Genomic DNA, 56,718 nt, shown 5'->3' on the forward strand with positions numbered 1-56,718 from the left:
GATTTCCTCTCTTCTCTCCTAACCTAGAACTATGAATAAAAGAAAGTGTAGCCGTCAACAATGGCTTAGAAAATACATAAATAGGATTTTAGGTCGTCCAAGGGTATTCTGGTAATTTGTGGTTTCTTCTGGGCTTAAGTTGGTCTAAAAATATACTCGGTCCGTGTTCTGGAATCACCGTCGATCAACACCAAGGGTGCACCGTCGATAGACGTTCCTTCATCTCCTTGACAGCTTCCTCTCGCGAGGCAGACTAACCACACTTCAGGAAAATGGGCATAACTTCGGATCTAACCGTTGGATTGACCTCCGACTGGTGGAATTGGAAAGCTAACCCAAAGCTCTATATTGTATCAATTTATCAGCTCAATCGCACCATGGGAAGGTCCTCATCCGCATCAAAACATCTGACACATATTTGTAGTTCTGCACCTCAAAAAACTCCATAATCACCAAAGTTTTCCAAAACGAACCTGAACCTGAAAACACTCTAAAGAATACTACAAACAAATAGCATGGCTAAAAACAGGGAAAATGCATAGTATATCAACTCCCCCAGACTTACTCTTTTGCTTGTCCTCAAGCAAAACAAACGGCAGTGTCTCTGAAAGAGGTTTGAAAACAGCAGGGACTCACACAATTTTAAAACTCATATCATCACCTCTAGAATGTTGCAAGCCACATCAAATCAATTCTAACTTCAGAGTTATCCTATATACCATATCCTAGCTTAACAACCAAATCCATCTAACCAGCAACTTAGCTAATAGTGTTTGGGTCGCCCCTCTACTGATATCATTTAATACATATATAAAAGGTGTAGCCTTTACCTTGGGAGTATCAGTAAAAATACACATGGACTCTTACTCAAGCAAGTTTCTGAATACACATGTAGTCTTATCTGATCCATTTCTTCCGTCTTTCTCTCTTCTCTGAATCTCAATTACAATGAACAATGATGCTGATACAATCCATCTTTATTCTTCTTCTTTCTGATTTTCTTTTTTTTTTCTCTTCTCTTTTTTTTTTATATTTGACAAAGTGTAGACGAATAGTGGGGTCATCGGTAATGTACCTACTCCTCGCTTCCAACGATGTGTGATCATCCCATTAAAGTAGAATAATGGGGTCGCAGGAGACACTCATACCCCTCTAAATCGCATGAAATCATTTCAATCTTTTATACTATAGATGCCAAAGAGAGAGAGAGAGAAGGGAATCATAAACACACAGACTTTTACCTTCCAGACTTGCAGGAGGAATTCGATCTAATGTATACCAAGCCCCAAGACAAGCATATTAAGCTCATTTAGGTTGGAGATCAGCTTTGGCTCTTTCAAACATTCTCAGCAAGTGTGGATAATTGGTAGGTGATCCACTTTAGTATCTATAATACATTCTGCAGTCAATAAGCCTAATAGTGGTGCTAGAGAGTGGTTAGATAATAAGTGAAATTGTAAAGTTCATTATCCCCTTCTTAACTCAATAAAAACTTTTTGAAAACATTTTATAAAACTCATAAATAAACTAAATATCAGTAAACTTCCCCCCAGACTTAAATTATATTGTTCCCAGTGTATATCCAGTCGAAGTTTGGTGAGAACATAAAACATAATTACATAATGTAACAAGGATAAACGATAACTGCTCGCTGATGTCAATGTCGATCGACACAGTGAAGTGTCTATCGATCGGTGCTGGTCTGGTACTGTCGAACGATGTCGACCTGGTCTCATCAATCGATGGGCTGGGCAATCATCTCCTCGGATCTTTTTTTTATAACATGCATAAATTTTAAAAACAAAAATCAGTAAATATTTAAACTAAGTTTTAAAGAAATTACCTAATAGTGGGTTGCCTTCCACTGAGCGCTTATTTTTAGTCATTTAGCTTGACTTCTGGAGATCTGAATCAGTCCAGATGAGAATGAGAACTTGCTCCAAACCAAGTCTCAATGCCTTCTTTCTGAAGCTTCGTCATACTTTATTGTGAAACCCTCCATAGACTCTTCTCCTTTGTCTATCATCTCAACAATAAGGAGTGCTCGAAGTTTTGCGAATGGCTGTAAGAATAATCAGATGCGCACTTTGTACTTCCTGACACCATTTGATAATTGGGGAGTAAGTGATAACTGAGGATCGCCCTTGATCCTTTTTCTCTTCCTCCAATTCCGCCACTTCTTTCCCCCAGACCTGTCTGATGCTGTCTCCGTGTGCTGATATACCGAAGTGGTGTTTCTAGCATCATCTTCTAGACCTGATTTTTCATGAGAAACATCTCCATCCATAGAATCTTCTACTATCCCAATATAGTATCCTCGATGCTCACGTATGTCGGGTGGAATAGGTAGTTCTACTTAAGAAATAGTGCAGGGAACCACAAACTTCACAGGGTCATGTATCTTTTTCACTCTTCTGTGAAACCCAACAGCTTCTTCTGTACAAACATGTGGTCGAAGATGTTCATGGACAGCAAGGTGTGAGGCCTCATACTCGTGCATTCTCTTCTCAATCGGTTTCATCTCAACTATGCAACATGGCGGTTCATCTAACAATGGGAATCGATCGATATCAAGTCGGTGGTGTCGATCAGTAACCATTTGGCGCTGTCGATCGATGTCGGTTGGGCGGTGTCGATCGATGCTAGCCTTTGGTGAAGTTTCTATATCTATTCTCGAAGTGTGCTGATCGCCACCAGGCTTTTTGTTTCGATTTATGGCCCAAATCTTCAGGTTGTGCTCCATCCAATACCTTCAAGAAATCCTATAGCTCTGAGAAATCTTCCATAGTGATCTCTTTATTAATATCCCAATCTTCAAGCTTTTCTCCATCCCCTAGCTCCAAGAATTCTTCTAGATCCAAGAAATCTTCCATGGTGATCTCTTTGTCTACATTTGGGGGAAGAAAACTGCTTGATATATTGGTGCTCTCTTGTGTCCAGTCTGCAATGTTCTGAGGACAACTCGATCTGTCCGAGATTTCAAGGGGGTGTCAATCGACAACAAGAGATTGTGTCAATCGATGTTGAGGTGGTTATGTTGATAGATGTTGAAGTGGTGTTGTCGATCGTTTCTGAGGTCATACTGTCGATTGATGCTGAGGTCGGATCTCCAGTGCTCAGCTCTCCAGATCCATGATGTTCATCTCTCTTTGCCATTCTGAGGTCGTCAACCTGATATCTCAACATAGAATCCATCTCTATCTCTAGATTTGCTGCAGCGTCATAGAGATAGTTGTTGAGGAACGCGTTCAAAATGTCTTTCTAGGTTTTGAGGGACTCTGGTAGCAACGTCTTGAACCAACATGCTGCTCCTCCGACAAGAGTGTATGGGAACAATCTGCAGAAGTGGTAGTCTTCAGGGATTTCATTGAAGATAATCAATACCAATTCCTGAAACATGAAGATATGAGCCATTGGTTGCTCGCAAGGAAATCCATGAAAGGGCGCTTACCCATAAGAGTGATATATATTGGTTTCAGCTCAAAGTCATCCCTTTCAGCAACAGTAGAATCATCAGGGATTGCAGTCCCCTGCGTATAAATCAGTTGTCCTACACTGTTGCGAACGCGACCTTCTTTATCTCGTAGGACTCCATTCTTATCACGACTCAGTATGAGTATCTTGACCTTCTCTACTTTCTCGCAAGTAGTGTCGATCGATGGTGTTGTTTTTATGTCGATCGATTTGTGGTTCACGCTGTCGATCGCTGTTGCTTGGAGGGTGTCGATAGATACTTCCCTCGTAGACTTACGGATTTTGCTTGAACCAGCAGGCTCCTTCTTTAAAGAACCCAAAAATCCTCTCTTCATTGGTTCCTGGTACTGAGATATGTACCTGAAACAGAATAATTTTTTTTTACGTCAATAAACTAATAATAAAAAACCTAGACAAAATCCTACACCTAGTCTAATGGTGATCAGAGTCCCTGGCAACAGCGTCAAATTTGATATGCTCAAATTAGCCTTCAAGCTACTCTCTCAAATAAGAGGTTCACTGTAGTACTTGAGGATTGTATCCATAGAGACTTGATATTTCACACAAAAGACTTTAGCTTCAGACTATGCTAGGTCAAATAATATAGGAAAAATAATTGCTAGCTACATGAAGTATTGGCCATCACATGACTAACCATGCAAACTAAATTAATGTATACCTAGCCACACAAAGTATATGTTATGCATGATAACATCCCTCAACTTTATGATGTTATGTAGTTAACATCACGAGTTTAATTTCATTCATCCAAAAACTGATGCGGAAGTTAGAGATCATTTAAATATCTTGTTTCAACAATTAAAATATGACCGTCCCGACTATAATTTAACTAAAATTAGATTGTAACCCACATTTTAAAAGCGTAAGAATATTTTTAATAAAATCTAATTTACAAAATCAATATGTTTTAACATTTTTTGATAAGTAGTATTTTAACAATTTTATTTTAGTTTACTTTAAAACTATATAATTGCATTATTTTTATTTTTATTAATATGTTTAATGTTTGAACACTTTTATTTTAGCGTTTAATTTTTTTTATTTTAGTGTCTTTTAAAACTATATAATTCTATTATTTTTATTTTTATTAATCTGTTTTCTTTTTTTTAATTATTTTAATCTGTTTTGTTATGGACTTTTACTGAAAATTTTATAATTCGTTTGATTAATTGTGTGATATATAGATTAATTGTGTGATATATATTTCTTTAATATTTTTTTAATTATAAAACTTATTTGCTGTCAATTTAATAACTCTAACATTTTATTTGCTTTAAACTTATTCCCTGTCGACTTAAACCAAACATAATCTTGCGTATATAATTTTAAATTATATAATTTTAAGAATAAAAATAATCAAAGAATAAGAAACTAATATGAAAGGTTTACTAAGTTTAAATGAATGGAATTTTTGTTTATGAAAAAATATATAAAATAATTAATCAACTTAATCATTTTATATTAAACAAATAAAATGTTAGAGTCAATAAATTGAAATCAAAGATGATTTATAATATATTTTTATCAAATAAGATATATTTAATCAAATAATTTATTAAAAATTCATACCAAAACAGATTAAAAGAATTAAAATAAATAAATTAAATAATATCTTATATAAATTTAAAATTTAATATGAATAAAAATAATATAATTATATTTTTTTCAGATACACTAAAATAATAATGTTAAAACACTACTTATCAAAATTTATAAAACATATTGATTTTGTAAATTAGATTTTGTTAAAAATATTTTTAAGCTTTTAAAGCACGGATCAAAATCTAATTTAGGTAAATTACTGTCAGGTATGTCACATTTTAATTGATCAAAAGAGAGATTTAAACGGTCTCTGACATACATATCATTCTTTGGATGAATGAAATTGAACTCATGATGTTAACTACATAACATCATAAAGTTGAGAGATGTTGTCATGCATAATATATACTTCGTGTAGCTAAATATACATTTTTTAGTTTGCATGATTAGCCATATGATGGTCAATACTTCGTGTAGCCAGCAATCATTTTTTCAATAATATATAATGCAATAAATAACAGAACAGGGTGAACAAGATAGTTGTTCGACTGATTGATGAGTTATTTGATAGAAGGATGGTTGCTAGACTTAGGGTTTAAATCTGGTATTAGAACTCAATATATAGATGCTAAGGGTTTGATCCTAGAACTCGAATTCAATAAGCAAGTAATTCAGCTCTCGCATGCAATTACTAATCAGATGACTAAGTCTTTCTTCCAGCTCTCGCATGCGAACAAGGATCGAGTGTCGATCGATACTATTGACTAGTTATCGATCGATACAATTGTATGGGTGTCGATCGACACTTCCTTAGACAAGCATTACCGTCCTAATCGACACTTCCTTAGACAAGCATTAATGTCCTAATCAATATGTTCACTAGATGCCTAGACCAGCTCTCGCGTGTGTCTAACGACCTGGCTCAGCAGGATTCAATTCAGGTAGTAAACCAGCTCTCGCGTGTGCCTAACTATCCTATGATCAGGTTTCTAGTTAATTACTCTAGAAACAAGCAGTAAGAAAAATCTCATGAAGGATAGAATAAATCACCCCAGCAGTTCTATAAATCAGAAGAACATCAAAACCCTAGAAAACCTAGATCTAGCAGGTGGATCTACTCAGACATGATAGTTGTCGTAAAAAATCATAAACTGAATATATATAAAATAGATAAAACTGAATAAGAAACAAAGGAGTTTTCAAGAAGACTCTTAAGGAGTTCCTCTCTTCTCTCCTAACCTAGAACTATGAATAAAAGAAAGCGTAGCCGCCAACAATGGCTTAGAAAATACATAAATAGGGCTTTAGGTCGTTCAAGGGTATTCTGGTAATTTGTGGTTGCTTTTGGGCTTAATTTGGTCTTGAAATATACTTTTCCCGTGTTCTGGAATCACCGCCGATCGACACCAAGGGTGCACCGTCGATCGACGTTCCTTCACCTCCTCGACAGCTTCCTCTCGTGAGGCAGACAGACCACTCTTCAGTACAACGGGCATAACTTCTGATCTAACCGTTGGATTGACTTCATACCGGTGGCACTGGAAAGCTAACTCAACGCTTTATCTTGTGTAAAAATATCTGCTCAATCTCACCGTGGGAAGGTCTCCATACGTATCTATACATCTGACGCATCTGTGCAGTTCTGCACCTCAAAAAGCTCCATAATCACCAAAGTTCTCCAAAACAAACCTGAACCTGAAAACACTCTGAAGCATACTACAAACACATATAATAGTCTCTAAAATATCTATATACCATAGCTAAAACCAGGTAAAATCCTTGGTATGTCAAGCTCCAGGCGGACAGCGTCGCCAATAGGACCCAAATTAGGGCCATGGCGTCAACGATTGATCTCATTGCAGAGTCAAACCTGGTGTTTGGGCAGGTGTGGAGGGAGATAAGTCCGACCATAAACCGCGACCCCACTCCAGAAGAGCAGGCGGAGCTAGAGCGACAGGCCGAGTACTGCAGTTCCAAGCTCCGAGACGACCTTAACCTTTAGGTTTTCTTTTTCGGTTTGTAGTTTGGACATTAGAATATTTTTATATATTAGATTTTTACTATGAATTTTTATTTTATGAATGTTAAATTTAAAACTAAAATATTTTTTTCATAAATAATTAGAAATGATGTTAATTGGTTGTAAACATTACAACTAATTTACATCGATGGTAGATGTAAACTAGTTGTAAATATTATGACGAATTCACGCAAATAGTCAATGTAAATTCGTCGTAATATTTACGACCTTCTAACATGATTTTTACAAGTAATTTTACGACAACGTAACGACGAATGTTTACGACCCATTTATGACAACTATATGGACGTAACATAACGTCTACTTTACGACGAACTCAGTTACGGCAATTTAACGGGTAATATTCTTCCTCGTAAATATTACGACGATGACACATTACGACGAGCTACCAACGACGAAAGGATAATCGTCGTTAAATCGTCGTTAAATCGTCGTAATAGGGGATTAACGATGAAATGTGCAGTCGTTAACCCCATGTGTTCTTGTAGTGTATGTTAATGTTGACCTAGATTCAGTTCTTATTTGTGTTGATGTGATGAATAACATGTTGATTGTGATGATGTCATGAAAAACACCTGGAATGTGATAAGATGTTAAAGGTAAATTGGTTGTGATGTTGAATAATGGTATGTTGTTGAGTCGTGAGGTTGTGTAGTAGTTTGGTGATGTGCCCATTGGGCGAGTGCCAGTTGGATGATTCGGTTGGGAGAGCACCTATTTGGCGGATAGGACCACACAGTATATGGGTGATATACAACGATTTTACCACTTTTATACCATGGTATATGACCTATTTAGAGTATATTATATGGATTTGTAGTATATTTTAGAGTGTTTTCAGGTTCAGGTACGTTTCGGATAACTTTGGTGATTTTGGAGGCTTTTGAGATATAGAACTGCACAGATGCGTCAGATGTTTAACTATGGACGGAGACCTTTCCACGGTGAGATTGAGTCCATCTTTTGACACAAGATATACCTTTGGATTATCTTTGCAATGCCACCGGTTTGAGGTCAATCGGCATCCTACAGCAGAAGTTATGTATGTTTTATTGAAGAAAGGTATGTAAGACTCGCGAGAGAAAGCTATCGAGGATTAGAAGGAATTTCGATCGATAACACATCCTTGATGTCGATCAACGGTGATCCCAGAAGACAGAACGAGCCTATTTCATGACCGACTTAAGCCCAGAAGTTACCACAAGTTACGAATATCCCTGGATGACTCAAAACCATATTTATGTGTTTTCTATGCCATTGTTGATGGCAGCACTTTCTTTACCTTATTCTGTTCTAAGTTTTAGGTTAGGAGAGAAGAGAGGAACTCTTTTAGAGTCTTCTTGGAACTCATTTGGTTTCTTTATTGGTTTTATTTATTTTATATATATTCATCTATGATTTATGTGACAAACTTCATATCTGACTACATCCACCTGCTAGGTTTAGGGATTTTCTAGGGTTTTGATGTTCTTCTGATTTATAGAACTGCTAAGGTGATTTATTGCATCCTTCATAGGATTGTTCTTATTGCTTGTTTCTAGAGCATTTAACAAGAAACCTGACATATGATAGCTAGGCGCGCGCGAGAGCATGGTCTCTTACCTGAATCTAATCCTGCTGAGCTAGGTTGTTAGGCGCACGCGAAAGCTGGTTTAGTTAACCTAGTGAACAAATCAAATTGGTTCTTAACGCTTGTCTGGTTGATTATCGATCGATACTCAACCATTGGTATTGACCGATGCTCATTCTTAAGTTCGCATGCGAGAGCTAGAATCACATGATCTGATTAGTAAGCGCATGTGAGAGCTGGTTTACGTGCTTATATGAATTTGAGTTCTAGGATCAACCCTTAACATCTGTAGATTGTAGTTTTGATAACTGATGTTAGGAGTTTTCAAGGCTCCTAAGACAAATGATGTAGTATAAGAGATTGTCGAACCAATTCTAAGGGATTTCAAAGCACTGAGAATGCAAGTACTCACTGAGAATAACAATTCTAAGGTTATTTAAAAGATTTCTAAACTAATGATTAATGGTAATGCAGTTGCAGAATAATAAAAGCGATAAATGAAGTAACTTTCTTGACTAAAGGAAAATAGAACTCATAGGCATAGGGATTAGACCTTGGGTGATCAAGTTTCGAACTAAGGATGGCAAACGATCAATCAAACTATCAACCTTAAGCTTAGACACAGTTCTAAACAAGCTCTATGTCTAGATGAATGTTCATTTACTAACACATTTCAAACATCAAATGTCTTTGGTTGAATAATTTGAAAGCAATCATTACTAACAAGTCTAATGGCTATCTTAGCACCTCTAACAACAAATGTCTTTGGCAAAGTATGCTAAAAGCTTAGAAGAGTTGTCTCAGACATTTCATCAAACACCTTTTGGGTGGAAAATGCCTAAAGATCAACTTTTGAGAGGCCAACTCAGAAGATGCATTATGAATACTCTACTAGCAAGGACTAAGAATGATCTACACTAAAACATCCTAGCTCTAACTTAATCACCTTAATCTCCCTAACCCATGAATTCAAAAGGTGATTACTCACTAATCTCCATGATTCCTCTTAAACCCATATTGGATTTCAGATTAATCATGTAGAGAAATACAGAGAGTCGATATGAAAACAACAGGACTGCAATAACAAAAATGATCAATTGAATCAAAGAGATGAACTTTCCAAGGGGTTTTTGGTGGTTTTCTTAAGATCAAAAGATAATCAGCCTCCAATGGCTTACAAAAGGTACTTAAACATAGGTTTAGAAAGTGTAAAACGTGCATAACAAAATGACCAAAAAGCCCTTGATAAATCATAAGTTCGACCAAATAGACGACGCGGAGCGACCTCGGCACGTCGCTCCGGGAGGTCGCTCTGGGTGCTGGGAGCGACCTCTGGTAGTCGCTGTGGGACGTCGCTCCCGGCTTGTTCGTCGCTCTCAAATCGACACAACCCGAGCGACCTCTGGGTGTCGCTGTGGTTAGGTCACTCTAGGAGCTGGAGTGACTTCGCCTTGTCGCTCTAGGAGGTCGCTCTGAAGCGTAAATGGCGAGCGACCTCGGGGTCTCGCTCTGGTAAGGTCGCTCCGAAGCGTAAATGGCGAGCGAGTTCATGGCGTCGCTCCGGTAGGGTCACTCCCATGCACTGCTCGTCCAATGATCACCTTAATCACCTCTTTTGAGCTCCAAACGCACCCAAATGTCCCCCAAGAACTCCATGTGGTACTCCAATACCTAATAAAGACTCATGCATGCAAAATGCAACCTAAACATGGCTAAATCCTAGTCTATATGATCAAAATGCACATGGGTGAATGGATAACACAATAGAAATATGCAAGATATCAATAACCTGATTGAAACTCTAAGCCTAGCAATCATCCTTCCATCAAACAACTCATCAATCAATCGAACAACTACATTGTTCAACTGTTTACTTTATTTACTGTTTTTATATTATTTAACCTAGCATAGTCTGAAGTAAAATTCTATTGTGTGAGATATCGAGTCTCTGTAGATACAATCCTTAAGTACTGCAATCGATTTCTTATTTGAGAGAGTTGCTCCTAAGGGTTAATTTGAGCATATTAAATTTGGCGCCATTGCCGGGGACTCTGATCACCATTAGACTAGGTGTAGGATTTTGTCTAGGTTTTCATTGTTAGCTTATTCACATAAATTTATTTCTTCTGTTTCAGATACGAATTTCAGTATCAGGGACCGATGAGGAGAGGATTTTTTGGTTCTTCAAAGAATGAGTCTGCTGATTCACGCACGATCCATAAGTCTATGAGAGAAGTATCGATTGAAACCCTCCAAGCAGCAGTGACCGACAGCGTGAACACCACGCCATCGATCGACATTACTTGCGAGAAAGGTTGAGGTACTCATACTGAGTATTGATGAAAATGGAGTCCTACAAAATGAAGAAGGTCGTGCTCGCAACAATGCAGGTCAACTGATTCATACGCAGGAGACTGCAATTCATGATGATACTAATGTTGCTAAGAGGGATGACTTTGAGCTGACACCTTCATATATATATATCTTATGGGTCAGCATCCTTTTCATAGCTCTCACCACAAACACCCAGTGGATCATATCGACATCTTTGAGGAATTGGTATTGTTTATCTACAATGAAGTCCATGAAGACTACCACTTCTGAAAATTGTTCCCATACACTCTTGCTGGAGAAGTAGCATGTTGGATCAAGAAGTTGCCATCAGGGTCTTTCAAAACCTAGAAAGACATCATGAACGCCTTCCTCAACAACTTTTTCTATGATGTTGTAGCAAATTTAGAGATAGAGAGGGAATTTATTCTGAGATATCAGATTGACGACCACACCATGGCAAAGAGAGATGAATATCATGGATCTGAAGAGCCGAGCAGAGGAGAGCAAGAAGTCTACCTGGACTACTTTTGCAATTGACTATATTTGACTTTTCCAGAGATTTCTCAACAACATAAAAGTGTCCATTCTACAAACACAAGTCTTAAAATGTACTAGAGCTGGACCCTCACGCCCGTGCGGATATTTATTTTCACTTTTTAGATGTTTATATGTCCAAATATTATTTAAATGTTTAATAGTTAATATTTTAAATATTATCATATTTTAAATGTTTATAAACACAATAATTAAATAGTTTAGATGTAAAAAAATATTGACCCGTGAGCCATACTAAACATTCAACAAATATTGACTCATTGATATATTTGAGTAATATTTCTTGTAACATGAAATCGTTTTCCAAATGACTTAGACATATACTTTGGTTTGGTTTGGACAGGATTCGGTTCGGTTGGGTCGGTTTGGTTCGGTTGGGTCGGTTTGGTTCGGTTCGTTTTTTTTGCCCACTCTCATTATATGACACTTGGTAAATATTACATAACATTATTAAAAATCATTTTTAAATTTGACTTTTCCTAAAATTTAGCTAAATCATTTTAGGAAAAATGTTGAACACAAAAAAATATCTAAACTTGATTTAGGAAATTATTTAATAAAATAAGAGAAGACAATGCTTACTTAAAGTTAGAGTTATTTAATACTTCAGTGGATTAACTTGTAAATAAATTGTAAATTTTAAGGTGAATTTATATTTGTATTTCTCTTTTAATAATATAGATGGTTAGCACAAATATAGGAAATTGTTTGATAGGTGATATTCCAATTCCAAATTTCAAATGAAACAAGTCAATTATGGATAGATTTTGTTATTAAATTTTCAAAATAAATGTTGATTGATCCAAAAGTTAAGGGGCTAAAAATATTGTGGTAACTAATTATATGATATTAATAATAGGTAATATAATTATTTTGTTTATAAATGATTTGGTTTGCAAATATTTTAGTGTCCAAATCTTTTGGTTTAATGATTACATATTTGAAGTAGAAAAAAAGATAAGGATCTAAAATTCGATTTAAATTAGGGCTGTTCAATATGGTAAAACCGAACCGTACCGAACCGAACCGAACCGAAATAGACAATATGGTTTGGTTTTGGTATATACCATATAAACCGAATGGATATAATTTTATAAAAACCGTAGGATTTGGATATGGTTTGGTATATAACCGATTAAACCGAATAAACCGAACAAAACCGACTAAAAGTAGAAACATGTAAATATGTATCTATTTTATAACAATACATGAATATCTATTTGTTATATAAGTTAAATTTGTGTTAATAACTATTACCATAATGTTATAGTAATAAAGAACAATTTGTAAAACAATTGAACTATAATTAAATAACAATACATCGCAATTCAGACATCTTATTTTTAAGTTTTTTTTATCTTTTTGCTTTATTTTAGTATTCACTAAATTAATATGAAGATTATAAATTTGATAGAAAATAATTAATGGAAAATTTTCATAACTTTTTTCTTATCTATAAACAAACAGAGTTTCGTGTTCAATCGAAAAACATGACTTTAATGAACACTAAATATGGAAGAGTGGAAAAACTTTTCTTTCATGTTTATGTTTTGTTTCATATTTTTATTTTCAAAATTTCAGGCTCTGATTTTAATTATAGATTTGATTATTTTATTTGATGGTAGAAGCATTTTTACTTTTTTGTTCATTTATTTGAACATGTAATATATTTTTAATAAATGACTGTGTTGACAATATGACTCTAAAATTCATTTTATATGATCTCAAACTAAATAATTATGTTTTTTGGTATAAAACCGAATAAACCGAAAACCGACGGTATATAAACCGAACCGAACCGAAGCAAATATGAATTTAGAATGGTAGTTATATTTTACTAACCGAAATACCGAAAACCGAAAAAAACCGAACCTAAACCGAACCGATATCCGGATTGAACACCCCTAATTTAAATAGTAGTTTTTTTTATTTTGAAAGATATTTTTGGATTATATTTGGAAATTTTAAATTAATTCATCCACAGGGGAAGGCATTAAAACCGAACAACAGCTTTTTGTATACTGATAATCATTAAATAAAACTAATATTGCTTGCAAGTAAGATCATGTATGTTTTAAAAAAATTTAAATTGTAGTTTTAAATTTAAGCTTGATTGATCGGCAAGTGCAGATATGACTATAGATTATTAGTGAAAATAATTTGTTATACTGATAATCGTTGTGTATGTGATAGTCAAACTATGAAGGAATGCAATTGTTAATATTACTTTAAGTTTGTCACATGGATTTGTCTGGTTGGTATTAGGTTAACGAAAAACTAATATATACGTATGAACATTGAACTTTTGATGTATACCGACATTTGTTTGTTTATAAAAAACATAAAATTGATTTCTAAAAACCCAGTAATTGCTCTGTTTTTAAGGTTCCAGTAGTAAGAAGTGTGAGGGATAAAGCTATGGTGTAACTATAAAAAGAGGAAGTGTATACAATGGAGACGTTGAGTTTGGCATTTTTTCAGTTTAAAATTAATTTTGGATAAAACATTTATTAATCCAGAAAAATAAAAGAAACATAAATATAGGTTTAGTTAATACATCAGTGGCAAAGGAGTGTAAATATTTTGCAAAAATAATGGGTAATTTTGTACTTTTTCTTTTGATAGATTATAAGATAGTAGTCTAATCGACTCTATCCAAAGAAGTTTTTTCAAAATCTTCGCGAACAGATCTGATAAAAAAATCATATCATACCTTGAACCTCTGAGATGACTTGCTTATCGACATATTTGAGGAATTAGTATCGTTTATCTTCAATGAAGTCCCTGAAGACTACCATTTCTGCAAATTGTTCCCATACACTCTTGCTGGAAAAGTAGCACGTTGGATCAAGAAGTTGCCACCAGGGTCTTTCAAAACCTGGAAAGGCATCATGAACGCCTTCCTCAACAACTTTTTCTATGATGTTGCAGCAAATTTAGAGATAGAGAGGGAATCTATTCTGAGATATCAGATTGACGACCGCACCATAGCAAAGAGAGATGAATATCATGGATCTGAAGAGCCGAGCAGAGGAGAGCAAGAAGTCTACCTGGGAGATTTTTGCAATTGACTATATTTGACTTTTCCAGAGAAGAAATCTTCCGTTAGAATACTTTTATAGAAGTCTTCTCTCGTAACCAAAGGTTTGACCAAAACCCAGAATAAAATTCGAGAAGAGAAGTCTTCTCATTAATATTAAATGTTTTACTATTATTTTTCAATTGCAAAAGTAATCCACGCACACTTCTTGCGACAGTGAGAATTCTTCGAGAAAACTTTCAGAAGACTTCCTGAGAAGTCTTCTACAAAAGTAAAATTTCTGACAAACTTCGGTCAATTGCAAAACCAACATGTTTATTCGAGAAGACTTCTCGAGAAGTCTTTTCTGGGATTTTTTAGTTTTTTTTTCTTAATAAAGGAACGTTAGAATACTTCTCGGGAAATCTTCTTGATGGAGAACACATCTGAAGAAGTCTTCTGAAAGTCTTTCCGAAGTCTTCTGAAAGTCTTCGCGAACAGATCTGGGAAAAAAATGATATCATACCTTGAACCTGTGAGATGACTTGCTTAACTTCTCCAAGCACCCAGAACTTCACTACAAAAGTTACCAAGTCGTTAATGACCATGAATCATAAGCTTCAATGTCTCTATGAACCTTACAAAGTTTAGAATCAAAATCTTGATTTTTTGGATGAATATAAAGAGAGAGTGAAAAAGATGTGATTTGTGTGCATAAGTAATAAAGTGTGAAGAGTAAAAATCAAAATTTTGGTGCATTAAGAGCTTCAAATTGGTTGTTCATGATGGTTAGTGTATTGATGACAATGACAATATTGTAAATACTTGGTGAAGACGAGGATGATAAAGTAAAAGATTCATTTTCGAAAAAAAGAAAAAAAAAAGTAAAGGCGTTTCCGTGAATAACTCGAACTTCTAGGGTGAATAGTGAAAATGAAAGGTTTTTAAAAATATGAGTTATTTTTGTTTTTGACTTGAAATTTTAGGTCATATTTGAAAAAATTACACCCATAAATAAAAAAAAAATAGAACAAAAAACAAAATTTAGTACATCATGTTCAAAACAAATATGAAAATTAAATAATTTATGATATTAATTTAAAATTTCCGTCAAATTTAGTTATTTATATTTAAATAAAAAAATAACACTAAAATTTATTGATATTATATGAATCGATCTGCAGAAGGTGCGCGCAGTCATCTAGTTATCATTTGTATAATGCAAAAGATTTCTCAATAACATAAAAGTGTCTATTCTACAAACACAAGTGTTAAAATGTATAGTAGTCTAATCGACCCAAATCTGCTAATTGCTAAAGACTCTCAGGCTTTGCTAGTGAATGGATACAGAAAGCCCAATTTGAAAACGTCTAACGATCCAATAAGAAGAATAAATAATACGAAACCTACTCTTTTCATCTTCAGTGCTCCAGCTCCTTGCTCTCCGAAATTCTTCGACAACGACCTAATGGGTTTCTCTAAAGATCAGTTGCTTTCCCAACTTCAGGTTTTTCATCTTCATTTTCAATTTCTCGTTGCTTTATTACAAACCAATGAGATTAAATTTATAGATTCGAATGGAATGGATAAAAGTTCTTCTTTTTTATGCCTGATTAGGTTTAGATTTGATTCATCTCGATTTGGAAAACAAGTTTCTAATCATCTATTGGAAATCTTTCAGGAACTTGAGATTGATTATTCCAAGTATGAGCATCCTCCCGTTCTAACTGTCGAAGAACAGGTTACAATGATTTAATAAACATGTGTTTGCACATTAATATAGGAATGCTAATCCATGGATATGTTTCCTCCTCCTCCTCCTCTAAATCTTCAGGCTAAGTATGTAAGCAGTAGCGAGGGTGCACTAAGTAAGAATCTCTTCTTCAAGGTAATCTTCATTTGTATAGTTACCTCTCATTGTAAATGGCTCATATGTTTTGTTGTTGCAGGACAAGAAACATCGATATTACATCATCTCAGCCATGGTAGATACCAAAGTCGACATGAAAGGTAACCCATGTTTTGTTTTTTCATTCTTTCTTGTTTGTGGATGTTTTCAGTTTTAAAGATGTTAATGGGTTGTTTCCTGTGACTTCTAATCCCAACAGTTTTATCTCAGAGACTCGGTCTGGGAAAAGGAGGTATAAGAATGGCTCCTGAAGAAGCACTTGCTGAGCTATTGCAGGTATTCTTCATTGTCTCTTCCACTGCTACTATGTTCTTCTTGTAATAATAAATTATCGTGCTGTACCAATTGAAATATGGTAGTGATTGTTTTCTTGACAAATGACACATGAATTGGCAATTTTTGATGCTTTGGTTTTTCTTAAAGGTGTCTCTTGGATGTGTTACTCCTTTTGCAGTCGTAAATGAATCAGCAAGGTATCGTTTTCCTTGACATTGGTTCATAGATCCGTTGACTGACATTTCTTTTTGAAAACTTTCTTTGTTTAAGAGATGTATCGCTCTTGTTAGACCAAAAATTCAAGAACCAAACACGCTGCATCTTCCACCCGTTGTCTAACAACGTCTCAATCTGTAAGTTTTTTATATGGTTTCATTTAGATTTTAACTTTAAGACACTGATTCGTTTTGTCGGTATCATTTCCAGCTCTTAGCACATCGGGTCTTGACAAGTTTCTTCAGTCCGTCGGGAGAGATCCTGTATACGTTGACCTTGAGGCAAATGTTCTAAACTTTTTAACCCGAGTCTCATGTTCTCTTTCTTAAGGTTTTGACCTTTTAAACTATGGTTTGACTGTTACAGGCTAACCCAGTGGTTGGTAAAGACCAGCCTCCAGATCTAGCTGTTTATGTTCCGTCTAATTCAGTTGTTATCCCCGAGCTCCCTAACAACACACCTTCTGCACAAGCTTCTCCTCCAAAGAATGTGTCAGCAGAGAAAACTAAGCCCGTTGCTTCACGTATGACTCTGATATTCTCAGGTCTTAAGAATATGTATCAAATGTCAATGCCTTTATAAATCAGTTTTTTTCTCTGCGGATGCTGCAGCCAAACCGAGCAAGTCACCCGGTAATGTGAAGAGTGTCGTGCAAAATTCTGGTCTATCAGTATTTAAAAACCCTGAGAAGTTCGTGGAGGAGATTTTGGACAAAACATCTGAGCTGTTGTTTTCTGAGGTAATAACACAAATCTCAAGATTTCAAACCGATTTCGTAATAGTTTCTTAAACCTGTTGCATAATTAACAGGTGAAGGGAGAGAATGTGGAGGCTTTAGCAGAAACACTGAGAAAACGTCTTACCTCAGAGTTTACCCACCTCGCAGTAAGTACTGCGTAACATTTGATATATATGGTTAATATCTGTTGAGAGTAAACCTTTTATACCAATGTTGGTTTTGTAAATTGCAGGTTATGTACAAGAACACTGCATACAGTGAAGGTTTTTACGCCGGTACACAGTGCCAACCAAAGCGACCGTAAGAGGAGGTTTGGTTTATATGCTGAACCTGAGATACTTGGAGAGAAAACATTACCTGGGTTGCGCGTTTTTCAACTCTTTTTCGTGCACAACAATTATAGACAAGACTGAGTAATGATTTTATTTATGTATGCTCGAAGCATTGTTGTTTACTAATACAATATTTCTTTTCTTTTAGCGTCTCCTCAATAGAAAATGACAGGATAACCTGGACACATTATAATTTGATTTGGTTATTAAATGTGTCTTTTATGTATTGATGAGTTAAATGGGACTCAATGGCACTTAAAATTAGTCTCTCTAAATCTTATTAAATGTGTCTGGTTATCCTAATAAAAATTCTCTAACTTGTTATCCTCTAATATTGGATGGTTCTCAACTCTTCTGTTAAATCATATGGCATGGTTTCAAATCATATTATTGCAAAGTTTATTGTATATACAAAATTATATAGTATGGTTTAAGTTACATGTTCAAGTTTGATTGGGTGCCAGTAATATATTTATGGTTGTAAATATGACGTGTTATATTTATGGTTTATGGATGTTTGCAAACATTTAGGGTTTGTTTTAGGGTTTAGGGTATAGGTTGCAAGACCAAATTAACATATATACAATATATACTTTATATATGATATATATTGACATATATATATACTAGTGTCGACCCGACTTACGGGTATGATATACTTTAGTTGTGATTTAGGTTATTAAGTTTTATACGATTTTGTGGTTTGGGTTTCAGGTTTGCATTTGCAAGAGATACATATGTGATAATGATTTTTGTCTTTTAGAAAATTTTATGTGAGGAGGAATTATATGTGATAATATATATTTTGCTTGTTTACGATAGTTTGTTTATATGATATTTCAGTTTGCTATATATATTATTTATATCATGTTTTTGTTTGTTACTTTTTTTATAGGACAATTCTCTTAAGAAGTTTTTTTAAGTTTTTGTCACAAAATAGACTTTAATGAGGAAAATGATCAAAATAGCCATTTTTATTTTGAAAAATTTAATCTTTATTTTTTATTTTTTAAAATTTGAAACAATATTCTCAAAATCCCACCCCTTAACTCTAACACTAAGTGTAGATTAGTTAACCCTAGGATATAAATGTATTTTTGTCTTTTAATAAAAAAAAATTTGGTCTTTTTTTATTGAAGGCTATTTTTGTTTAAAAAACTTTAAAAAAAATGTTTTCTTAATGAATTTCTCTTTCTTATATGTTATTTAATGTTTATAATATATTTTATTAAAATTATAATAGGTAAAGCTAAGATATTCCTGAAGTATTACGCTATTGAAATATATTAGGTTGCTGGTTGATTACTTGTTTGTCAAAAGGATCAATGGACTTAGATTAGATGCTTTAATTTATTTAAAATATCCATGTGTTGCTTGTCATGCAATGTTACAATTAGAGGACATGTAGGATGTTATTTTATTATGCACTAAGCCTTTTTTGTGTTCCAGACATTAGACTCTTTAATATTGTTTTATTTTTGAAACTGGTTTAGTGCATTCATTTGTGGTTAGGTACTTCTCGTCCACTGTAAATTTTGAAATAATCTTATACTATAAAGAAGAGAACTCTCTCGTTTTAAGGCTATCACGTCAGTAATTAGACTCCTTCGTAAGGCTGCCCGGTGCTGCTCCTCCACCGACTGAGATGCTGAAGTTGATGACAAAGACTGGAACTTGGATTGAGATTTGTAGATTTTCTCAAATAATTGCAAAGAATCACTTTCAGGAATCAACCACACCACTCTGTCTCCTCCAGGGTATCCTCGCCTGTTCATCATAAGTTTCTTCTATGAACTTCCCATATTTCTTAAGGTCGGTTATGGATTATTTGATAAGATTTTAGTTTCTTGGTTTTGAATTTGTTTTCATAAAACGATTTGTTGCTTTCTTTTTTACATTTGTTTCAGTGGACCCTCATGTCTGCCGCTGTCAATGTTCACAGGCTCGCAACTTAACGACACCGCTTCAAGACTGGTTCAAATTTTTTTTTAAATGCACTATACCACTGATTTTTCTGGTGATCAGATCATAGCATGTCGACAGTTCTATGTGGTCATCTTTGACATGAATTAAAGAATGTATATGTGTTACTGAGAGGTGTCTTTTGATGTGCAGCAACGGGAGAGATGGCTCAGAAGATAGTTTTTCAGGCACTGAGAGAAGCTATGGTCACTGAAACAGTTGTTCGTCATTTCAGGTATACAACTCAGTCTCCTTCTGTTGTTTTCATTGTATGGTTCTATGTGTTTTCAAGTTTAAAAATGTGATAAAGTTCTTATGAGAAATACAGAACGTTTGCCAAACTGAGAAAATCAACACAAGCTGATTGTCCGGCTGCGTTCTTTGAGGAATTCATCGAATTTCAGAGACAGATATCTCAAACTATGAGTTAAATCGCTTCCATTGAGCCACCTGTTTCATCAGCTAATGTGAACAAATCTAAGGATGGATCTTCTTCAATATTTGACGAAATTCAGCACGACTCTATTGATCAGGAGAAACCCGCGTCTAAGAGAAGAAATACAGCTCAGAATCAGCACTCAGCAGCAAACCATAATCATATGAGATCAAACGATGAGAACAAGAAACCATCACTTGCTCCTCCTTCCGGGTTAGGAATACAGTAAATTTGACTAAAGATATAGAGTAAGAAGCTGCAAATTGGTTCATAAAGTTTATGGAAAAAGCTTTGGAGAAGGGGATGAAGAAGTGTAAAGGCACGGGTGATGCAGATGTTAAAAAGTTCCACTGTCTCAGATTTTTCCAAGTTGTAAACTAGGTGGAAGCAAAACAGGCTGCTGATAGCACGAGATAACAGGTACATCCAAAAGCATCATAAGCCACTAGAAAGCTCAGAATCAAAATGAAGAATTTAAACATGATTCTTTTATATTGTTCTCACTTCTATTCCAAAGGCTCCTTAGTTTCCACTTCTTATCGATAATTTTATTCATGGAGTCTATTGTTGTTAATCAAGTTTATTATACAGTGGCTGTTCTCAAATGTCAAAGATAAAAGATGGTCATATCAGTAAGAAAAAGAAGAAAAAGACAAATAAAAAATGTTTTACAAATTACATAAGTAGCTTCGTGTAAATGTAATGAAGGTAAATTTATCATCATCATAAGTGTTAATGCTTTATCAAACTTAGTCGAGAAATAAGCATAAGTCCAGCTGTTAAGGCCTTAAGGGCGAGTTGCCTGATTTGGTTTAGAGCCAAGCTAGTCCCTTGATGGCAGTAACAGCAAGCTTGACTTGCAAGTAATTGAACTTTGTTTTGTTTCATTGAAACCAGGCTTACAAAAGAAAATAAAAAGAGCGAATTGCATTGTTTTAATGAAAATTTGTATAAATACATAACTCCATTACAGGGTAACTAAAATCAAATGAGGTCTGAATCTGACATAACTTTTTCTTTTTTCAGTCACAAAACTTGAGCTTTGAAAAATCAATTTAAAAATGATGAAACCACAATCAATGATTAATACATAATCAGAAAAATAAAAAAACTAACAAAATATTGTTATGAATCATGAAGTGGATGGTCGAGAACCTAGACCATACAAGTTCAAGACTAGAGTCCATTGGGGGTTTACATCCAGCCACATGGAAGACCCACTCAACCTTAGTCTTTATGAGTTTGACCATGTCATTATGTAGAGTATTTTTGTAATTAATTCTCTCTTTGACTCCACCTTGTATGAACCACTATATATATAGTGGTGTAAGCAATAAGAAATATACAACACATTCTCACAATTCTTCTCTCAAATCTTAACACGTTATCAGCACGAGACTCTCTCCACCTGAGCAATACCATCCGCCGGCGATCATCTCTTTTCCGGCCATCTCTTCCGGCCCTCAGCCTTGCTCCGCCGGCCAAGTCTATCCCTCTCACGGTTTTCCGGCCAGCTCCTCCACCTCTCTCTCAACCAGCTCATCCGCGGATCAGCTCTCTCTCACGGTGGTCCATTCAGATCAATTTGGTGTTTTCTAAAAGGTAAACTAATCTATCCATAAAATCTAAGAACACCACATATCTGAATCTTGATTATTAGATCTATTTGAATCATAAAACTTATAAAAATATATAGATCTAAAATTATCACAAATATTAATCTTGAATCTAAGATCTATATGAATCTTGATTCTAAAATTATTTGAATCTCTAAAGATCTAAGAATCTCTAAAAACTTATAAAACTTATTAATAATCTAAGATCTATATGAATCTTGTTTCTAAGAACTATTTGAAATTATAAAAGATATTAGAGAAAATCGTAAACCCCTTTTAGCTAGCAAGCCTTAAAATCGGTTCCCCTTTCTCCTCTTTTGATCCGGCCTTAAATCCGGATTGATTAAAGGATTGAAACTCATAATCTTTGTTTGGCCGTATTACCGGCTGTATAGCCGGATGAATAAGCTGGCCATCAAAATCTTAATCCCATTCGATGTGCTTACCGATCCAAATCGGCCCTTATCCACATCAAAATCTCAAATCCCCTTGTTTGTTTTATAACCGGATATGTATCTTGATGGTCAGTATACATATCAATTCCCTAAATCCTTTTTGCTTGATTTTTATCAATCCCCTAAACTCTAAGCAATAATCGGCTGAACTCCTAAATCCAAATCCGGCCATGATTTTTTCCGGCCATGACCTTTTCCGGCCACAATCTTTTCAGCCATAATCTTTCAGTCAAACCCAAAAATATCAAAACTTAAATCCTAATCAATGCATATCTTTGACCATTGATGTTTTATATTGTAACTTATCAAAATTTAAAACTTTTATGATTGTTTTAAATGCATATCTTTGACTAGGTAGTATTTATCAATATATTATAACCTATAGTCTTGATTTAAATAGTTATGACATAGGCTAAAAGAAATACTAAGTTGAAATCATTTGATCACATAGTTGTTTGTCAAAATTTATCTAAATCTAAACCGGCCTTGAAATCGGTTCATTATAGTTTGAACAAATGATATAAATTTATCTTGATCTAAAAACCAACCTTGAAAACTGATTTTGTGATGATTGAATTATATACTGATCATATATACATACATGATAGCATCTATTAGATCAAACATGGATTATTAAATTGTTAGATCATACACATATCATGAACTGATCATTTCCATGCATCCGCTTGTCATATAGTTTTATTAAAACTGAGCATGCATACATATAATAGATCATTCTAATCATGGGGCATTTAAAATAAAATCTAAATTGGTTCATATTGCTTGCATCTAATTAGATTAAATCGGTTATTTTTAAAGTTAAGCATGTTTGTTTAATTGAAAACATAAACCAGCTTTGAAACCGATTGATTGAAAATCTAATTGAATTTGTTCTAGACATATCCTGAAAATTATAAAATTTTCTTGTCTTGGTTTACCCTGTAAAAGGGGGAATGAATCGGTTTTTGCTTTATGATCTTTGAAAACCAAATATCCTCATGCATTAGGAATCACATATAGATTGTTTAAGTCCAATGCTTAGTTCTGAACATGCATTCAGCTATTTCTTGATCCATGCATTTGCTTGATTTCATCCATCTTGCTTGATCTCATTTAATAAAATGATGATTGATCCTTATTCAAATTCTAAAGGGCCTTAATACCCTATATATATAATCAATCCAATTTGTATTATAATTAAAAGGATTACTAGATGCAATGATCAATTGATCATTCTCATACTAAGATTGCTTAAGCAAATAGATTATATGATTTGAAGGAAAACCTTATTGAAATCATATACATTGATTTATTCTATTGCTTACATAGAATTTTGAGTGCTTGAATTACTCGTTAAATATTCAGATATCGAGATTTGAACCCTCAGATTACTCTGCCCTAAATCTCTCTGGAGATAATTACCTAGAATGGGTAAAGAATACTCTTGTTGCCCTGAGATCCAGAGGACTCGGACAATGCATCAATGAGTACAATGATATCATTGACAGTGAAAGGCATAGAGCTATAACAATTATTCGTTATCATCTCACTGAGGAACTAAGAGACCTGTATCTCCATGTTGAGGATCCTTGTGACCTTTGGTTACAGTTAAGGAAAAGGTTCAAACCGGTATCTTGGCAAAAGGCCAACCATGAATGGGAGATCCTCAGATTCCAGGATTTTGAATCTGTGGACAAATATAATTCAGCTCTGATGGATATTGCTTATAGTCTTGAACTATGTGGTGAAAGGATAACACATTATTCTTTACTATACAAGACCTACTCCACATTCCATCCAAAGGATGTGATGTTGTTACACACGGCTAAGAAGTTCACCACTTATAATGACCTTTTGTCATATCTTTTGGCTTCTGAACAAAGAAAGCAGAAAATAAAAGATACCATCAACAGATTTGACAAGCTTCAGAAAAGATACATTGAGCTAAAGAATAATGAGATGAGGCCTCTTATAGCTGATGAAGCTGAAGTTGAGCGCCATATGGCAACACATGCATTGTGAAGGCCATATTATATAATTGTCTTTTGACATTCTCATTTTCATGTTTCTTGAGTTTATGTTTCATGAATTGCTTTGATACTTTGCTTTATACACGACTTCATTAATAAAATGAATTGCTTTGAGTTCATGATCATTATCTTATTCAAACTGTTGTTTGATAAGAAACTATATCTATATGTCTTTATTGTGCAAAGATAAATATGATTGAGGATTAATATCCCAACTCACTTTTCCAAAGAGTTCAAAGAAGCTTTTGACAAATGGCACGACATGCTCTGCCATCCAGACTCAGTTATAAAATACTCTTGAACTCAACTGGACATTCCTTGAAAGAAAGGAAAAGAAGCTCGACCAAGGCTTTGCCTAAATGGCATTATATTCACCTTATAAGGTCCATTGAATTAAGAAGAGAAAATGGTTTCCAACAATGGACAAAAGGGAATAAGAGTACCTAAATTAAAATCGCCTAAGTGGTCGAGACTACATTCTCTATTGATCTAGTGATCAATATGATATTAGACAAATAGCCAGGGCAATCATGTTTGATTAACCCACGAAATTTATCACTTAGATGGTATTACCATACTTAGCCATTTGGATTATGATGCAAATATTTAAAAGGGCACAAGTATTTTCCCATAAGATCTCACGTGTGTGCAATATATCTATGCACAAGGGAATTTATTGTCCCAAGCACCACGAATTAGAGTATGTTCATGAGGGGGGAGTGAGGACAAATCCCATGATACATGACCATACTAAAATCCGTGAAACATGGTCCACAACCATATTACATATTGGTTGAATTTGATATAAAGACCATTACCTATAAGGTTCAAATTTTAAAAGTCCATATGCTTGGGGACACCATGAGTTATAAAAGAATGAACCTGCATCAGGCCATAGTAATTATATCAGGCCATATAAGTGATCATAGATATTCCCACCTCAGACTGATACGGGTCATGAGTCCAGACATATATCATCTTAAGATATTATGAAAGAATCCACCACAAATATATGTGCCATCTAAGATCATGTGATCTTAGAATCTCATAAAGAGGATTGGGAATATATGTTGGATATATATTATGAATATACTTTCTCCATAAGTTTAAAAGAAACCTTGAGCCAAAATAGGTAATCTAATTATACGCCAAGGAACAAGGATTACATAAGGTTTATGAATCCGAATATCCAACAATGAAAGGAAAAAAGTAATAAGCTGGTATAAAGAATGATAAAGAATGGTACCTACCATCTAGTATCAACCATCAATGTCGTGGCAAAGATCCTCGGATTAGAAAATAATTTATAAACGTCCATATGCTACAATGAAAGCAAAATAAAATGCCAGACACATTGACCCGAGAGAAAGAATGACTATGTCATCCCAGCTTAGCACCACACGGTTTTGATGTCTTAAAGACACAATCAAGTTGCTACAAAGTCTATATAAGATAGATCAAATAAATGTTCCAAATAAAATTCCATAAATTCTAAGGAACCTCGGAAAGAAAGAAAGGTGCATGAGATAAAATCCGAGTTTTATTAAAGGAAATCATTCCAGACATTGAGATATAAGGCTGGCCAGCTGAACAACTAGGTACCATACCATATAGCTTGGGACGCCAAGTTATAAGGTTATTAAGGTCCTAGATAATGAAATCTCAAATTGATTTATACCATGTCTGGAACTAAAAGGGACTATATGTGTATATATATATATATATATATATATATATATAAGTGTGTCGACACATACATTCATAGAAAATGCGCAAGTATGTAGCACATGAATACAAAGATATGTATCGAGGATCATAAACCCACACAAGAGTACTCATAATGAATAATGAAAGAAACGTGGGGTTTAAAGTGATATATAAAAGGCGTATTGTATTGGCCATGAATATGTAAACGCCATATGATGCCCAGTGAATATATAAATCCTGAAAGAAGGATAAATTGTGAGACAGACCGGGAAAGGTCTATATAATCCAATGTGGTGGATACTACTACATATTTCAGTACATATGATGTCTGGAAGAAATTAAAAAGATGTAGTATGCTATATATGACTCACTGGATGATGATGATGATAATATTATTGGTACCAAAAGGTTTACCAAACGGTATTGAGCTCAGAATCAAAAGATGAGAAAAGAAGTTCTCTTGAACAGCATTTTCCTAAAGCTGTTCATGGACTGAATTAAATTACTACATGTAAGCAAGTGAAGAGTTCTATAAGAACAATTCAAATCAGTCCATAGAGGAATTTTAAATTCCTTGTGTTTTATACTAACCAGCCTAAGATATGTTAAAAGGTTATTCATTAAACCTTAGAAAAAGTCATAGACCATCACCACAAATTAGCCAAATTTTGGTAATACTTATGGTTGGTCGAATTCTCAGCATGAACCAACCAAGCTGTGGTATGAATGAATAAGCTATCATAAAGATAAGCTATAAGATCGAAGTTCATCTTTGAACAAAGGTATAGGACCACATTATGCGTCCATATGCGACCCAACGGGTCCGACCATCATATATGAAGATAATGCAGCTTGCATTGCTCAACTCAAAGACGGGTATATCAAAGGTGACCGAACCAAACATATTCTACCCAAGTTCTTCTTTACCCATGAGTTGCAGAAAGCTGGAGAGGTCAACGTCCTTCAGATCCGGTCTAGTGAAAACTCAGCCGACCTCTTCACCAAATCATTGCCCTCTTGCACATTCAGGAAGTTCACGCAACAAGATTGGCACGCGTAGACTCAAGGACCTTCAGTGATGTCCAAATCAGGGGGAGTAATGTGTGTTGTACTCTTTTTCCTTTCTCTGGTTTCCCTTTTTACCACATTGGGTTTTGGGTTTTCCGGGAGAGGTTTTAATGAGGCAACATTAACATGTTACAAACCCTATATGGTTATGGCATCCAAGGGGGAGTGTTATGAATCATGAAGTGGATGGCCCATAACCTAGACCATACAAGTTCAAGACTAGAGTTCATTGGGGGTTTACATCCAGCCACATGGAAGACTCATTCAACCTTAGTCTTTATGAGTTTGACCATGTCATTATGTAGAGTATCTTTGTAATTAATTCTCCATTTGACTCCACCTTGTATGAACCACTATATATATAGTGGTGTAAGCAATAAGAAATATACAACACATTCTCACAAATCTTCTTTCAAATCTTAACAAATATAACAAATATAACAATTTTTTTATTGAATTACGTACATAAAATAATCCATAATACATAATAACAACAAAATATTGCTTTTACGTTGTATCAAACCAAGTTGCAAAAAAATCAAGAAGAAAAATAGTGTATCTTAGAGATTTTTTTTTCTTTTTCATGTATAAACTCAAGTTTTTCAAAAAATTCAAATTAAAAGTATTAACCAGAAATTATTAAAAGAAAAAAAAACAAGTAAGATTCAAAAATAGTTGGAAAAGTAATAAATAATAATTTTATATGAATATCAAGACAACTAAAAGATTGTAAAACAAAATTATAAAAACGTAAATCTAAGCTACTGTATCCAATCAAATATCTAGATAACACCCAATTTAAGTTTTCAATGAATAAAGAGATACAATGTAATAAATAAAAACACATACCATGTTCACATCTTAAAAAAAAAAACATTATAAACCACATGAAGCAAAAAAAAAGAATATACATTACTCATGTTTCAATTTCCGTGTTGAAGAAATTGGGCAATCACTTAAGATAATAAGGTTGTAATTTTGTTAATCAAATAAACACAATAAAAATAAATTACACTAATTAAAATGAGAAAATATAAAAATATTTGTTTGATAGAAAATTTTAAACAAACCACATTAATATAAAAACAATTGTTAAGCTATAAAATTAAAAAAAATAGAATATTCAGTACAATGCGAGTAAGGTATCTGAGCCAAACGATGAAGTAAGCTGGTCCTTTTTTCTTCTCTTTAACTTTCTCGGAATCTTTGGATGCATCTTCATTTACTTCTTCATCCTTCAATTTCGATAAGAAAAGTTACCTAAGCTTTAATAAACATTTGAAAAGATTATCAATTTATAAAACTTTATAAATAAGCTTACTTCATCGTTTTTTGAGGTTTCACTTGCTTTACCATTGTCAACAACTTCTGTACCACCTTTTACATGTTGTTCTTCTTTTTCCTCTATCTGATCCTATTATAAAGGTTCATACACATCAATTAGTTTTATCAATTTATAAAACAATAACAGATTTATAAAGACTTATAATTTTAAAACTAATAGTTTCAGTTTATAAAGATTTATAAATTAGTTTATTTCATTGATTTTTGAACTTTGTCTTTCTGTATCACCGTCACCGACTTCGATATCAGCTTCCACTTGTTGTTCTTCTTCATCTTGTGTCTTCTCCTATTTCAAAATTCATTGCTACCTAACTGCAATACGAAATAAAAATATGAAGTTAACTTTTAATCATGGTCTAAAGATAGACATCTCAACACTGCAAGTAATAGACACCACCCTCAACAGCTAAATTGTTTTTCTTTTATAAAGATCTATAAATTGTCGAGTTGTACTTTTAACAATATCCTGAAATCCAAATTTATAAAGGATTATAATTTTGTAAAAATGCACTGTTCGTCCTGCTAAGGTTGAGTTGGCCCTAGTGTTTTCTCTCAGATACGAATTCCAAGGTGACCACCATCAACACAAAGCTTCAACTCCGATCTAGCATGGACGTTTTGTGCCTCACCCTCTCCGTTATTCTTCTCTCCTATAGCTTCTCACTCTCGGGACTCCTGCTGGGTTTACCCGAAGAATCCTCTCACCAAAAGGTTAAGACCTTCTACAACTTAGAAGACTGTGTTTCTCGTCCGGCTGTGCTCCTGAAAGATCTATGTCTCCGGTGAGAAACCTTTCTTCCAATATTGCTACCACTGGTTCAAGTCTGAAGGTGAAGGGTTCAACTTCGAAATTGCTTGTTCCGAAATCTACAAATCTGTTTTCTTGGGAGCTTCCCGACCCTGCTAAACCGCCAGAACCTCCTGACCCACCGGACACTCCACCGGAGCCACAGGATGTTCCTTCTTGGACGACTTCGGCACCTGTACCCCTCGACATGGCATATCCCTCCTTGCCGCCCATCTCTACACATCTGTGCGGTACCAGAGTGAGAACTTTCCCGAACAGATCTCGGAGATCGTCACCACCCTTTAGCTTTATCTCTCTTCTCCACCTGCTACCGACCGCTATTTTACAAAAGACGAATAAACAATTCTTCCACCAATATATATATTACAATTATATGAATACAAATTTCCAATTTTTATTATAGTCCAACAATTATTTTCAACAATACATACTTAATAAAATACTAACTGCATCAAAATATATATTATGGATGTAACCACTACTTTAGTTGCATAATAATCGGGATAGCATCAAAATCAAAACCGTCACTCAATAACTGCATCTAAATATCAATTATCAACATGTTTTTGTATAACACGAACATTTGAGGCAGTTGAAATATCAACGTGTCTTTGTATAACACGAACATTTGAGGCAGTTTAATGCATCTAAAAAATCAAATCAGTACGAATGAACATTTTATGGTTCACAACCTTGATTTTCGGGTCTATTTCCAATCATTTTGTGGGTACAGATGTTTTTCACTAATTAAACAAGTACTTAAAAGGGAATATAGTCAAAAGAGAAGGCGTCCACCTCAGCAAATAAAATCAACGAATGAGGGAGTACTATACTGCCACATCAATTTATTCTTTCACCACCGTTCTCTTCATCTCCTTCCCGATGAATCTCTTGGTTTCCTTCCCTGCGAATTCATAACCGCTTCTTATACAGTTAATTGCATAAATTAATTGATTAACGTTATGACCCTTAATATATAAATCGAGTGATGGCCGAATCTAATTCTCAGTTTTTCTCACGCTTAGGTTTTTGACTTATAGAGCTTGAGATTTGTTTTCCTTTCGCTAGCTTATTCTTATGCTCTTTGTCATCGATTTTTATTTGGATCTCGCATTAGGTATAGAATAACTTCCGGAATACTATTCTGATCTGACACTATATTTAATTTGTTTAGGTTATAAGGAGGACTTGCAAGGATCGAGATGGATGCCGCTTCAGAAGGTAGCAATCTCATGGAGAAGGTCAGTAGGTACCTCCTTCGTTGGTTAGAATCTAAAAACACTATATTGGTTTGTGGGTTTCAGTAGAGTTGAGAACTTGGCTTTAAATTTGTATGCAGGAGATCGAGTTTGAGTTGGAGGCTAAGGGAAGAAATATTTTTCAGGAAAAGGAAATAATTTAGAGGTATTTACATAATGTTAATGCTTGTGGCTTTTAGTTGGGAAATGCATACGCGGATTGTTTCTTCTTCTTTTTTTTTTTTTTTTGGACAAATGTTGATTGTTTCTTCCTGTTCTGTAGTAATTGAAGATAAGAAACTAAAGACTCAGCTTGCTTCACGAGAAAATTTATATGGCAAATTTCTACTCTTAACTTATCAACATCAAAGTTTCAACTCGGTGAATATCTGAAATCTTGCGTAAGTCAATCTTGAGGTTAACAAGGAAAATCCAAGTACTATCACCATTTGTATTCATTCCAGTCCTGAGTTAGTATCTGACAGTATATATTTATATATTACAATATCCCTTGCTTCACGATGCCAGTCGTGAGCTTATGTTGTTGACTCCTTTAATGTTGGTACTGAACATGTTTCTCTTTCTCCCAGAATTCAAGCATCGGCATGAAGAAGTCAAAGCTGATTTAGCAGCAGCATGCATGATCCAATGTTTCTCTCAGTCAAGCTCATTCCCAGAGAGCAACTTGCACTAATCTGTAGTTTAATTGGTTAAAATGTATGGTTTCATGATGATCTTACTCATGTTTCTCACTCTTTCTTTGCTAATGATGCAGAGTGTGGAGTTTCTGTTCCTGATGACAAGTATGTGATGAATTCTTTTTTTGGTTAGCCTGAGATATACTCTTTTTGGATTATGAACGCTCTTAATTCTTTTTGGTTTGCAGGAGACTTTTCAAGTTAGTAAGCATGTCTGGTGCTCTTGAGGAACTGTACTATCGTGGAAAGACATCCTTTCCAAAAAGATAATTATTCAGGTGACTGGATCAAGCACCTGAAAGTTCTTATTTGAGTTACGATTTTTGCAAAACTAATTTTTTATTGATCTTCCTCTTCTACTTCTTCTGTGTAGGCTGGTTCTGAACAAGAAGATATTAGACATACAATTGCACAAGTTGGTATCTCGACATGGCGCTGTAACTATTTATTACCTTTACTTATGTCAGTTTTAATTTCTTTTTTAATTGGGAAAAGTTGGATTTTTATCTCATCCTGAACCAACCTGACTAGCAGGGGAAGAATGTCAATCAACAGAACCCAAATATTCTATGATCACCAGATGATGCTGAAAAGTTTGCATTGTGACTGACTATTAGTTAATTTCTTTTACAAGTTTGGAACTAATATATTTTCTGATTGAAACATTTGCTTAGAGAAGCTAGACAAATGGTTCTTAGTCAAATATTGTTTTCCCACTCTCTCGAGAGAAGTAAGTCCCATCTAAAATGCTTTGAAGTCTATCTCTTTTTTTCCTTTGTTCTTTAGTGAGTGTCATCAAGAAGATGCTAATCTTCCAGATTGTGGTAATGTATTTTTTACTATAGTTGCTCATGTTTCCCTGTTGAAACTTTTAAAGAGATATATGCCTAGAGGATGTAATTCTGAGGGCTGCTCAAATGGAACAGATAGTTGAGAAGGTAAGAATCCAGTCACCTTTTCAAGTCATAGTTCACCATTCTTTACATATCATCAAGTTTCTACCCAGTTTCTCTGGTGCTCCACACATCTGAGAGACATTGCGATAATCTGTTTGTTTTCACAGGTTTGTGAGGAGCGGTTTTGTCATGTCCCCGATCCTGGATAGGATCGTCTGGACGGACTGCGGTATGAGGAAACGCACCAGTCAGGTCATATGACCTAAAGACAAGTATATCATGGCCTGAAGGTAAGGTTAAGGGCATCAGGAAGCTAAGACATAGCTAATCCAAGAAAGAGACAAGCTCAAAGGAGCTGGACAAGCGAGCTGGTATCTGGACAAGATCCAGGTGAAGCTCGATGAAGTGAGTGATCAGAATGGATCATGGGGAAACTAAGTCTAGGTCTGGAAATTGACCAAGGGACTTAGAAGGATTGAAGAAGATAAAGGAAGCAAGCTGGACACAGTGTATAACAGCTGGGCGATGCAGTAAGCAAGCTCGACCAGCTAGGTGAAGTGTAGTGCAGCTCGGTGTAGCTCACTGAAGTGTAGGTCAGCTCCCTGAGCTGGATGGTCTAGCTCACTCAGCTGGATCAGCTGGGGATCAGCTCAACTCAGCTGGACTGAGTGTTCAGGTGTTGGGCAGTTGGGCCGGGTCTGGACAGTGGCCAGGCCATGTGGATGACCCATGTGTACCAATGGGCTGGAGGGCTCTTGTGGTTGGGTCATGGGCGTGGGCAATCAGTCTGGGCCTTGTTTGGCCTTGTCCAGGAGTGGATTGGCAGTTCCAGGGCGTGTGGTAACTGTCATAGGCGAAAGGGTGCAATCTGTACCATTGATTAAATCAATGGCCAGAAATGATACCGAAGGGATGCAATGATTAAGAAGTAACCACCCCTTCTCCTATATAAGGAAGGCAAGTCCGTGCCTTTGCAGGCACACCAGGGCTTCCTTCTACACCCTGAAACACAAAGAATCCAGAGAAAAATACAGAGAGTTGGTCGGATTCCCAATCCAAGACCCATGGTGGTGTGAAGGCCATAAAGAGGCTGTTTTGGGGCAGATCAAGGGAGAAGTTGAGAACGACCCTCTGAACGGTTTTGATCATTGTTGACAACACCCAAAGCCTTATCTGGATCCTGTGAACACACGCAAATGGTGAGGAAAGGAGGGAGTTGGCCGGAATCCATTCCCAAGGGCCAATGCAGCCTTAAAGGGAGATTGGTGTGGAAAGCAGTTTCATGGGGAACAAAGAGGGAAGTGATGCACGACCTTTGGATGGTGATTGATCATGGATGATCATGTCTAAGGCTTCCTATGTGTCTGGGGAACACACTCAATTGGTTAGGAGAGAAGGGGAAAGACTTGACTCCACTCTCAAAGGCATGAACAGCCTTGAAGATGGATGCAGTATAGAAACTGGTTTCATGGAAGTTGCATGGAAGGAGTGATGGGCACGAACCATGGTTAGATCTTATCAATACTGGAAGTATGTGATAAGGGTTTGATGAAGGCATGCTAGGAGGAGCATGGACGCCCCTGATGAGGTAACAGGTGGGGACTGCAGACCATTGGACATAGTCTGGTACACTATGGGCTGATCTGGTCCTGCAGTTACACCTTACTCTGTTTTATGATTATTAATCATATTATTTCTTCTTCTTATGATTGAGATTGATGATTAGACATAGTAGCACTGAACCATGGCTTGGCCGGTTCAGAAGAACCCTCCATGGCCTTGGTTTGGCAGCTAAGTCCGGATCTCCTACTTCCTGATGGATTTATGGCGATCTGACTTTGGAATCCTCTTAGTGGTGAATTATCATGAATTATCATGGTATTTGGGGATTTTTATCTTATTGATTTCGAGATGGTCAAGGTGGCCGGTGGGGCTGTTCTAGGTCGAGATCCATAGGAACGAGATCGGTTCTTGGAATTCTGACTTGACCATTCTCTTAGTTAAGATTTATCATGAATTATCATGAATCCTAATGAGTTTTTAGGGATTGATTTAGAGATGGTCCCTTGGGCCGGTTTGGCTGATCTTGGCTGCGATCTATGGGATGGAGGCCGGTTCTGGGAAATCTGATTGGATCATTCTCTTAGTTATGATTTATCATGAATTTTCATGAATTTTAATTGATTTTTGGAGCAGGTTTGCTTGGGGTCGAAATTGCACCTGAGGGCATATTGGGGTCAGATCCGTGTGTTAGGATATCTGATCATATGTTTGTGTGCTGGAACATACTGTCACTTATGATATTGATCATAAGGAATTACTGGTTATCAACCTTGGTGTTGGTAAGGCAGGCCGTGTGTGATCTGATCATGGGCAAGGATGGACGACCTGATCCTTGGATGATGGATCAAGGTGTCTGATCTGATTGATCAAAGGATGCACCGGTGGTAAGAGCAACACTAATCAGGTTCAGTGGGACATGGTTCCATGACTGATTAGGAAGTATGAAGACTCATCAGTTCTGAGTCATGTGGAGTGGTTGGTTGATTGACTCAGGATCTGATGGGCATTGTTAGTCTTTGTGAGGACTTAATCTGGTTAGTCCATGAGAGGACTTGGTATGATTAGTCCATGAGAGGACTAGGTATTATATTCTACAAAGCATACGGGAATGTGGCAAAGGTATGATCTGTCAATGTTGCATATATCTAGATTGAATGGCTTAGGGGAACAGAACCTCTGATTGTATGACTTGGTCTAGGTTCAGGATTGACCTTGGAGCTAGCTGGCAGTTGTGTTTACTGACCAGTAGCTGAGGTGATCTGACCAGACAAGTGTTAGATTGGTTTTAGACCAATGGTTAAGTAGATACTATTCCGCTGTGCATAAGTTAAAAAGATCTAGCTAGGGAATGACAAAGGTAGTCTTGAGTTAGGATCTGAGTTAGCCCTCACCAATTGGCGATATTTTAAATAAAGGGCAAAATTTATAGAGGTTCGGTCCGGGTATGGACTGAGCGACGTGAGGCATCGACCGCGGCCTAGTCGGCCGGGATCGGGTCTTACAGGTTTAATACTGCAGTTTCAAAGATTTCCGTTTATTTTTACGAGCAGTTTCAGTTTTTCAAAGGTTGGAAGTTGACGAATACTGTTTGTTTTACTTCAAGAAGTTAAACCGCAAAATGTCACGCTTAAACTATAAACAGAGATTCTGACCCAAAAGAAAATCTATAAGCACGGGTAACTGTTATGAAAAATATATGATAATTTCATACGAAACAAAACAAAATTTTAAGTGGGCCCTAAGCGGTCGCTTCTCCTGCTTCCGCGATAGGCCGGCCCTGGGTACAATAGCAGAGAGTGTTAAGATTATATATCATATATCATTCATCTTTCATTGTTTATTGTGCTAACTAAGCACATGTGGGAGGATTAGTCTTCATGGGATCGTCAAAGAATTTTTGTTTTATTTTTTTCTTTTACAATGAAGTTCCGAAGGAGAGATATTGGATATTATCATTGTATTAAGATTTGTAAACATGTGTTACATATATATTTCTTTGTTTTTAAAAGGAAAAAAAACTAGATGCTCACATGAATAAACTAACCTGTCAGAGCAGTTACAAGCTGATGAACTATCACCTTTCCGTGATCAATTAAGAAAAAATAAGAAAGGGCAAGGAAAGGGGAAGATATTCAGAAAATTGAAGTTGCGACCTTTAGCACCTAAAATGAGTTCTACATCACACCAAATAAGTAAAGAATGAATGTGAGGGAAAATAAGAAGGAAAAAAACAAAGCAGAGATTAAATAGAAATTGAACCTAATAACTAAAAAAACCAAAATTCACAAACTAACAAAATTCCATTTTCTATCCTCTTTTCTCATCCCATCTCTTTCTACCGTCTCTCTATAAACTAATTTTGTTTTTGGTTATTTAATAACAAGTTTAAACTATATGTCCGGTATTTAGAGTTTTAGTCATATTAGTTATTTTTGGATTAAAAAGTGAAATAAATTTTATAGTAACACATAATCTGTTAAATGAGACAAATATAGATTTCATATTTCAACTACAGATATTTTTATTTTAAAATAATAAACCTGAAAAACTAGATGTCTCAACATATATTTTTTAAATATATAAGATATGTACAGGTATTTATGAAATTAGATTTGGTTTTAGTTCAACTATTTCTAAATTAATTTCTGGTTTTGAGATTTTTTAGGTAAATTATGATAGTTATACAAGATAATTTGAGTTTTCAGATAACATACAAGGTAATTCAAGGTTTTCATATAGAAATGTGGGTAAACTACAGTAGCGAGCTGGAACTGTCAGGGGTTGGGGAATCCCCGGACAGTTCGACGTCTAAAAGAGATGAAGAGAGACATCTCTCCGGACATTCTTTTCCTCATGGAAACAAAAAATCCCGACAGCTTCGTCAAGAAGAAAACAGACTCGTTACAGTACGAGAACTCACTCTTGATATCGCCAACTGGTCACGGAGCTGGTGGCCTTGCTCTCTTCTGGAAACAGGAAATCAAACTTCAAATTCTAAGCTCCTCGGCAAACTGTATTGATGCCTCTATTGAATTTGAAGGAAAACATTTTTTCGCTTCTTTCATCTATGCTGATACTGATATACCGAAAAGAAGAACCCTATGGGCTAGGCTAATAGAGCAGAGTACAAGAAGAGACGCTCCTTGGTTCTTGACGGGAGATTTCAACGATTTGCTGAACAATGCAGAAAAAGTGGGAGGTCCGGCCAGGACTGAGGGGTCCTTCACGGACATGAGAACGTTCTATTCCGAGGGGGACCTCTATGATTTGTGCCATTCGGGAGACTGTCTGTCTTGGCGAGGAAAGAGAGGAGATTATCTTGTGCGGTGTCGACTGGACCGTGCAGCGGCAAATAGTAACTGGGCGGAGCTCTTTCCGAACGCACGATCACAATATTTGACGTACGAAGGCTCCGATCATAAGCCCATACTGTCATTCTTCGAGCCTGATAAAAAGAAAAGACGCGGCCTCTTTAGATATGATAGGAGACTCAAGAACAACCCAGAGGCTAAAGCTCTAATTAAACAAGCCTGGGATAGTGCCCCATACTCATCTGTCAATGACAGAATCAAAGAGGTACGAACTGCACTGATTCAATGGAGCAAACAGCAGTATAAAAATAGCAGAGAGCAGATTGAGCAGAAACGCTTTGAACTGGAGGCAGCCTTGAGTGACCCGACAAACGACACTGAGCTCATCTCGAGGGTCTCCAACGAACTAAACGATGCATATAACTCAGAGGAGGAATATTGGAGACAAAGAAGTCGACTACTGTGGCTCAGTCTCGGAGACCGCAATACCGGCTTCTTCCACGCCACAGCAAAGAACCGGAAACGAGCAAATGCATTCACGGTGATTGAAGATGCAGAGGGCACCATGGTCTACCAAGAAGATCAGATAGGGAGAGTGATCGTTGAGTATTTTCATGAGCTATTCAAGACTATTGATGGCAACAGAGAGGAAACCGTAATGCGTGCTCTATCACCAATGGTGAGCGCAGAAATGAACGAGCAGCTAATTACAGTCCCAAAAGCTGCGGAGATCAAAGAGGCCCTATTCTCTATTCATGCCGACAAAGCACCGGGACCAGACGGATTCTCAGCGAGCTTCTACCATACCAATTGGGACACCGTCGGCCCTGAGATAGTGAGAGAGATCCAGGATTTCTTCATCACAGACAGACTCCCCGAGAGGATCAATGAGACGTATATTAGGCTCATACCGAAAGTGCCTAGCCCGCAGCAAGTCACGGAGTATAGACCTATTGCACTTTGCAATGTCTACTACAAGATTATATCCAAGATCCTTACGAAGAGACTCCAGCCACTCCTCTCAAACATATTCTCCGAGAACCAGTCTGCATTTGTACCGGGACGAATGATATCGGACAATGTCCTGATCACCCACGAGGTTTTACACTATCTCAAGAACTCTGATGCGGAGAAGAGATGTGCCATGGCGGTTAAAACCGACATGAGTAAAGCTTATGACCGCCTTGAATGGGAGTTTATAAGATTGGTTTTTCAGAGACTAGGCTTCCATCCCAAATGGATCTCATGGATCATACAATGTGTATCCACTGTTACGTACTCCTTCCTCATTAACGGTTCACCTAGAGGAAGAGTCATACCGAGCCGGGGGATCCGTCAAGGAGACCCACTCTCACCTTACATATTCATACTATGTAGTGAGGTTCTCTCGGGCTTATGTAGCAAAGCACAAGAAGAAGGATCCCTTAAAGGGATCAAAGTGTCTCGAGGGACTCCTCGGATCAACCATCTTCTATTCGCGGACGACACAATGTTCTTCCTACGAGCCAGCAAGGACAGTGCCGAGGCACTCACAAAAATTCTCAAGCTTTACGAGGAGGCTTCGGGACAGTCGATCAATTCAGACAAGTCTTCTATTACCTTCTCCCGAAAGACGCCAACGGCACTGAAGACAGTTGTTCATGATACAATGTCGATACAAAAAGAAGGTGGGGTTGGAAAGTATCTCGGTTTGCCGGAACACTTCAGTAGAAAGAAATGCGATCTGTTTTCTTCCATTGTTGATCGGATCAAGCAAAAGGCAAAGGGGTGGTCCAACAGATTCCTATCTACAGCAGGGAAGATGACCATGCTCAAGAGTGTTCTATCTCCTGTTCCATCGCACGCGATGTCCTGTTTCCAACTACCAGTTTCTTTGTGCAAAAGAATTCAGTCAACGCTCACCCGGTTCTGGTGGGATGATAGCATGGGGCGCAAGAAGATGTCATGGATCGCCTGGAATAAGCTCATTCGTCCCAAGGATCAGGGTGGTCTCGACTTCAGAGATATACAGAGCTTCAATGAGGCATACTTGGCCAAACTAGCATGGCGGATAATCAACAACCCGGACAAGCTCATAGGACGCATCCTGCTCGGCAAATACTGTCCCAACGAACCTTTCCTCGCTGTTGATTTTAAAAGAGACATCTCTCATGGATGGAGAGGGGTCTTGATAGGCCGAGATATTGTAATGAGCAATGCGAGTTGGGAAGTAGGCAATGGTGAAAGTATCAACATATGGACAAAACCGTGGCTCAGTTGCGAAACACAAGAGAGCCCAATGGGACCGGCCCCACTACAGTACCTAAATCTCACTGCCTCTGACTTCTTTCTCCCAAACAGCAGGGAGTGGAACGTCGACATGATACGACGGGTGCTACCTATGGAGGAACGAAAATTCTAGCGATTAAACCGAGTGTCACGGGAGCGCCGGACAAGCTGTCTTGGCTTGGAGCAAAATCAGGAAGCTACACTACCAAGTCAGGCTACGCAACTGCCCTCTCAACCAGAACAGATCCGATGGATACCTCGATAGCAGATCAGTCCTTTGACTGGAAGAAAGCAGTTTGGACGCTCAAAACATCACCAAAGACAAAGCTCTTTGTATGGAAGGCACTTCATGGAGCAATCCCAGCAGGGGAAGCACTTAGAGCGCGACAGATAAATGTTGATGGGAAGTGTAAGAGATGCAACCTACCGGAAACTATAGATCACTTGTTCTTTCACTGTCCTTTCGCAAAACAGGTTTGGACCTCGGCCCCTGTTTTCCCAAGTATTGAGTACAATGGATCTATAGTTTTGAGGAACCAATGGATCAACCTCATCTCAAGGAAGAACTTACCGCCAACGGGAGTAGAAGGACAACTCGCGCCCTGGATCCTTTGGGGAATTTGGACGGCAAGAAACAACCTGGTTTTCAACGACAAACTCACCTCCGCAGCTGAAATGCTTTCAAAAGCCATCTATTTGGCCCGGGAATGGGGAACCTGCCAAACCATCTCCAGCCCTTTACCGGCTGTTCCCCCAACGTTAGCCCAAGCCTCCCCAAACTGTATTGTCGTAAAATCTGATGCTGCGTGGAATGAAATTTTGAACGTTGCAGGACTTGGATGGGTGATGGAAGGACAAAACAGAACATCCTCATTCTCATTACCGGCTCACCATGTGAGGACCCCGTTAGCTGCTGAGGCCCTGGCTCTCAGAGAGGCAATATGGAAGTGTAAAGAACTAGGATTCACGAGAATACGTTGCGAATCAGACTCCGCAGTGCTAGTGAAAGCGCTTAAAGAAGATACGTTCTTGACTGGTCTCTATGGGATCTTGATAGATATCCAAGCTCTTGCTTTATCTTTTGAGTGTATTTCTTTCAATTGGATTTCTAGGAAGAAAAATGTAGAGGCTGATGTGCTAGCAAAGCAGATTTTATCTGTTGAACTGGCCTTAATGGCTTCACCAACTTTGGTCTGATCATTTAATATAAGTGTGGTTCAAAAAAAAAAACTAAAAAAACGAAAATTCACAAACTAACAAAATTCCATTTTCTATCCTCTTTTCTCATCCCATCTCTTTCTACCGTCTCTCTATAAACTAATTTTGTTTTTGGTTATTTAATAACAAGTTTAAACTATATGTCCGGTATTTAGAGTTTTAGTCATATTAGTTATTTTTGGATTAAAAAGTGAAATAAATTTTATAGTAACACATAATCTGTTAAATGAGACAAATATAGATTTCATATTTCAACTACAGATATTTTTATTTTAAAATAATAAACCTGAAAAACTAGATGTCTCAACATATATTTTTTAAATATATAAGATATGTACAGGTATTTATGAAATTAGATTTGGTTTTAGTTCAACTATTTCTAAATTAATTTCTGGTTTTGAGATTTTTTAGGTAAATTATGATAGTTATACAAGATAATTTGAGTTTTCAGATAACATACCAGGTAATTCAAGGTTTTCATATAGAAATGTGGGTAAACTACATTCCCCATATTTAGTGTGGTAGTCGTATTAATGTATGGATTCAAAATTGAAAATCTGCTTTATAATAACACAAAATGTGTGTAAATGGAAAATATTAAAATTTATATTTCAAATTAAATCAAACAAAAACACAAAAAGACTGAAAAATGAGACAAAACAGGTTAAAACAGATATGTGGAACATTTTAAAATTTTAATACGAATTCCAAATAAAACAATTAACATATTGGGACAAAAAATGAAAATTTTAAAATATAATCCGCGCGTGGCGCGGACACGGACCTAGTTACGTTAATAACTCAAAATGTTCACACATTATCTATTTTTTTACTATTTTATTACTAAAAGAAATTAGGGCTTTTCGCAGAATTGACCTATAACTTAAAGTCAAACACAAAACTAACCTTTTTTTTAAAAAATTGGTTTTTTCCCTATTCACCCCACAAGTTTATATAATTTACGAAAATGCCATCAAATTTTTTTTTCTTTTTTTTTCGAAAATGACATTTTTACTCTCTCACCCTCATCATCTTCAAGTAATTACAAGATTGACATTGTCATCAATACCACAACCACCATGAACAACCAATTTGAAGCTCTTAATGCTCCCAAAATCGATTTACCCTTCTTCTTTTTCCATTCTTGTGAACTAAACACAACATATCTCTCAATTTCTCTCCACAATGAGCTAAAAAAACCCAAGATTTTGATTCTAAATTTTTTATGGTTCATAGTCATAGAAGCTAACGATTCTGGGTGGGTTACTTTCGTTTGTGATTCTGTGTGCTTGGAGAAGCCTTATGTATGCTAAGGAACTTATCTCACCAATTTAAGGTATGACATCGAGTTTTTTTCCAGATCTGTTCGTCAGACGACTTACTTGGGAAGTCGTCTGGCTGTAGACAACTTACCTGGAAGTCGTCTGGTCAACGCAGAGGTTATTTTTGCAATTGACTTTGAAATCTGTAACCTGAGACGACTGAAAGTTAAGTCGTATGTTTTTGTTTGGTTTCAAAAAAAAATTCAAAGAACCTAGACGACTTACATTTCAGTCGTCATAGGTTAGTTTTGCATTTGACTGGATAATTTCAGAAGTTTGACTTCCCCAGACGATTTACATTTCAGTCGTCTGGCGAAAATTAAAATAATAATATTTTTTTAAAAGTAGACGACTTACAGTTAAGTCGTCATATGTTAGTTTTGCAATTGAAAAAAAAACTTCAAAATTTAATTATACACAGACGACTTATAATTCAGTCGTCCACGAGACGACTTACTTGTAAGTCGTCCAGGATTTTTTTCCGAGATTCTGGTCAAACCTCGTAAATCCTGGACGACTTACATTTCAGTCGTCTCGGGGACGACTGAATTATAAGTCGTCTGTATATAATTAAATCTTGAAGTTTTTTTTTCAATTGCAAAACTAACCTATGACGACTTAACTGTAAGTCGTCTACTTTAAAAAAATATTATTATTTTAATTTTCACTAGACGACTGAAATGTAAGTCGTCCCGAAAAGTCAAACTTCTGAAATAATCCAGTCAAATGCAAAACTAACCTATGACGACTGAAATGTAAGTCGTCTAGCTTTTTGGAGTTTTTTTTTAGCCAAACAATAGTAGACGACTTATTTTTCAGTCGTCTGAAATAACAGATTTCAAAGTCAATTGCAAAAATAACCTCTGCGTTGACCAGACGACGTATAGTTTAGTCGTCTGGACAACTTAGATTGAAGTCGTCCGCGTCTTCTCCGCTAGTTTTTAAGTCTTCTACGTTAGTTTTTGAATAACTTGTATTTTTAAGAGTGATAAGTAACTTAAAGATATGTAAAACTCATATTTACAAAATATGTTCTCTCCCTTAGTTTTACTAAATTTGACTAAGTTTTTCAACGCAAACTTATAATAAAATATGATATGCTTTGACTAGTTACTATTGTTTGTTTCCATCTCTTAAGTATTATTGTTATAGACAATAATGATGACTATTGTTATGAGTTGGAAGAATGGTTAAAATGCTTCATAAAATGTTGTGTCAATATAAAGCTACCAACATTCTTGTTTATTAAGATGAGAAAAAGGCCATTGGAGATTATTATTGCATATGAGAGATTCAAAGATAAGAAAAAGGCTACTGAAGTCTATTATTTCATTGATTTGTAAATGTGTAAACACATTGTTAGCACATTTAATACATCTTGGAAAACATTATTACTGATTTTACAAAAAATTCACAACTAAAAGAGTAGACATGCAATTCACAAAACAGACCACAAACAAAACTATTATAGATCATTCCTCTACAAAGACAAGCTTGGATTCCACTTGAGTAGACAAGACCACACGACTTTTAAGAAGTCCAGACGACTTTTAAGAAGTCCAGACGACTTCCAGGAAGTTCAGACGACTTTGTCAGAAGACTTTTAGGAAGTTCAGACGACTTCCAGACGACTTTACAGGAAGTCCAGACGACTTTACAGGAAGTCCAGACGACTTTGTCAGAAGACTTCCAAGAAGTCCAGACGACTTCCAGACGACTTCCAGACGACTAACAGGTAAGTCGTCCCAGAAGTCTTCCAGATCTGAAAAACCTGCATATTAAATCCAGATCTGAAAAACCTGCATATCCAAAAACGTTCAAATGGCTTAAAAACAGAAAAAATGAGTGAAAGATTAGATAAATCTACCTTTACAGAACACACAAAAATACATATCTAAAAATAATAGATCTACCTTTAAATTAGTGGAAGATGAGTACCATCTAATTAAAAACCTGCAAAAAAGATAGATTAGTAAGAAAGACATGAGACAAAACTGGAAAATTCATATAAAGTTTGGTGTTTTCAAGTCAAAGAGATTAGAGTGGGTTTGGAGAGTTTTAGTTTGGAAAAAAAGTAAGAACTTTATACAACAAGAAGTTACCAAATGTAGAAAAATCAGACATAAGAACTTACCAAAACGCTCAGATCTATTATGAAAGGGAGACTTTGTCAGAAGACTTCCATGTAGTCCAGACGACTTCCTGGAAGTCCAGACGACTTCCTGGAAGTCCAGACGACTTTGTCAGAAGACTTCCAAGAAGTCCAGACGACTTCCAGACGACTAACAGGTAAGTCGTCCAAGAAGTCTTCCAGATCTGATAAACCTGCATATCAAATCCAGATCTGAAAAACTTGCATATCCAAAAACGTTCAAATGACTTAAAAATAGAGAAAATGAGTGGAAGATTAGATAAATCTACATTTATAGAACACACAAAAATACATATCTAAAATTAATAGATTTACCTTTAAATTAGTGGAAGATGAGTACCATTTGATTAAAAATCTGCAAAAGAGATAGATTATTAAGAAATACATGGGACAAAACTGAAAAATTCATATAAAGTTTGGTGTTTTCAAGTCAAAGAGATTAGAGAGAGGTTGGAGAGTTTTAGAATGATGAACATTACATTTTTGTTGCAGCCATTTGAGAGGAAGAGAGAGAATGTGTAAATTTTTCTTTATATAGGGAGACAAAAAATCCAATTAGGTTAAATATTTTTGACTCAGACGACTTCCTGGACGACTTACATTTCAGTCGTCTGGTGAAGAAATTAAAACAGACGACTTACATGTAAGTCGTCCAGAAGAGTTTAATATTTTTAGCGGGAAATTAAATATTTTTAGCGGGAAACTAAAATACAAGACTTTTCAGACGACTTAAAAGTAAGTCGTCTAGTTTAAATTATTTAAGCGGGAAAATAATTTTTTAAAAAAAATTTAGGCGGGAATATTTGGACGACTTACATGTAAGTCGTTTGTTTTAATTTCTTCACCAGACGACTGAAATGTAAGTCGTCCGAGTAAAATAATATGGTTAGGTTAAAACGTACATTGGTAAAATTAAAGGTTCGGTACGATGTGGACGACTGAAATATACGTCGTCCGAGTAAATTATTCAACAGACGACTGAAATATAAGTCGTCCACACCCTAAACATAACCCCTAAACTTAATTATCTAATTAAAGATTTCATAAAATCAAATCAAACTTGAAAAGTGTTTACTATACACATAAATAAACACATATAGGTGAAAACTAATTTTTGAAAAAAACATTTTAGTTTTCCAAAAACTAACCCTAACAATACATACAATACTACAACATATGTTTGCCAAACTCATAAACCAAAGTATTTCATGATTCACTACTTCCACTCATCTATCTTCAAAACAAATCAATTTTATCATATCTTAATTTATATCACTTAAAACTGTTTATAATTACTTGATTTTTATTTTTCACGCATCAAAATATTTTTTTACAAGATTTATAAATTATTTTTAAAATAAACCGGTACCAGACGACTTACACTTCAGTCGTCCAGACGACTTCCAACATCTCAGACGACTCAGACGATTTACTAGGGCTATATTCGTATAAATGGCTTCTGTTTTTTTGTTTGGTCACAAGGGGCTGAGCTGTAATTTCACTAGGCTTTTAGGTTAGTTTTGCATTTGATTCAAGTTTGGGTATAGGTTTGGGGTTAAAATCAAGTTGTGGGTTAGTTTTGGCAAAAACCTCATGAAATTATAACTATACTTTTCTATTAAAAAAATCACTGTTTATGAATAAAGTACAAAATTAATGTGTGAAATGGCTATGGCACAAGTGTATGGTTATGCAATATCACAAATTCAATAAAATTATCAAAATCTCTTACTAATAATTTTAAAAATATTGTATACACAAACATATAAATAAAATTTATTTAACATATAAGAAAAAAATACAGAAAATGTTACAAAGAAATGGGCATATGATTACGAGAAACGAGCGTATGCCGGATCAACTTTTAAATTGTTATTATTTTATAAAATAGATTTTGATTAAGGTTTATACAAAAATATGGTTACAAAAAACACACAAATATAATTACAAAGAAAAACATAAATATAAAAATTAAATTTCAGAATCTTCTAGTTAACTAATAAACAAAAACCTAAACAGATTTGCGGTGGTACGGGATAAAGATGAATATAGTTTAGTATATATAGTGTTAGAAAGGGTATGATTACATATTTTCAGGGTTTATTTAACAAATCTTCCCTAGTCAATTGACATGCAGCATGCAAAGAAGGGTCCTTCTTCTCTCTAAACCCTAATCGTCGGTGAATTGAATTCTGATCCCAAGACGATTTCGCCTTTAACCTAGATTAGGGCGTTTTATTTCCTCCTCTGTAAAACCCAATTGGTCTCTCTTTTTCAGGCGATCCGATTCGATGTCACTCGTCCGTTGCTTATCCCTCAGGTCGGTGCTTAACGCTCGCCGTTACCGATCCTCTTATGCTTGTCTTGTCCCCCTTAACTATCGTCGTGATGAAGAAGAAGAAGAAGCTACGCGCCAATTCCCAGAAACTCGGAGTTACCACAGTTTCATCCATCACCAGAGCTCGAGCTTCTCTCGCAATCGGTCTTCCTTCCAATCTCCCGCGATTCCGTCTCATCGCACCATTTCGACCTTCAACTTCACTGGCTCGACCGCAACTGTTGAAATCCTCACCGATTGGGTTTTGAAATCTGCTGTTTCTAATGTCTGTGCTTTACACAATGTTGCTGATGCTCTTGCTTCACTTCAACACTTGCTCGCCTTGCTCAGTGCTTTCACATTTTCTCAGTGGTAAGCCTTCACAGATCATCTGATGATAAGTTTGTTGTCTGATATAAAGAAAGTGTTATGAATCTTCTTCTTCTTTTTTTTTGCGTTTGCAGGTGGGTGTGTATCATCGTCACATCGCTTTTGATTCGGGGAGTGACGATTCCGGTTTTGATTGATTGGCTAAACAACATTGCTGAGTATTTCAAGGTAAGTCTCTTACCACATTTTTAATGGGAGTTTGTCTAATACTGTATTGATAATGGCTAAACATTCTCTTTGCGTGCAGAATGTTGGCTCGCACTATGCTTCACCGCAAGGGGAGGCTCTAAACAAGGTAAACGTAACTCTCTTTGCGGAGATGTTTCTTTTACATTTTGTGATTTGAGTTACTCTCTTGGTTTCCTTAAACTCTAAACATTCAGGCATCACTTCTCAGAAAAAGTGGAAGACTAATGTACACCATGCTGGAAAAGGAGTAAGCATGCTTTCTTATCCACTATGTGTTTTGATGGCATTAACTAACTCAGTTATGGATTCTGAGTTTGTTGCTCTTGTATTGATGCAGGTTTCTTGGAGTGAAAGGATCAATCAGTGGCAAGGGCATTCAGGTTCCTCTCTTCTGGCTTTCCATTGAAGAGTTAAGACAAAACATGGCTGGGATTCTTGTTTCCTGTCTTCGTGGTAAGACATTTTCAGCGGAACTAATCAGGAACGGAGTCTTGAGCGAAGGACGCTTAGTGATAGTCGTTGGTGATGGATTCGGCCTTGAAATCCAAATCTTCGATCTTCGATTTCTCTCTTATCCTCAGGCGTCGTCAAGTCCAGAAACAGGCTCAGCAATACCATCAGTATCTATTGGAGTAGCATGGAAACTAATGCGACAATGACATAAAGCTACGATTTATTATTTTTTGGTTGAAATTGGTTTCGTAACCTATTTGCGTATTGATTGATGTTGATAAAGCGTGTCTGGACGTTAGAGGACTCGAAAACTTTGGGAAAATACAAATAATCATTCTTATTTTTCTGGCTTTCTAATTCTGCATCACTTTCTTCTTCCATCTCTTTATACCTCACGCCAATCTTGTTTCTTTTCAATGTTATGTATCGTCGTCACTAAATTGCAAAATTTGTTTGCTTCAAATCTCTTTTTGGTGGTGAGGATAAGAGAAACTGCCATCACTGTGGAAATATGTTTTTTATCGCTTTGATAGCTGAATCCAGCCAGCACTTTCTTAGTTAATCTCTAATGCAGCTCGTGGTTGACTTGGGTTATCAACACATTCGTAAGAAATGTGTATTTTTCATCTTCTCGAGAGTTGATTTCACTGCCATGGTCAATTCTTCTTTTCTACTTTTGATCCATGAGTTCACTATATTATGTACTTGTGGTTATCCTCACTTCGCGCGAATTGTTACTTTTTTTTCAAAGGAATGTATTGCTGTGTAACTTGATCAGTTCGTGAATGGCTTTAATTGTATTGGTGTTTATAGGTCTTTGAGATTATTGAGTGAAAGTTTGTGAGTTGCTGTGATTTGTGATAGACTGCGTAGCTAGTGGATGGAGATGGTATTTTGTTTGTGGTTTCTTGAGTGTGTTAACTTCGTTGTACGACTGGCGTTTTTCTTAAAGAAAAATTAAAGATGTTCGTTACATTCTGGGTGCAAAGTTGGAGTTGTTGAATTTTTTTTTTGTTAAACGATCACACCTCTGTTTCAATATTGTAGTCTGTGTCTCCGACATCCAGTACTGGACCATAGATCGATCATATTTCGACTGAGGATGCGATTATAATGAAAGAGCGACAATTTTTGTTTAATAAGAGATGGATCGGTGAAGAAAGCCTGATGGAATCAAATATCAAAAGGATGGTTATCAATGGATACAAGGAGTGCTGTCGAGATAGTAGACAAAATTTATGGATGCTGCTGGTATGCAGGGCCGGCTCAAAGAAACTGTAGGCTCTTGAGCAAAATAATTTTCAAATTTTTTTTATATATCATGGATAATTTATAAAAAAATTGGACCCTTATCTCTATTTTTGTTAAACAAATAGGCCACTTTCTAATACTATATATGCCAAAAAAAAGTTGGACTCTGGGACCACACCTCATTGCACTGCCTCCTAAGCCGACCCTGCTGGCATGAGATTTTGATTTGTAAGAAGGCGAATCCACCTTAAAGTATTTTTGTTTTATAGGAGACTCTCGAGGATCTCGAAGTACAAAATGATTTGACAAAACCATATGAAGAAGTTATGGGGTCTCCGGGAAATTAAAAGAAGCTTATCACGATGAAAAATTATACTGAAAACAAAAGAGGAAATACATGGCATACAAAAAAAATATAGAAATTCAAAATTTTATCATGTATTAAAGACGCCTTCAGAAAAAAAATTTGGGCCTATATGACAAAGAGGATAAGTGGTTTACTTCGAAAACAGAAGTAAAAGGGGTTGCACTTAACTATTTTAATGACCTGTTTCAGTCATGAGGTCCCAAAAATGATCACGGACAATCAAAATAATAGGTTACAACTTTGACTATGGAAGAAGAGATGAGATCAGCAGTATTTATGATGCACTCCGAGAAAGCACGAGAACGTATGCATGACAACCTTTTTTTCAGTAATACAAAGATCGGCCTAGGCTACGCCTAGGTTTTTTGTTTGAATTTTAATTTTAATTATATATTTAGTATGTTTATTTTAATATATAAATATTATAATCTATTACACAAATATAAGTAGCTCGATAATTATAAAATAATTTTAAATTATTCATTGTTTTTTTTTCTTATGCAAATCCAAATTTTGTATTCAATTTTTTATTGGAAATTATATATAAAATGATGAGTAGAATGAAAAAATAATAATTAAATTTTAGTTATGGTGTTTAATTGGCTGAATTGTAGACATGTTTCATTTATAACTTTTTTTTTTCAATTTGTCTCTGAGTAATTTAATGGACCCTCTTCTTAAATCTACAATATATATTTTTGTGATTTTTTTCTTAAATCATATGTTTAAAATTTTTAATATTATCTTGATCAAAAAACTTACAACTACTTAAAAATTATAGACTAAATTCTTACAATAATTTTTTTCCATTTACAACGCACTTAATTAGACTCGTTATCTAAATATTATTTATCTTACTTATATAAGTTTTGTTGTAAAATATTGTTAAATGTACAACTAATTAAATATTATTTTTCTCAGTTACTGCCTTATGCTTTTCAGTTGTTCCATTTGTTCAAAAGTCAAAAAGCAAATCATATTTCTAGACAAAAATATGTCTAGTGGGTACCAAACGCAGCTTGGCTCAAGACTTGTCTCGAGGTTAGACTCACTGCCGAAACAGTAACGGAGGAGTATTATGATATAGAAAGAAACAAATGAAAAGTTCCTAACTCATGCCTGGACTTAGGTTCTAGTGAAAACGCATGATATCAAATGTGTATAGCTCATTCACAAACAAATCCTAGGTGAGATATATACTTTTACTTTGCTACTACTGAAGCAAAAAGTTCTTGTATGAAATTTGGTTGAAGATGTAAATAGAGTGCATAAGGTACTTGTCTTTACTGCATAGTGTTAGAGGAATGTGTATAATATTTATTCTGAAGGCTATTTTAATTATCAACTTAGTAGTTCAGTTAAATTTTATATAATAGAATCATAGGGGAAGCTTTATGTATTTGGATTGGTAGTAAAAGTAAAACAAAGATGGTGGCAATCCCTTTATTATTTTGAATTATCAAGTTAACGCATTCTGAAATACCAAGTCAAAAATTATAACTGCACTTGGGGGGTGTCCATACCATGTCATCATCAAGATCCTCTTCGTCATCAGAAACTTGAGGTGGACTTAAAAAGGTGAAGAAACTCTCACAGTCCTCAGTCTTAGTGATCGGCTTTGTGTTTTTGGATCCCTTATTTGGCTTCTTTTTAAGGATCCTCCGAGTCAAACACTTTCCAGGAAACCACTCAATCTCCGTCCTGGATAATACTTAAAAGATCAATAAGACTTCTAGAGAACCATAAAACAGTAAATGCATGATAAAATCAAAAGATCATATCCAATGGCCTTCTCGAGGATAGGCTCATCTTCATATCATGTGATATGTCTTGGTCAAGACTGTGTTCTTGAAGTAAGGGTTCTCATCAAAGAAAAACTCGAGCTTAAAAACCCTTTTGGTTCTTCAACGCTGTTCCACTTGATATCCTTAAGATACTTAAGAGCACCTTCATCTCAGGTATCTAGAATCATTGGGGAAAAAGTACATCAAGATAAAGAGAATCGAATTTTAATAAACAAAAACAATATAAGAGTATCCTAATAATGGACCTCTTCAGCAGTAATTTCATTGTTTTTTAATGCAATAAGCCATAAATCAGGTACTTCTTTCGCTGCAGGAAACAAAAAAGAAAAACAGATGCTCGTATCAATTGAAACAATATTTCACGATCATCAGAAACTAAAAACATAATCAGGTTTTAGTGTGCGCAATAGATAGCATACCTTCAGCAGTTTTGTCTTCTCATTTTTCTGTTTTCACTTCTTCTGGTGCACCTTCAACTTCAACCACACCAGTGACAATCTCATATCGCTGTTTTATGTGAACAATGCGATAGGAAAGCAGAAAACCATTAATGTCAGTTACTTATAATCATACGACAGAGAGAAGTCTTGTTAAACTTGTATTAGTCATCTTAGGAAAGCAGAAAAACATCAATCTATCAGTTATAAGCATGTGGGAATACAAAAAGAAGTAAAGAACACTCAACACTATTAACATATAAGTAAGTAGCAACGCATAGAAGTATTTTTAATCAAACTTTTATTAGTTGAGGTTTCATGTGATGATAGAATCAAAGACCATTTGCATTACCTTGGTATAGAAAGGCTGATACAATTTCTGATATTTAGCTTCTAGTGCTGCTCTCTGACTCTCCTCGAAGAACTTTGCTTCGATTTCATCATGTTGGTTCTACAGTGCAAAACTGAATTAAGGATTCAGATATAACTCTGGACTCCCCCAAAATGTAATCAGAGCCAACGATTTCAAACCAAATGCAAAATGAGATTGTGTTAGAAAACAGAGAAAACAAAAAAACTTTAATGTTTTACTGCCCAAAAGAGATGAAGTAATGCACGTGAAAACAACTCCAATCTCTGGGATTATTCCACACTTCGTCTCCTCCAACAGTTTTCTCTTCCTTCCATCCAATCAAATTTTAACGGAAGAAATCGATCTACCGGTGGGGTTTGAGGAGATGGTGTCACCCGAAAACGCTAATTGGATATCCGACCTGATCGACACCGACTATGGAAGCTTCACCATCCAAGGTCCTGGTTTCTCTTGGCCCGTTCACCAACCTCTTGGCGTTTCTTCTAACTCCAGGACTGCGTGCGTGTGTACGCCGGAGAATCACCGGGAAGGATGTCTCCGATTTTTAAGTCGGCGGTTTTGGCAAAGTATTACGGCGAGAAGAAAAGACGACAGAAAGAGAAGAGAAAAAGAGAGAACACAGACGAAGTGCAGCGTTTTGGAAGAGGGACAGGTGTCGCGATGTCAGGCTTCGAATTAGTGATGTGGACGCTGAGGTGGCTTCACCAAGAGGGAGTAAACCCTCTTTTATATATAAAGATTGGTCAATTGTCAACACATATGTGGTTATTATGGTCAATAATTTTCCCAGATCAGGCATTTTTTTATGATAGACTTAATATATTCCAAAACTAGCCATGGGAATTCAGTTCTCAGTTCCGATCTTGGTTTGGATCTTCGGTTTTCAATTTTTCGGTTTTAGAAATTTATGATCTTTCAGATATTTAGAAAATTTGGTCCGGTTCCAGTTTTTCCTTTTGGTTCTCGGTTTGGTTTGGGTAACAAAGATCCAAGATAATTTCGAATCCCAATCGATTCCAGTTTTTTCGATTAATTAGGATTTAAAAGTAAGAAAATTCAGGGTTTTTGGACTAGATATCATTTTTTTTGGGGGGGGGGGGTAGGTAAAAATATAGATGGTTTTAAATATTTCAAATAAAAATATTCAACTAATTCAGTTTTTGAGTATTTTGGTTTATAAATAGTATTTTAAAATTATTTGATTATTTAAAAACTAAAATAGTTAATATTTATAGGTATATAAATTATACTATAGAAATTTGGGTACCTATTCAGTTTTTGGTTCCATTCGAGTTATTTGGTCATAGAGATATATGATCCTCTTGGGTAATTGGTAGAATCCAAACTCAAACCGAACATCTAGAAGACATATCTAAAAAAATTCAAATATCATTTTTGATTAAGTAAGATTCATGTTTAGATTCGCCAAGCACAAATAACTTCTTAATGAAAGTTACACTCGCTCTTGACCAATAAACATGAACTTTAATAATCCAATAAGCTTACAAATTTTGAAAAAAGTTGAGATTTTGGAACAAAATGAGATAGAAGTGCAAGATGAATGGTTTGTGTGTGTACGAAATGAGGATACGAAGATGTAGATGTTGATTTTAGGTGCATTTAGCGTTTGAAATTGGATGTTCATGGTGGTTGATATATTGATGATAATAACAATGTTGTAAATAAAAGAGTTGATAAGGATGATAGAGTAAAACTAGGGCTGGGCAAAAAATCCGGATCCGAAGAACCGAACCGAATCTTATCCGAAAAAGTAGTACCAAACCCGAACCGAAATTGATTAAATATCCAAACGGGTTCAAAATTTTGGTATCTAAAAAACCGAAACCGAACCCGACCCGAATCGAAGTATCTCGGGTACCCGAATGTAACTGAAACAAATTTATATACCTAAATATATTACTTATTTTTAGATTTTGTATATATTAAAAACATCCAAAATATATAAGATACTTTTAAGTTGTCTAAAATACATGAAAATATAAATAAATAGTCAAAAGTAAATGTCGAAAATAGCTAAAATATATTCAAAACACCAGAATGCTTGAAATATCTATTGATTTTCTATCCAAACATTCAAATCAAACCAATTTATATGTTAATTTTAGGTATTTTGACATATATTATAAAAAATTATGTGTAATATATTATTTTATTTTATAGATTTTGAGAAATTTTAAGCATATAATGAATATTAAAATTTTAAAAATAATTTAAATGAGTTATCCGAACCCGAACCGAACCCGCAAAGATCCAAACCGAACCCAAACCGAGATTTAGAAATATCCGAATGGGACTGAAATATTTAAACCCGAAAACCCGAAACCCGATTAGATCCGAACCGAATCCAAATAGATTCCCGAACGCCCACCTCTAAGTAAAACAATCAAGTAACAATATTCTCGTGAATAACTTGAATTTCTAGGGTAATTAGGGAAAATAAAAATTTCAAAAAGTTAGGTTACTTGTGCATTTTGTCTTCAAATTTAGGTCATTTCTGTAGAAACCACAATTAAAAGTATATATAATTTTCTGAAACTAGTATATGCGTAAGCATCAATTTTATATCTATGCTATCAAAATTAAGACTAAATGTACTAAAATTAGTACAATATGTGAATGATATTTCACCCAAAAATAAATTGATCTTCATAATTTTTTTTTTGCTTTACTTGTGAACTAGAAAATAACTCATAAAATTTAAGCTTTTTAATAAAATAATTTAATTAATCAAAGTTAACTATTAAAAATATGTATATATATTGTTGTTTCATGCCTATATAAGACCTAATAAATATAATACTTTAAATTTTTACTATTTTCAAAATAATAATTTTTATTAATAATATTTTTATTGTTTCTAAAAACCAAAATTTAAAATCACCATCCAATCAAGATTTTTAGAATGTGGATTCTTTAAAAAAATAAATAAACTAGCTTTTTCAAATAAATGTATTTTGTTTTAAAAACAAAATTTCATGATTTTTTTTCCAAATCTTTCAATGGTTTTTCATATATTTTTTTCTATATTTATGCTTTAATAATGAAATAAAAAGATGATAAAACGATAATCACTATAAAAAATAAAGTTTAGTAAGAAAAATTTGTTTAATATATATAATATGAAAATATATATAATAACATTTAAAAAAACTAAAAGATATTTCAAAATCAAAAACCAAAAATTAAAATCAAAATCCTAAAACTAAAATTAAAAACCAAAAACCAAAAACCAAATTTTTTTTTTTATAGTAAAAATGTTAAGATTCATTACCAATTTTCAAGTTTTTTTACAGAAATACAGAGATGACAAAGGAGCAGAAAGACATAATGAAACTAAACACAAACTCATGCCTAGCTAAACAAGGGCTAATCATCAAGTTGAGCAGCTAACAAGCAAAAGAAACATCAAAATCGGAACATACACTTGCCGCAGAATCGAACCCGCAGTGATACGAGAACTGAACCCGGTAAAGTTTGGCATTCCCGATGATCAGTTCTTAATGATCGGACTCATCAAAAACAGCTTGCGTCGACCTCCTAATCTGCGGCCTTCACTTATATACAACAACACCCGAGAACGAGCACACCCGCAGTGACTAAGACGAGCTTTATTCGGAAAAGAGCCTCTTGGAACCGCCACACACCATCGATACTACACCAAGAAAACAAAGAAAGCAAGCACCACCTTGAGTCAAAGCGGACAGGAGATAGCCCTAGATCACGCCCCTGAAACTTGCTGCCTCAGCGTGCGCCGCCACCGAGGAGAGAAGCCGTGGTTGACAAGTCTGATAGCTAACCTGATGTGCCCCAGTCCATGGATCAGTACATGGAACCAGCTCCACATGGAGATCAGGACGTTCTGAACAATTCAACCGAGGTTCATCCATCCAACTGTACCGATCAGACTGGCCGAGCCGTGTACCGGATTGACCCGCGTTCGTCCGGAATGGAGTTTCGGCTGGAACCACGATCAAACGACCGAACTGACCGTACCAGAGCTCGTCTTTCCCGACCATCTCGACATTCTAGGGACAATAGTCGAGCCAGACTTAGCTTGGGTCATGAAGAACCTAAAGACATACATGGATTCTCACCGGGCAGACATACATGGATTCTCACACTTAGCTTGGGTCATGAAGAACCACAAGAGTCCTTATCGTTACCGCCGTGCATCTATCAGGTTCAGATGAATCTAGACAGTAGCCGAAGGGTTTCCTTGACCAGAACGTGAACCGTAGGGTCATCTTTGACCAATCTGCATGGAAAACTGAGTCTTTGACTCATTAATAATATTCTAGTCAATGTTTCTATTTTCTATGTCTTGTTTTCCCACAATTCTCTTTAATTCTCATTGACTACAAGTAGTATAATATGTAATCTCTTCCATGAATAAAATCAGTCTAGGTTTGAGTTTATTTTTATTTTTTTTTCTGAGTGAGAGAGAGAGAGTTCTTTAGCTAATTCATTGGTGTGAACCGGCTTGTTGATTTGGTGGTCAGCCAATTCATCTTTGTGTGTTGTTTGGTGGTTAGCCAACACACTACATTCTTTCTTAGGTGGTTAGCCTTAGATCGTGGGTATACCAAGAGCCATTCTGCATCTCTTGACAATCCTTTCAATCCATCTCAGTTCCAGAAGTGCCATTTGCCTTCTCGGATCATATCCAACACCCAGCTAAAGTGATCCTTCAATCTAGGACGTATCATAACCTCCTCGCACACACATCCGCAAAGGAGAACCCGCAACAGACCCTCTAGGATTGGTTCCGACAGCAACTCCAAAGAACTCTTGTGAAATAGACTGACCGGTCTAAAAAAAGGATGTCGGTGGAGACCACCAAGACAAGCGGAAGGAACACCGCAACTCCACCGTCTGGGACAGCCGTCAACGCCTTCAACCAAGCGAGTCTAATCACCCACCCGAGAAGGAAAAGCGCATGATGCAGAGGAAGGAGATAGATCCACTTCCGAAATCCAGATCTGACGCCAGATCGAG

The 56,718-nt window shown here is 35.7% G+C and overlaps 2 protein-coding genes and 2 long non-coding RNA genes across 5 annotated transcripts; all 4 read left to right on the forward strand.

The window, feature by feature from the left end:
* Nucleotides 1-15,817: 15,817 nt before the first annotated feature.
* On the forward strand, nucleotides 15,818-18,254 carry LOC106375625. The gene is made up of 12 exons (XM_013815584.3): nucleotides 15,818-16,063; nucleotides 16,238-16,297; nucleotides 16,391-16,444; nucleotides 16,506-16,566; nucleotides 16,665-16,741; nucleotides 16,889-16,938; nucleotides 17,012-17,094; nucleotides 17,168-17,238; nucleotides 17,324-17,480; nucleotides 17,569-17,696; nucleotides 17,768-17,842; nucleotides 17,929-18,254. The coding sequence occupies exons 1-12, from the start codon at nucleotides 15,833-15,835 to the stop codon at nucleotides 17,998-18,000; spliced, it is 1,119 nt and encodes a 372-aa protein (XP_013671038.2). The 5' UTR covers nucleotides 15,818-15,832; the 3' UTR covers nucleotides 18,001-18,254.
* Nucleotides 18,255-19,594: 1,340 nt separating this feature from the next.
* On the forward strand, nucleotides 19,595-21,036 carry LOC111212105. The gene is made up of 3 exons (XR_007325124.1): nucleotides 19,595-20,002; nucleotides 20,144-20,225; nucleotides 20,319-21,036. It is a non-coding gene; the product is annotated as an uncharacterized LOC111212105 (long non-coding RNA).
* Nucleotides 21,037-30,092: 9,056 nt separating this feature from the next.
* Nucleotides 30,093-32,055, forward strand: LOC125589033. Of its 2 annotated transcripts, none has more exons than XR_007325225.1 (3): nucleotides 30,093-31,495; nucleotides 31,579-31,668; nucleotides 31,764-32,055. It is a non-coding gene; the product is annotated as an uncharacterized LOC125589033 (long non-coding RNA). The 2 variants fall into 2 exon arrangements; XR_007325224.1 differs by having other exon boundaries at nucleotides 30,098-31,409.
* A 13,560-nt stretch (nucleotides 32,056-45,615) lies between these two features.
* On the forward strand, nucleotides 45,616-49,043 carry LOC106372941 (mitochondrial inner membrane protein OXA1). The gene is given in 6 exon segments (XM_013813192.3): nucleotides 45,616-46,809; nucleotides 46,902-46,995; nucleotides 47,075-47,122; nucleotides 47,211-47,263; nucleotides 47,354-47,576; nucleotides 47,578-49,043. Coding segments are annotated over 6 exon segments (891 nt in total). The 5' UTR covers nucleotides 45,616-46,411; the 3' UTR covers nucleotides 47,653-49,043.
* Nucleotides 49,044-56,718: the final 7,675 nt, after the last annotated feature.

This window comes from Brassica napus, chromosome C6 (assembly GCF_020379485.1).
Source record: "Brassica napus cultivar Da-Ae chromosome C6, Da-Ae, whole genome shotgun sequence".
In the NCBI taxonomy this organism is placed as follows: Eukaryota; Viridiplantae; Streptophyta; class Magnoliopsida; order Brassicales; family Brassicaceae; genus Brassica; species Brassica napus.

What these genes read in the sequence shown, in the direction of transcription:
- LOC106375625 (XM_013815584.3), top strand. Translation starts at nt 15,833, where the DNA reads ATGTATAGTAGTCTAATCGACCCAAATCTGCTAATTGCTAAAGACTCT. An exon ending in GTAAGAATCTCTTCTTCAAG is followed by an intron (nt 16,445 to 16,505) that starts GTAATCTTCATT and finishes TTGTTGTTGCAG; the next exon opens with GACAAGAAACATCGATATTA. An exon ending in TACCAAAGTCGACATGAAAG is followed by an intron (nt 16,567 to 16,664) that starts GTAACCCATGTT and finishes TAATCCCAACAG; the next exon opens with TTTTATCTCAGAGACTCGGT.